General features: G+C 39.7%; 1 protein-coding gene across 1 annotated transcript; it reads right to left on the bottom strand.

Annotated features, from left to right (window-relative positions):
- Positions 1-577: 577 nt before the first annotated feature.
- Positions 578-23,422, bottom strand: LOC133825503 (uncharacterized). Its single transcript, XM_062258434.1, has 11 exons — positions 23,187-23,422; positions 4,134-4,524; positions 3,727-4,050; positions 3,496-3,641; positions 2,825-3,215; positions 2,505-2,759; positions 1,446-1,783; positions 1,193-1,363; positions 1,011-1,115; positions 750-918; positions 578-670 (listed from the first exon to the last, which is right to left on the bottom strand). Exons 2-11 carry the CDS (start codon positions 4,422-4,424, stop codon positions 578-580), a joined length of 2,283 nt encoding a protein of 760 aa, XP_062114418.1. The 5' UTR covers positions 4,425-4,524; positions 23,187-23,422.
- Positions 23,423-60,948: the final 37,526 nt, after the last annotated feature.

Raw genomic sequence — 60,948 nt, 5'->3', positions numbered from 1 at the left:
CAAAATTGACATGGGACGATGGTTTTAAACCGTCATATGAACTCTCATACGTCGGTGCTAATACCGTCGTCCCATGCAATGTCATACCATGTAAAGCATAAAACGACAGTTGAAATAAAAGTGTCATCTCCTGTCATACATGAGATGATGGTTCCTATACAAACGTTGTCTCTTGTGGTACATGAGACGATAATTTCTGTGCAAGCGTCATCCACTGTAATAAATGAGACGATAGTTCCTACTAAAGCGTCATCTTCCTGCAGTACATGAGATGACAATTTATGTGCAAGCATCGTCCCCTGCAATACATAAGACGACAGGTTCGTGGAGACCGACATCCCATGTAGAATATGAGAATTTTTTCATTTCTCTATTTTCAACCACTATATTCATTCATAATTTCCTGTGTAATTACAACATAGCTCAGACATAATCAATAGGCAGACAAAATCAATAGAACTCAGTATGTTTCAAATCTAAAAATTACAATATCAAAATATACACTTAGAATAACTATGTAAGTACTAACTAAATACTACAATTAATATATTTTTTAAATCTGATTTCAAAAGTGACTCTAGCTATGACTCATCCGCTCAAGAAGCTTGGCTGCCCATTCATTTCGAGTTTCATTAATTTCGCCAAGTGTATATGTATTCTTTCCACCACACTACAAAACACAAAATAAAAAACTAAGTCAGAAATTAAATCCAATAGAATTGTAGTTCAATAATAATAAATACACTTACATTACTAGTTAGCCATCGCATTGGTGTCTCATTCAAGCAATAGTCATTCATCATCCTTATGATATAAAAGCCGCACTCTACTGACAATGTTTGACGAGGGCAATTGACTATTTTCCACTTGTAATTTTTTTCATTCCTTCCTGTCTTTCGCTTAATGTGTGAAGAGACACTATATATACATCAATATGAAGAGCATATTAAATTTTTATTTCCATATCAAATAACCATATTATATTCTAAAATGAGTTTCAAATTTCTTACTTGTTCATAAGGTTCTTCAAATCATTTGGAGGAGATTTTCTAAGTGGATCAAGATAGTAACATGTATGGTCATCTGGATCAATGATCACTAACATCCAGTGACGCCTGCATTTAAACAAAGTTAATAAAATAAACATCATAAGGTATAAGTAAAATTAATATTAAATGAAAACTTTACTTACAAGAAATGGTATGGCATTAACCAAGTTTGACCCATTACTGTGTTATTGATACGCTCTGAGATAATTTCAGCCCGATTATCCATATTTGTCCCAATTCTCGATGACCATGATGGCTCAATGAAACCAAAAAAGTGTGATATCTCTCTATCGCACAACTCGGAATATATTATACTACATACAAGAAAGTTAATGATATTATAGTTATACTTAAAAAGAAACTAAAATATATAATGTTTATTAATTTAAAATTTACCTGATATAGAATGAAATGCAAGACGCGTCGATTTCTTCCATTAGTCCAAAGTGTACTATATCCTCATGTGAGATATATAAGGTATATTGTTCGCCCATAATATTGATCTCCATAAGAATGTCAATCATGAATCCTGGTTCTACGTACTTAACTGAACCCAGAAGTATCTTAAAAAACATGGGAAGTCCAGTGGGAACCTTGAAGATAATTGGCGACTTACTAGCCATACTTGATCCTGCCTCTTCTTGAGTAGTGGGAAGATGTTGTGGAGGATGTTTTAGGTCTTGTGTTGGCAGACAAGCTGCTGAAATTCTCTTTCTCTTTAGTCTCTTGGGTTCCTTCACAATTAACATAGAAAAGTTAGATAAAAAAATCACAAAATACATTCAATTTATTATCAATGCAAATGGCCGTCCAAAATTGATCTCTTCCTTTCATATATCATGTATAAATATATATATAATATTGTTCATGGAAGGCTATAATTCTTTTTGTTGTAGTAGGTGAGAACAAATGTATTAAAAAATGTAAGAATTTAGGAGTGTGAACATATATGGTTGTACATGGGAGGCATAACCACGCCAAGACCAAGAAATGGTCATTAAGAAAATAAAAATAAAAGCCAATTTATCACAGAATTGAACGTATTATATTTATATTTATCCATTGTCAATGCCATGGGAAAGAATTATAGATATTAATATTATACTTGTAATAATACATATATATGGGGTATGTATATAATGAGAAAGACATTTTGAAAATATCGCAAAAGAGAAGTTTCTAACACACTATTTTATTATCTATCTGCAGCAGCACTTGCAATTTATAGGTTGTATTTCAACCAAAACCAATAATGTAAATATATAATTTAAGAGACTAATTAAGTATGCTATGTCAATTCCTTTGGCACATGGCTCCTCACCAGTACCACACCATATATTTCTTTGTCAAAATCCCCGTCTATTACACAATTTACTCTCTCTCTCTCTCTCTCCATGAAATTAAATATTTATGGATCTTTCAAGATGAAATTTTTTACAACACACTAAAAGTTACATGTTCATGATCATAAGTAATGATTAGATGCGATAGCCAAGCAACATAACTGTTGATCGCATGAACCACAAGAGTCATCTCATCCCCAACTGAGACAGGTAGTTTTGCACTCCCATCTAGACATCTATCAACAACCACATGATAGTTACTAGGTGCTAAACTTTTCCCATGTGCATTGCCTTTGGTAGCCACCACCCGTCCAAGAGCCACAACATCACCACCTTGCCCAACGTATAATTTGCACTTAACATCTTTCTGTAATGATGTTATAGTTAGTATAAGTTAAATAATCATTTCTTAAAAAATATAAGAGAATTTACCTTCAGTGGCTCAGAATGAATAGAAGGTGAAGGTGTAGGTGTCTCATACAAAGTACTAGTGTCAACATGTGCCTCAACTACTGGAGTAGTGTCCATCAGTACCTCAACTTCTGGAGTAGTGTCAATTGGTGCCTCAACATCTGGAGTAGTGTCAATCGGTGCCTTAACTTCTGGAGCAGTGTCAATTGGTGCCTCAACATCTGGAGTAGTGTCAATCGGTGCCTTAACTTCTGGAGCAGTGTCAATTGGTGCCTCAACTTCTATTGTATTGACTCTAGAATGGCTACCAAAGCTAGAATGACTACCAAAGTTAGCTTGTATATGTGCCATCTTGGTTGATAATTCTTCAAGCTTGGACATGAACGATTCTTTCAACTTTTCAATCTCTTCCCTATGTCATATGTTGGATTATCGTTCGAACTCAATTTGTTTTTTCTACAAGCCTCTTAGACCCCCCCCCCCCCAAACAGGCTTATGAAAGTAGTCTCTTTGTGTGACACCTCGACTCTGGCCTCGAACTCGACCGAGGTGCTCATCAGTACCTAACACTTGTGTTAGGATGTCATTTGCTCCGATTTCAATCAGTTTGCCCTCTTTTCCTTGCTTAAGCATGTCTTCCTGTACAAAATTTAATCAATTATATGTTTGTTACTAAAATATAAAACAATTACCAAAAGTCATTTAACATTTTACAACTTATGATGGCCTCTCCCTTGACCTTGTCACGCTCGGTGACATAGTTGCCAGAAGAATCTTTTCTGGCCCCCTTCCAGAGTATAGATCGATCTATTTGCTCTGTTGTGCCCCACTTAGCTTGCTGCATGTAATAGAATTAGGTCAATTTTAACATTAAATGAAGAAAACATAAAATCAGGCATAATACGTTCTATATATGTACTTACTAAATCAGCTTCCAATTCAGTATAGCTATGGCGTGAAGTCCTATGAGGGTATTGTAAAAGATTACGCCTTTCTTGTTGTAATTTTCTAAAATCTTGAAACTCTTTGGATGTCCTTCTCTTGACAAATTCTTTCCAATGTGTTTCTTCTATATGATAGCTTGGTGGAGGTTTATCGAGACCACGAGGGTTTGCTTCCAAAAGAGATGGGTCATTAAGGTAAGGGACTATAAACTTCTTGTTCAAATTACATTTGAATTGTCTCCACTTATTACCCACTGAGCCAATAATATTTTTTCGCATATTCTCATCTAGGTGGAAAGCTAGCTGCAAATAGTTTAAGAAACTTTGTTAGCAAAAGAAAATATAAAACTCGCCAATTTATTTCAAAACATAGTAAAATGTCTTACATTGACATCCTTCCATAAGCTGTCCAATATAGATTTAGGAACTTCACGCCAATTGTCAATGTTAATTGGCACCATAATTTTGGCTTGCATTCCTAAATAACATTGAAGCTCTCTGTTTGGGGTCTCGATCGATTGCCCCCTGCTATTGAACCTCAAATGGCGCTTGATTCCTTTAATTTTATCTGCTATGATCTTCGTTAATCGCACTATGCCTCGTGTCCGCTTATGTGTTTTCTTTTTATCTTCCGTGTTCTCTTTATTCTTATCCTCCTCCTCGTGGTCAACATCCATGGAACCACCATCAGTCTGCTCATCGATGGAATCAACATCAGCTTACTCATCATCACCCTCTAGGTACTCCTCAAGGTGCTCATCAAATGGGTCCATGATCCTGTGAACACATGAAACACAAATTATTAGAAAATGTAAAAATCAATGAAGTAAATTTTTAAGTAAAAGAAAATATTAAGATCAACGAAGAAAATTTATAGTAAAAGATAATATTATATGTCATTCATAAAGATGAAATCTTACTATCCAAATTCCATCACCATCTTTTCGTACATATGGCCCAACAGTTGCTTCAACTGCCTCAAACTCAGGGATAAAACCACACTCTTTTTCTGAAGTTTGTAACTCACCAAAGTCATGTTGTTGATCGTCATCATGCACTTTGTCTCTTGGTTGTGAAGCAAGCACTATTGACCATCTTGATGAAGTAGGATCCTCAACATAAAACACTTGTTTAGCTTGACTTGCCATTATAAATGAGTCTTTTTTATGTCCTATTTTATTCAAATCAACTTTAATGAAACCTAACTTTTCTTTCTCCACACCGTTTCTGTTGTCTACCCAATCACATTTGAACATCGGCATCCTAAATTCACGATAATCAAGCTCCCATATTTCTTGAATGACACCATAAAATTTCATCTCACCATATATAGGGTTCTTGTCACGTGCACTAGAGACTTGCAAGGTTTGAGCTACAATACTTACACCACTATTTTGGGTGACCCTAACATCATCACGAGCTTTAGTGTTGAACCTACAACCATTAATTATAAACACATCGTGCTTAATTGCCAATTGAGTTGGACCTAATGAAAGCCATATCAAAGTTTCGGTAACTTCATGCAACTCATCGGTCAACTCTTTCTGAATCTGCATTAATGAATAATACCTTAATTACATTTTGCAAACAATCGTTAAAAATGGTTTATATTGGAGTTTTCATTTTAAAGTAAAACATCACCTTATCAAGAAACCAATGTCGAAAGGTACGATGATGCTCATCTTGAATCTGCTTTCTAGATTTTGTTTGATTTTCCTTATTTAGGTATTGCAAATGTTCTCTGTATTGAATAATATTGTTACTACAACATAATAATCACTAAAAATATTTGTTTAAGTTAAGAAAATTAATTTAAATAATTTACTTACTCTATATAAGGTTGAACCTCAACTGTATTCTCCAAGACATTTTGATGAGCAACCTCCCATTCTTCTTTTTCCATTAAAGTAGGTTTCCCATTGTTGATACCCTTATTTTCTACAACTCCCTCTCTTGCCTTTATTGGAATTCCAATTGAGTCAACATTTACCATATACTCAGAACAGAATTCAACTGCTTCTTCAGCTATATAAGATTCAACTATACAACCCTTTGGACGACTTCGATTTCACACATAACCCTTGTAAGCTTTCATCAACCTCTCGAAAGGGTACATCCATCGAAAACAAACTGGCCCACACAAGGTTCCTTCTCTAACTAGATGAACTGCCAAATGAACCATTATATCAAAGAAAGATGGAGGAAAATATTGTTCGAACAAGCACAAAGTCTTCACAATTTCAAACTGAATAACCTCCAACTTTGATACGTCAATAACTTTAGAGCAAAGGGCATTAAAGAAGAAACACATTCTGGTTATAGCATTTCTCACGGGATTTTCTAATAAGCCTCGAATAGCTATTGGAAGCATTTGTTGCATTAACACATGACAGTCATGAGACTTTAGACCCTGTAGTCTACAATCTTTCAAGGAAACCAAATTTCGAATATTCGATGAAAAACCATCTGGCACCTTAATCTTTGCCAATGTTTGACAAAATTGGTGTTTCTCATCTTTTTTTAATGTGTAACATGCTGGAGGTAAATATGTTCGATTCTCTTCTACTTTAGAAGCCAGCTCTTTTTTCGATCCAGACATTAGAACGAGATCATGGTGAGCAGATATACTATCTTTAGTTTTTCCAGGAATATTCAGTAAAGTTCCTATCAAACTATCACAAATGTTTTTCTCAATATGCATGACATCGAGATTGTGTCTGACTAACAAATGTCTCCAATACTCCAATTCAAAAAAAAAATTGATTTCTTTTTCCAACATGTAGTATTCAAAGAATCATCATTGCTCACTTGATGTTTCTTGCTACGTTTTCGTTTCTTACTCATCTTACTTTTACCCTTTAATTTGACCCTACTTTCAATGTCTTCACATTCTTCGGTATTTGTGACTGGTTTTCCGAATCTATTATTTATCAAACGAATCTCTTCATAAATCTCTTCACCAGTCAATATTGGTGGAGGTCCTCGTAGTTCTTGCTTACCATTAAAGGCTTTCGTTTGATTACGAAGATAATGCTCTGCAGGTAGAAACTTTCTATGCCCCATGTAACAAGTCTTTTTACAAAACTTCAATCTTGTTGCACTTGTTTGTTCCCCACATATTGGACATCCTTTATAACCCTTAACATAACACCCTGACAAGTTTCCATAAGCTGGAAAATCATTAATTGTCCATAAAAGTAACCCTCTCAGTATAAAACTTTCTTTACTAAAAGAATCATAACAATTCACTTCATCCCAAAACAACTTTAATTCATCTATCAACGGTGCCAAATAGACGTCTATATCATTTCCAGGTTGTTTACTTCCTGAAATTAACAAAGTCAGCATTGTGAATCTTCTTTTCATGCAAAGGTGAGGAGGGAGGTTGTAAATACATAATATCACTGGCCAGCAACTATAAGACGAGCTCATATTGCTAAATGGATTGATGCCATCAAGTGAAAGACCAAGTCGAAGATTCCTAGGATCCTTTTTTATTACAGGCCATTTCTCATCGATAGTTTTCCAAGCTAATGAATATGCTGGATGTCGTAGTTTATCATCTTTGATCCTTCCATCCTCATGCCATCTTAAATTTTTAGCATGTTCTGGATTCCTAAACAAACGTATAAATCTTGGTATCGATGGCAAATACCATAATACTTTAGCTGGAATCCCTTTCTTACCTTCTTTTCCTTCTTTACCTCTCTTCCATCTCGATGTCTTGCACGTAGGGCACTCGGTTGCATTTTCTAAATTGTTGTGGTATAAAACACAATCATTAGGACAAGCATGTATCTTTTTATAATCCATTCCTAAAGTGCACAGAGTTTTTTTCGCCTCATAAAGGGAAGAAGGCATCTCATTGTCTTTTGGTAAAATCTCCTTCATCAAATCAAGAAACTTTGTGAAACTTATGTCACTTCAACCACTACCAGCTTTTAAATTGTATAATTTTACCAAAACAACCAACTTTGACATAGGTGACCCAGGAAAAATTGGTTTCTCTGCATCTTCTAAGAACTTTACAAATTCTTCTGGTCTATCCACAAATCGATCATCTGCATCTCTCACCATCTCTATAGGGTCATCAAACACTTGAGCATATTTTTTATTTTCATTGTGTACTTTGGAAGTAGACTCAACTTGTTCTCCATGCCATATCCACTTAACATAAGTTTTGTCTATTCCATTGAAATACAAATGATTTTTTATTTCCTTTATATCCAATTTTTTCAAATTAGAACACTTTTGACATGGACAATGAACTCTCTTAGGATCCACTGTATTTTTCAAGGCTATTTCAATAAAACTCTCAACTCCATCTTCATATTCTTTTGATAATCTATCTTTTGCCGTCCAACTCCTACCCATTTTTTGAAAATTTGGGCAAAACCTCACCTATAAGTTTGACTAAAACCTTCTTGCATGGATAGAATTCCAATGACACATGTTCAATTACAACATATCAACATAATGATCATCAACTAGTTTAATAATTAGGCATCATCTCCCTTATATATTGTATAAAAAATTCTTGCACACAGAAAATTCCCAGAACAATACATAATATAATTACTACATAACTATATGTACTAAGCATTATAACTAATAATATAGATACATGGATCATGAAAATTAGGTTTATCTGTATTAATTAGTATGGACATTCAATTCATATTAGTCTGACTAAATATATAGATATGTTAGGGCCCTCACTTTAGAGGGGTCTTAATTTTTATTTTTTTAAAATGTATCATTTTTCTATACAAAAATATTCAAAGATTTAGAAAACCATCATTTTCTATATAATAACTAAACAAAATATATTGCCTTTTTTATTCGGCCTCACTTAACAAAGAACCTGCTCTGAGTTAGGCAAGAACAGAGGAGAAGAAACCATATATATACAATTAATACTACTATTACAACATCATATACAGTACACTTAGCCAATTACACAGTAGACTACAATGATAGTATACGCATTGATTATGAAACTCTCTCCATCATTGTCAATCTCTATGACTCAATCTAAGATCTAACCCAACGATTGTATATATAGTTAATTAAATTCACGCAATCTCCATTCCTTTGGCATGTCATCCTCATACAGATCATATGGACTTAATATTCAAAGATTTAGAAAATCATCATTTTCTATATAATAATTAAACAAAATATATTGCCTTTATTATTCGGCCTCACTTAACATAGAACCTACTCTGAGTCAGGCAAGAACAGAGGAGAAGAAAAAATACCAAAGGGTGTAAACAGAGAGTGAATTGAAATTTTGCATGTTTCTTGAATTTGTTTTACTATTTACCTCTTTTTCTGCCTGAAATTTTAATGAAATGTAGATCATTAACACTTGTCTAATTGGAGATTCAACCAAACTGGATTGTGAGATTATGGCCATTTGATAATTGAGAATTTGTTTCCACCTGCAAGTTATTTATGAAATTATTGAAACCTGTCAATGGGATTGGTATGCTTGTTCTACAATGGATACTAAGCTAAGCTATACATAATCATAGTGAATAATTACACAAGGCAAGGAAAGTCTGCTAATATAGCAACATTACTAAAAAAACTCATGGAACATGGTATGAAAGTAAAATTAATAATGCAAGCAATTAAAAAGAAATGAAGGCTAAAATTAAGTTCCACTTTCCTTATATATGTATATTAGTAATTGTTATGCTAGTTGTTATTAACTAAACATCACAATTTACAAGTACAAGTTGTTTCATCACAATCCAGTTGTTTTAGTATCATTCATTTCAAAAGTTTCACAAATAAAAAAATTATTACAAGGGGTAAATTATTTACAAAACACCAATCAAATCAAGGCAATTAAACTCCACATAAAAGTTTCACATTTATAATTTTTCATGAACCACAAACTCATTAAGTTAGTCCACAAATAAGTTTGCAGGTGTAGGAAATCTCAATTTGAGATCAATATATCCCCATTTGACAAATTAATTTGAGTACATTAGAGAAACTGGATATTAATCTAGTAAATTTGAAATAAAAAAAATTGAAAATAATCATCCAGTAGTAACAGAAATCAGATAAAAGTTTCACGTTAACTATCAAATTATTTTTAACTGTATAATTCAAGGAGTCATGCCACTTGCATTGCTTGAGAAAAATCTAGCAACAAAGCGAACTAATTAAAGGAAATCTTTAACTTTTAGGTGAAGGGGAATACAATGTAAGAAAACACTGGAATGTGAACTTGCTCATACACATAAAATGCACGCATCGAACATCCGCTTGGGCTATGGCTAACTAAAGAAAATCTGATAACCCCATAATGACAATAAAAAGATAACATGCTCAGATTTGTTGACAAAAATTTATAGCAAAAACAAAATATAAAAAAGAAAAGGAAATTGTCAGCACACTTTTCATCAATCATCACATGTGTTGACGGTGAGAACTCGTCAACTAAGTTGAGTTTGAAAAAATTATCAAGTAAGGATCCTCAATAACAAAGCTGTAGAAATCCAAGTAATAACTCAAGAACAATGACATAATAACAATGGAGAAATCAATCTTTCATTCACTATTAAGCCTTTGCTACAGTAAATTTTCCAACCCCCCTTCAGGTGGGGTTAGAGTTCATTTAATAGTAGGCTCTAATGGCCCTGGGTACATGGTGGTCCAGGAGACCAAGTGGTACATAAGTACTCTGTCAAGAGAGTGGTTCCAGAGGTGGTGGTCGTGCATCTAGTACAGGGGCAGGCGTCAGGAAGGTGTCTCCACTACTCGTCCGTACTCAAGTCAGAAGAGTGGTGGGAGGCGTAGTGGTGTCGACTTTGACCCTTGGCTGTAGATGTACGGGCCATTACTCCTGTCCCTGCTTTCCCACTCCTCCTTTGGTACGGGTGTCCGTATTTGGACGTACAAGGTCTTAAGGGCCGTACCCAGCATGGGAACGTACAAGTACGTTCCATTCAACTCATACCCGGGCCCCTAAGCGTTGGGGTCCATCTGGTGGCGTGGCTCCTATGCGGTTCGCGAGGCCTCCCTTGCATGGGCACCTGATTATGTGGCTGCTAAGGATACACCCCTCGCACGGCATGGAGCGCTCAGGGCGTGAGGCCGAATGCATGCCCTGACGCGAGGTCATGCGGGGTCGTGCCTGCTTCAGACGCGAGGCCATGCGGGGCCGTGCCTGCTTCGGACGCGAGGCCATGCGGGGCCGTGCCTGCTTCGGATGCGAGGCCACGCGAGGCCGTGGATGTGCGCGCGAGACGAGGGGCCTTGCTGATGCTGGGCGCGCGCGAGACGAGGGGCCTCGCTGATGCTGGGCGCGCGCGTGACGAGGGGCCTCGCTGATGCTGGGCGTGCACAAGACGAGGGGCCTTGCTGATGCTGGGCACGTGCGTGATGAGGGACCTCGCTGATGCTGGGCGCGCACGAGACGAGGGGCCTCGCTGATGCTGGGCGTACACGTGACGAGGGGCCTCGCCTAATGCTGGCGCGTGCGAGGCCATCTGGGCTACCGTACGAGTGGCAACAGTGGCTCGGGGTCATTCCAACCCAGCCATATTTTTGGGGCGTTTATGGGGCCTAAGCATACATGTTGAATCTTTTAAGGGCGGGGAATATTGAGCGTTCACACTTGCCCCCCAGTCTAGGAGAGTACCTTTAGGTGCTCTTGTAGACTATTCACCTTGATTCTTATAAATAGGCCTTCATACATGGCGTAATATTTTCACCTTACTTCTTTGGCTTATTGGTTTGGAGAGCCCTTCCTTTTTCAAGAGGTAAGGGGTTCAATCCCTCACAACCTCATTTTTGCCATAGCTTCTTTTATTTTATTTTTTCAATTCATTTTCATCACTTTTTATTTATTTATTATTATTATTTTTGTTTTTTACATATGAGCTAATTTTTTGGAGTATCTATTTGGTGGCTAACACATCTTTCTGGTCCATTCTTGTAGACGCGTATTTTCGACCCTTTGGTGCTTTTCGCTCCTCGACCTCCTTTTGACCCCAACTTCGCTCTCTTAACCGCTTGAGGTATATTTTCTCTCCCTCTACCTTTTTTTTCTTTTATCGGGTCCAAACTAGCATTACTCGGGATAGGGTACCTTGGTCTGAGCTTGTAGTGAGTTTGACCATATACATGCCCCTCTTTTTTATACCCTGTAGTGGGCCATTTAGGACGCTTGCATCTAGAGATATTAAGCCTATTCCTCTGTGTTTTGTAGCCATCCCCTCATTTATACGCGAACCCCTTTTCGCTTTCGGGACGAGGTCTCATGGCCAGTGACGGCCCGTCCGACATACCTCCGGGGGCTGAATTTATTGACCTGTCCTCAGACTCAGAGTCCCCTGAGGGCAATCCTCACCAAGACTATGACTCCTTAAGGCAGGCCCGCATCTGCCACCTTGAGTACATTGCTAAACTTAGGCGCAAAATTTGGGTAGTGGAGAGCGAAATTGACTCGGTGTCGAGAGGAGATGGAGGACCTTCACCCCCAGACCTTAGTGACCATATAGTGCGCCTTAGGATGACCCTTTTTGAATTGCAGTGGGAGTTAGAGTTTATGGAGGGACACCTTCCGCCCAAACCTCCCATCCCATCCTCGCCTGATGACGGTCATGGGGCTGTTACCGCTTCTCCTCAGCCCCTAGTCTCAGTTTTTCCTAGCTTAGCGCTTCCGCCATCGCTCCCTCGATGGAAAACTCTTGCTAGGAAGAAAAAATGGAGGGTCAAGTGTTCTGTCTCTTCCTCACATTTTTCTTTTCATTTTGCAGATATGCTGAAGGCACGCCGATAGGTATCTATCCAGGAACAGGACGACACCCCTTTACTGGCGTCCGGGCTGGTGTCGCATGTGTCTGCGAACAAATAGAAGGAAATCGTGAAGGGCTATCGTGTTCCCTCGGAATACGCCTTATATGCTCCTCAGGAGGCATGCCGGGCCGACCGCCCTAGGAAGGGTCTTGTGGCTTTGAGTGAACACATTTTGAAGGTGGATGGCACCATTCCCTTGCACCCATTTTTCGTAGCGGTTCTCAACTATTTTGACTTGGCCCCTCTTTAGCTGTCACCCAACAGTTGGTTGACCCTAAGTTGCCTTTTTGTTTGGTTCAAGGAACGGGCTGAACGCGCCCCAACGGTGCAAGAGGTGCATTTCTTGTACAACCTTATGGGATCCCCCAAGTCCAAGGGCTTCTACTATCTGCAGAAGGCCAATAACAAGCTCCCCTTGATAGAGGGCTCGGTGTCCAATCCAGGGTCTTGGAAGCAAGACCTTTTCTTCGTAGAGGGCCCTCTCTCTGTCCGTGAACACTTTTGTGCCACCCCCAGTAAGTACCCTGGTCCTTCTTTTCTTCTTATTAGAACTTACTGTTTTGTACTCATGCTTGTACTAACACTGGCGTGGATCATGCAGAGCAATTTGCTGTTCCTTCGGTCATTGGGTCGGAGGCGAAGGCCGTGAATGACCTCATTAATGCTGACTCCGCCATGAAGAAGGTAGCATTCTTATTTACTATGGCAAATCTCAACCGCCACCAGCTGTCCCCGGTCTTTGACCCCAAGCTCCTGTGGTCAATTACTGGGTCTAAGAAGACAATGGCTACGCCGGCCGAGCCATTCCTAGACGATGGCGAGGCTGAGGAGGATCCGGAGGAAGCCCCCCTTGAATGTGGGGGATCTCACCAGCGACCCCTGTCCCCCGGGGGATGCCCCCCTTACGACTCCTATGACCAGGACATGGCCTTCCAACCTCAGGACCAGCATGTCGCACAGGGGTGTCATGCTTCCCCTGGCCCTGATGGTTGCGATGCCTTCCCTCAGGTTCCTCTCGACATTGGATCATCGGGGGCTGATTACGTTGACCTCGCGGCGCCTCCCTTTGATCTGCCAGAGTTTCAGTTTTCCACCTTCACCGTGTCTCCTCCCGCTTCGGCAAGCGGGTCATCTGTCCTTATCCTGCCAGGTGCCCCTAGTACGGAGGGGGAGCCTTGGGTGACTCGGATGGCAACGTCTTATGGACAACGATACACCCAAATTGACTCGAGCCTCCCTGTATCGGACTGGAATGGTCTTGGGAACGTTTCCCAAACGGACCTTGGGGACACCCTAAGGCGCGCCACGGCCTGGGTGAGTTCCTGCACCTTGCGTCGGTCAATACTATGTATAGATGTACATGCATTTTTATTTTTGTTACTTATTGTTGATGCTGTTAACTTTCTTGTGCAGGCCTACACCGTGTCTCTACGGTATGCTGACTCGTCCAGCAACCTCTCTGCGTCTACTGCTGAGAGGGACTGCCTTGCAGCCCGGGTCTAGGAGCTCGAGAAAGAGCTTAATGAAACTAAGGCTAAGTTGTCAAAGGTCCGGATCAAATTTTCCGACTTGATACTAAAGAGGAAGGAAGTAAAGGCCAAGACCAAGGGGCTAAAGGACAAGGTTAAACGCTTGGAGCGTGAACTCCAGGAGGCCAAGGCCATTGCAGCCGCGTCGCAGCAGAGAGTTACCCAGGAGGAGACCGAAGTCGAGGCCCTCAAGGCCGAACTTCAGTCGGTGCAAGAGAGGAATGCTTCCTTGGAGGCGGAGAGGGCTTCCTTGGAGGCGGAGAGGGCTACCACCGAGTGAAGGTCCATAAACCGTGCCCTTTACAATGTGTGGAGGCAGGATCCTAATTTCGACTTCTCTTCTTTTGGTGAAAATGCCGTTGCTCGAGCGGCCCTGTGGAATGCCCACATTAGGAGGCCCTGAAGTAGTTACTTCATAGCATTTGCCGGCTAGCCCTCCATGGGTGTATGCTTTCTTCCTTTTTGTTTTTTTTGTTTTTTGTACTTCGGGCCTTTGTAATATGATTGTTACTACTATTTTCCTTTGGTAACTCTTGTACTATCTCCAAGACCTTCTTTTTCAATGTATATATACGTGTGCTGTTATTTATCTCTTATTCGACTGCATTTGAGGCCCTTTTAAGCTTGTATGATGGGGTTTGGTCGGTTCCCCTCTTTTATTTACCAGGCTAGAGGTCCTTTGGAGCCCATGTGAAAGGGTTCACTGGGACCTCTTTTGGTGCCTCTTGGTTGCTTTTATAAGGATATTTTGACCCCTTGGGTCCTAGCTATCCTTTTATATATTCTTGCGCGCGCTTATTATTTCTTTGCGAGAAGCGTCCTTCTCGTCGTTATTCATAGTACTATTTTTGCAAGGGTCTCTTTTGGGACCCTTTTTGGCTAGGCGGCTTGGTGGCCGCTCTAGACTTATTATTGTTGTTACCATATATTTTTTGTAAGTCCCTATGGCCTCCCTTGGTGTTCACAAGGGTAGCTAATCCTTGTGATCCCAAGGGATGCCTTGTAAGGACTTCGTTTAAGGCCCTGGTATAGGGGGTCCCTCCGGGATCCCCCATCAAAGGGTCTTTTTTTTTTTTGGGTCATTTCCTCCTGATGGAGGGCCCTTTTTAGGATCCTCTTGGTAGAGGGTCCTTTTTAGGGGCCTCCTTTTTAGGAGGGCTAGGGGTCCTCTTGGTAGAGGGTCCCTTTTAGGGGCCTCCTTTTTAGGAGCGCAAGGGGTCCTTTTTAGGAACCTTCGTTAGAGGGCCCTTTTTAGGTTCCCCTTGCTAGCCATATGCTGTTGCCTCCTATCCTGCTCCCCAAGTGTCTGGTGAAATTTATTTCGGCAGGCACTTTGGCTGATGCCCACGTAGCGAAGGAAAATAACACATGAAGTTGCAAACAGTTTCACCCATAACATGCAGTTTCATTCATCACATTCATAACAAACAGTTTCATGCAAACAGTTGCAACGATACATATGAGATTTTCATAGAAAATAAAATAAAAAGACTCACACCTACTCAGGAGGTTATCTAAGTAACCTCTTTGATTCCTCTCTATCATACTAAGATAGCGTGCAACACTTGTCCTTTTACCATCGGACGTGGGCGCCTTACTGGTAGTACTTCCTTAGGTGTTCCGCGTTCCATGCTCGGGGTATGATGGTGTCGTCAATGCGCGCCATCTTATAAGTGTTCGGGGGTATGCACTGAGCAACCTGGTAGGGCCCCTCCCAGTTCGCCCCCAGCACTCCTGCTCCTGGGTCTCGTGTGTTAGGGAGTACCTTCCTCAGCACCAAGTCGCCAACTCTGAAAGTTCTCTCTCGCACCCTCGAATTATAGTACCTTGCAGCGCACTGTTGGTATACTGCCACCCTCATTTGTGCTTTTTCTCTCTTCTCTTCAAGCATGTCCAAGCTTTTGGCTAGAGCTATGCGGTTGGCCTCATCTCCATACGCCTGTACCCTGTGGGACTCAACCCGCATCTCAACCGGGAGTACGGCCTCGCATCCGTAGGCCAATGAGAATGGGGACTCCCCAGTAGTCGTTCGTGGGGTGGTTCTGTAAGCCCACAACACATTTGGTAGCTCATCTACCTAAGCTCCCTTCATATTTTCTAGCTTTGTCTTCAAGTTCTTCTTAAGGACCCTGTTTATGGCCTCCACCTGTCCATTGGCCTGTGGGTGCACGACCGCGGAGAAACTCCTCCTTATGCCCCTTTCCCTACAATATTCCTCGAAAGCTCCTCCCTCAAACTGGGTACCATTGTCAGAAATAATTTTGTAGGGTACTCCATATCTACAAACAATGAATTTGTTGATGAAAGAGGTGATGTGTTTGACAGTTATCTTCACGAGGGGTTCTGCTTCTACCCACTTAGTGAATTAGTCCACTGCCACCACCGCATATTTCGCTCCACCCCTGCCTAAAGGATGAGCGTCGATCAAGTCTATCCCCCAGATAGTGAAGGGCCAGGGGCTGGTCATGCTGGTTAGTTCACTTGGGGGTTTCCGATGGTAGTTGGCGTGCCTCTGGCATTTGTCGCATTTCGTGGCAAAGTCATGCGCATCTCTCTCCATGGAGGGCCAGTAGTATCCTTGTCTCATGGCCTTCCTAGCTGTGGAGGGTCCGCTCTCGTGGTTGCCACACTCTCCCTCGTGTATCTCATGCAACACTTTCAACGCCTCCTCCTCTTCTACACACCGCAGGAGTGGCATTGAGAATCCTCTTTTGTAAAGGACCCCATCTACCAGGGTGTATCTAGCGGCCCTGTACACCAACCTCCGGGACTCGTTTTTGTCTGCAGGCAAGGTTCCTTCTTCCAGGTACCTTTTGATCGGCTCAGTCCACGACTCCCTTGGGACACTAATCATATGCACGTCCGCGCCTTCGATGCTGGGTTTGGGTAAGTACTCCATGGGTATCGACTCCAAGATATCACCATCCTTGGTAGACGCCAGCTTCACAAGTGCATCAGCATGTGTATTCTTTTCTCTAGGGATTTGCTCTATGTTATATGCCACCAACCGTCCCAGATAGCCCTTCACCCTCTCCAAGTAGGCTGCCATCTTGGGTCCCCTCACCTGGTATTCCCCCTTTACTTGGTACACTACTAATTGAGAGTCACTGAAGATACGAAGGTGCGTCACTCTCAGCTCCTGGGCTAAACGCAGGCCAGCCAGGAGCGCCTCATACTCTGCCTCGTTATTGGAGGCCTCAAACCCGAACTGGATCGCGCAATACATTCTGTGTCCCTCGGGCCCGGTCATCATGATGCCCGCTCCGGATCCTCCTTCATTAGACGCCCCATCAACATGCAAACTCCATTCCTCTAAACCCCCTCGCTCTTCCTCTATAACAGGCTGCTCCCCTTCTTCATTCCTTCCTCCATTCGGCTGATGGGTGAGCTCTACTATAAAGTCCGCCAGCACCCGTCCATTGATGGAAGCTCTTGGGGTATACATAATGTCAAATTAACTCAACTCGATCGACCATTTCATCAGCCTCCCTGAGGTCTCAGGTTTATGTAAGACCTGCCTCAAAGGACTATCCGTCAGGACTTCAATTGTGTGTGCATGGAAGTAAGGCCTCAACTTCCTTGAAGCAACAACTAACGCATAGGCCAATTTTTCGATCTCCGGATATCGGTTCTCCGCGTCCACCAAATGCTTGCTGATATAATACACGGGTTGTTGCTGCTTCTTCTCTCCTTTAACCAAGGCTGCGCTAATGGCATGCTCAGACATTGCCAAGTATAGGTACAACTTCTTGCCTTTCTCAGGTTTTGCCAACAGGGGTGGCTTCCCCAAGTGCTCCTTCAGCTTGACAAATGCTTCCTCGCATTTTTCATCCCAAGCGAACTTTTTGCTCCCTTTGAGGATGTCAAAGAAGGGGAGGCACTTATCAGTGGACCTTGAGATAAATCTATTAAGGGCTGCCACCCTTCCCGTTAGGCACTGCACTTCCTTCTTGTTCTTTGGCGGGCTCATCTCTATTAGTGCCTTTATCTTATCAAGATTGGCCTCGATGCCTCTGGAATTGACCATGAAGCCCAAGAATTTTCATGAGGATACACCGAAGGTACCCTTGACGGGATTCAACTTCATCCGATATTTCCTAAGTGTGTCGAACATCTCACCAAGGTCCTTGTTGAGCTCTGTTGCTTCCTTGGTCTTCACTAACATATCATCCACATACACCTCCATATTCCTCCCTATCTGGTTAGTGAACATTTTATTCACCAACCTCTGATAAGTGGCACCCGCGTTCTTCAGCCCGAAGGGCATCACCTTGTAACAGTAGAGCCCTTTGTCTGTAATGAATGACGTGTGCTCTTCATCTGCTGGGTTCATTGGGATCTGGTTGTATCCTGAGTAGGCGTCCATGAAACTCAGTAATTCATGTCCTGCCGTCGCATCTACTAGTTGATCTATCCTTGGAAGTGGGAAGCTGTCCTTAGGACAAGCTTTATTCAGGTTTGTGAAATCGACGCAGGTTCTCCATTTCCCATTTGGCTTCGGCATGAGTACTGGGTTCGACACCCACACAGGGTAGAAAGACTCACGGATGAACCCGTTGGCCTTCAGCTTGTCAACCTCCTCTTTTAATGCTGCGTATCTTTCTAGGTCTAGCGCCCGCCTCTTCTGCCTGACGGGCCTCGCCTCTGGGGAGATATTCAGATGGTGGCACATCACACCGGGGTCTATACCCACCATATCCTCATGACTCCATGCGAATACGTCTAGATTATCCTTCAAAAAATTTATCAACTCCTCCTTCACGTCACTTTGCAGGCTTCTCCCTATCTTCAATTTTCTTAACGGTTCCTCCGTCACTGTAACTTCCTCTACTTCCTCCACTAGTTCTGCTCTTGAATCATCCACGACTCGAGGGTCCAGCTCCTGCGGACCCCCCGCAGGCATACGTAGCGCCTCATGTATCACCATGGCCATTGGTTCCCGCGGTTTCACAGGCGCACGGAGTGAGGTGTTGTAGCACTCCCTTGCCTCTCTCTGTTCTCCCTTCATACAAGTGACCCCTCCTGGACTCGGGAACTTGACAACCAAGTGATATATTGAAGTTATGGCTTTCAATTCTCTTAGGGATGGTCTCCCCAATACCGCATTGAAAGCTGATGCACAATCTACTACGACAAAGTTAGCCATGACTGTAGTCTGTCGAGGTTGCTCCCCCATGGTGAGTGTCGATTCGATCATTCCTAGGGGTTGCACTGAGTCCCCTGTGAATCCATATAGGGATGATTGGCAAGGCTTCAAATGACGAATGCCCAGTCCCATCTTTTCCAAGGTAGGGCGATATAGGATGTCCACCGAGCTCCCGTTGTCCACTAGGACTCGATGGACCTGCATATTTGCCAACTGAACTGTCAACACCAGCGGGTCATTGTGGGGGAAGTGTACCCCCCGCGCATCCTCCTCAGTGAATGTTATCGAGTCATTTTCCCCCTTGAAACTTTTCGGGGGTCGCTGCTCCAAACTCATGACGTAGGGGGGCGGACTTCGCCGAGCCTCTCTTGCATATCTATCTCGCCCTTTCCGAGAGTCCCCTCCAAATCCTGGACCTCCGAAAATGGTTCGGACCTCCCCCTGTATTTCTGGGGCTCGCCCTTGTGCCTGGGGAGTCGTAGGCTCGTCCTCTGGCTTTGGCCTTTCCCTCCTGAAATAACGGCCCAGGTGTCCCCGGCGGATGAGCTCCTCAATTTCTTCCTTCAAATTGATGCACTCTGCCGTGGTGTGACCGATATCCTTGTGGTACTGGCAGTATCTGCTGGGGTCCCTTTTGGATTGATCCTTTCCAATTGGTGGGGGCTTTTTGAAGGGAACTCGATCTTCGTTGGTGAGGTAAATATGCTCCCTGGTATCTGTGAACTTTGTATAGTAAGTATAAGTCGCTTGCCTATGATCATTCCCTCGTTTGTTTTTCCTCTGCTGGTCATCTCTTGACCCATCGTACGCCCTTTTCTTCTTTGTTACATTCGACTCGTCGTTAGCTGGGGGCTTCACGTGGGGCTCCTCCTTTCCTGCCTTTAAGTTCGCGTGGCCATCCTCCAAACGGATGTACTTCTGCGCTCTCTCGTAGAAGTCATCTAAATTGGTGACTTCCTTCTTCAACATGTTGTCCCATAACTTGCTTCCTGGGAGCACTTCGGCTGTAATGGCCATTTTTAACTCTCGGCGAGTTAGGCTCCCTATTTTCGCGGCCTCCATATTGAACCGGTGAATGTAGATCTTTAGGCTCTCATTCTCCCCTTGCTTCACGTTGGCCAGGCTGGTGCCCGGCATTGTGTAGTCCCGCACGGCATGGTGCTGTTGGAGGAATTCGTCAGAGAACTGCTGCCAGGACCTGATTGACCCCAGCCTTAACCTTTTGAGCCATTTGTAGGCGGGTCCCTTCAAAGTGACAGCGAAGCAGTGGCATCTGGCACCGCTTCCAATCCCTCTCAGTTTCATCAGATCGTTAAATGCATCCAGGTGGTACTTTGGATCCGTGTTCCCTTCGTAGGGGGTCATATTAGGTTCCTTAAAGTTGGCAGGGAGCCGGATGGCCTGTATCTCCCTCACAAAGGGAGACTCATGGTCGAATTCTTCCTCAAAGACCTGGTTGCCTGATGTGGTTACGATCTTGCTTCGCAGGCTCCTCATCTCCGTGTCCAGGTCCTGCCTCCTCTTGCTTAGAGTGTCCCTCAAAACGGACGGGCTAAGATCCGCCTTTCCCTTGCCCTCTCGAGGCGCCACAGGGTGCATGGTCCCTTTGCCCACCCTCTTTTTATTGAGCTCCTCCCGTAAATCTGAGGGTGCTCAATTAGAGGTGACCTCGTCCTCATTGCGAGGGGCAGCGTTGGTTCTCGGCGCTGGTTTCTGGGCCTGCTTAGGTGGTTCCAGGTGCTCGCGTTGCTTCGCTTGGGGGGTGTTACTGGTTGAGTGTCGGGTTCTCCCGTCATCTACCGGTACAGTGGTCTCCACCCCATCCTGGCCCTTCTCCTTCCTCTTAGGCAAGGTCACGCTCGACTTACCCTGCAACAGGCCATTCAGGATCTCTTGCATGTTCTCCAAGGTGGTTTACAACCTTTGGTTCTTACGGTGGAGCTCACGTATTTCCTCTTCATAGAACCGAGATTTCGAACTTGAGCTCACGGAATGGACCCGGGGATGCTTATCATGCCTACGGGTAGAGGGGCCCGGGTCCTGCCGGCCGGAGTTCGGTACCTGTAGTGGTTTTGGGAGAGGAAACTCATTAGCATTTCCCGGTGGTGCTCTTGGAGGACTTTCTCCAGGCGGAGCGGGTGGTGACGAGGCCACTCTATCACCTCCGTGAACCTCAGTGTCCTTCGGGGGCTCCACGTCTCTGGGTGGAGGAGCGTCCATCATGGAGGCCTTCAGCTCGACTCCGTTCAGGTGAACCTCCACCTCTCGTGGCTCCCTGAGTCGCTTTGAACGTCTCGGCATCTCTTCTTGCTGGAAACAATGGTGGAACAGTAGCTTGAAACTAACGTTCCCACAGACGGCGCCAAACTGTTGACGGTGAGAACTCGTCAACTAAGTTGAGTTTGAAAAAATTATCAAGTAAGGATCCTCAATAACGAAGCTGTAGAAATCCAAGTAATAACTCAAGAACAATGACATAATAACAATGGAGAAATCAATCTTTCATTCACTATTAAGCCTTTGCTACAGTAAATTTTCCAACCCCCCTTCAGGTGGGGTTAGAGTTCATTTTATAGTAGGCTCTAATGGCCCTGGGTACATGGTGGTCCAGGAGACCAAGTGGTACATAAGTACTATGTCAGGAGAGTGGTTCCAGAGGTGGTGGTCGTGCATCTAGTACAGGGGCAGGCGTCAGGAAGGTATCTCCACTACTCGTCCGTACTCAAGTCAGAAGAGTGGTGGCAGGCGTAGTGGTGTCGACTCTGACCCTTGGCCGTAGACGTACGGGCCATTACTCCTGTCCCTGCATTCCCACTCTTCCATTGGTATGGGTGTCCATATTTGGACGTACAAGGTCTTGAGGGCCGTACCCAGCATGGGAACGTACAAGTACGTTCCATTCAACTCATACCCGGGCCCCTAAGCGTTGGGGTCCATCTGGTGGCGTGGCTCCTATGTGGCTCGCGAGCGCCCTTCGCGAGACCTCCCTCGCATGGGCACTTGATGGTGTGTCTCCCAAGGGTACACCCCCCGCATGGCATGGAGCACTCGGGGCGTGAGGCCGAATGCATGCCCTGACGCGAGGCCATGCGGGGCCGTGCCTGCTTCGGACGCGAGGCCATGCGGGGCCGTGCCTACTTCGGACGTGAGGCCACGCGAGGCCGTGGCTGCACGCGCGAGATGAGGGGCCTCGCCTGATGCTGGGCGCGCGCGAGACGAGGGGCCTCGCTGATGCTGGCCGCGCGCATGACGAGGGGCCTCGCTGATGCTGGGCGCGCGCGAGACGAGGGGCCTCGCTGATGCTGGGCGCGCGCGTGACGAGGGGCCTCGCCTGGTGCTGGCGCGTGCGAGGCCATCTGGGCTGCCGTGCGAATGGAAACAGTGGCTCAGGGTCATTCCAACCCAGCCATATTTTTGGGGCGTTTATGGGGCCTAAGCATACATGTTTAGTCTTTTAAGGGCGGGGAATATTGAGCGTTCACAACATGGATTGCTCTAAACTTTAAAATGAGGATCATTTATTTAAAACAAGCCTATTACTGAGTTTATGCCATTTAATTATTAAAACACATATGGAGCAAATTGGACCAATGAAGAACAAAGACCTAACATTTCTTCATTTTTTGTTACAATGGCTTTTTTTCAATCACCAAGTCGTATTAGAGCATCAAGGCTCTGAATCCATGTTCAAATATGCTAATGCCAGAATCAGGGCTTTGAATACAAAGACATACAATGGTACAACATGAGTCAATACCTTTACAAATTCACATTTACAGAGAAAAAGCCCCAAATAACCAAACCCATTATCAAACCCAGAACAGAACTTAACTATTTCCCACATATAATAAATTCACCACCAAGAACAACAAAGAACAACCAAATATGCTAATGCCGGAAAAATCACCTAATCTGAAAGAATGTTGTTTGAAAGAGATGCTTACCCAGATTTTCCCGGACACCGGAAGTTCTTGCTTCCCCAAATCTGCCCAAAAGTTACGCCTTTGTCATGCCCAGAAAAATAATGAGATGCTCAGATGCAGAGACAACAATGTTTTGTCTCGTTCGGCGCTTCGTTGACAGGGACGACGATGCAGATGGAGGAGGGAAGAAGATGGAGCTAGTAGGATAGAGCAACAGCAGAAGAAATTGGGGGAAAAAGAAGAAGAAGAATTCGGGAAAGAGAAACAAGGTTAAAGGAAAAATAAAATAATTAATATCTTTAGTTTTTTACTTTTATTAAATAAAATCTTATTATAAAATCAATTTCTTTAATTTCCTTTTAGCCCAAAATATAAAAAATCATCTCTATTAAGTCCTTTACTAAATTCATTTCATTTTTAAAAAACCCCATTTATAATTAAATAATATTTTAATCCAATAATCTTGACTAATCAAAATTCTTTCTTTTAATCCCGAATATTATAATTAAATCATAATTTATTTTAAATCTCACGAATTTTAGGATAAACCTTTCATCCAATTGGATATATATTATTATTTATCCAAATAAATGATAATATAAATTAAGAGGGAAATATTTCTTTATAGTCTCAAAATTGGTATAAGGGAAATTGGTGGCAAAAGTACCTAATATTTTAGATTTTTTGCAATTTAGTACCCAATTATTTTTTTGGCGGGAAAAGTACTCAATATCAAGTTTCATCAGTTTCTGTAGGTACCCACTTTAACAGAGCTGTTAATTTCTGTAGGTACAGTAAGGGATTTTGATCACCAAGAGCAAGATTACACCATTGATTTAGCATTTAGAGGCTCGACAATTAGTTCTGAAGTGGCACACTACGACATTCGTGCTATGATGGAGGCCCAAAGCCCTTAATCGCATCATTTACTTACACATGGGCATATTATGTATAAGGAAATCAATATTTATTTACACATAATTTAGTGTAAGTAAAATTATAATTTGCCACATCATCAATAAATGTGTAGGTAAAGACCCTATTTTTTTTTTTTTGTAGTGTGTTGATTTGAAGGAGATAAGAAATAAAAAGCCGAAATGGTTTCAAAAAAAAATTAAAAGTGGAAAAATTCTATTTTCAAAATTTAATGAATTTTAATTAAAAATTTATTATCATACCTCTAACTATTTTTTTATTATATTATTAAAATAAAGAACATTACTAAAATATTAAAACTAATGTTTACAAAATTAATTTGCTATTATATAAAATTTCTAAAACATAATACAAACTAACCATATATACAAACTTACACACTACATCAAAAGTTGTACATATATTTTCTATTTACAGAAAAAAAAAATCTTAATAACAATATTTGGACACATAAAATATATTAAATTAAATTAAAAAAATACAAATTAAATTAGTACTTATTTTGATTAGAAAATTTGTATTGTATTAGACAACAATTTAAGTAGAAATGTTGTCTCATGTTAAAAATAGGCATGTTACAACAGTCTCATTAGAACTGTCGTTTCATGTTAGTTTTAATTTGCATGGCACAACAGTTTGTGAGCTACTGTTGTGTCATGTATATTTTTAACATGACACGACAGTTCTACTACAAATGTCATCTCATGCATGTCGTCTAAGTACAATTTTGTAGTAGTGTTGGCTAGAGCATACATGGGAGTGTATAATGGGAAGTCTAGACACATTAGTCTAAGACATGGACATGTAAGAGAATTGATTCAAAAAGGAGTCATCTCAATATCCTATGTGAGAACAAGTGAAAATCTGGCGAATCATTTCACTAAGCCACTAACGAGGGATTTAGTGGCTACATCATCTCGAGGGATGGGACTTAAACTCCATAAAGAGATTCACAATTGATGGTAACCTATCTTAACACTAGTTATTCAACTACTGTTAGGTTCAATAGGTAACAACAAGTCAATCAAGTGAATATTAGTTGTACTAAAAATAAGTCCCATCTGAGACATTGAGTACTTGTGAGTTACCAAGTTGAGGGTTAAAACCGAAAGGTTTTTAATAGAATTAAGTCTTGCGAAGACAAGTATTTTTGGTAACAAAATATTGTAATAATTCTACCTATATGGACCTAGGGGTGGTGCTGCTTCTCATGAGAATTGAGAGTATTCTCAAGAACGTCCATGAATGGAAAGTGCACATGGCCATTAACGGTGCAAAAAAAGACACAGAGGTCTCAAGTGAACATAGCAAAGGTGTGTGTGTTATCACCGATTTGTTATCCTGAAAAGATGGTTCAATGCCTAGTGCAACCAAATTTTTTACAAATTTTGTGATAATTACACTATAGTAAAGTTCAAGTTGAAAAACACGTTACTTTATGCGCTAATGCAATGACTCCTGTAAGTGAGAGTTCTTATTTAATCAAGTGAGGAATTTGTTATATTTTAAAATATAATGATTGATTAAATAACTGTTACAATAGATAACTATTTAATCTAGTGGGGGAATCTTATATTATTTTATAATATAATGTAATATTATATTATATTATAATATAATGTTTTAGATTAAATAAATGTGACAAAGAGTGTCACATATTGTAAAATATAATAGAAAGTTACAATATTTAGATATATGAGAAATATCTAAATATGTAACATATTTGGTGTTACAAATTTGTAACTTCAAAATATTACCATTTATTGTGTAAATTTGGTATTACACAACATTGAGATGAATTTCATATAGCCATATGTGAAATGGCTATTAGAGATATGATTTTAACCACAATAATGTGTTTTGGGGGATCCAAAATCAATTGGGAGGGTTTGGAATCATTTGGAAAAACAGCACAAAATTTTGTGCTGAAAATGGTCAGTGGTCGTGGCCACTGAATGTTGGTGGCCGCGACCTGTGGGACAGAGAGTAGTGGCCGCAGCCACATGCCAAAAACTGACAATTTTTTTCATGTTTTTCAATCTTTTTTGAACGGGTCAAAAAACTCAAATAACTCCCAAATCTCATTTCTAATTCCATAAAAATCCAATTAATCATTGATAACAACCATGGGGGTTGGTGGAATTTGAAATTCAAAGGGTGTCTCTAAACTCTATAAATAGGAGCCTATTGCTCACTTGTAAGACACAACTTTTCTATCCACTAGAGCACTTGGCTAGAAACACCTTGAGGCTTGATTATTCTAGAAAGCATTTCCTAAAATTTGTGAGAGATCCCTTAGTGCTTGCATTAGGGGGGAAATAAGTTTTTAGACAAAGGTTTCAAACCTTGTTCAAGTTGGTGATCCCCAACACTCTTCACTTTGGTTGTGTGAGTGAGAGTTTCTTATTATTTTGTTCTTGTTCTTATTTTCTTCTATTGTTTTTCTTCTTATCATTCTTGTTATATTTACTTGTATCTTTGCGTAGAGTTGTAATCTCATGTACATCTATCTTTTTACTACCTCAAGTTTGTTTGTATCTTTTTGTCAAAAGTTGTATTTTCTATTTCTATCATCTTCTTCTTCTTTCTCTATATTTATTTGTATTTTCAGTTATAGAGTTGTAACACTCTTGTTAATCAATCATTATTTATTTGTAATGTATTGCATAGAGTTGTATTGTCTTACCATTTCCATTGAGGCAAATACATATTTTCCTATAGAAAACCCAATCAAGTAAAAAAATATATCAAAATGAGCATTAATATCTAATGCATGCTTTATTAATCACAATCAGATTCACATTTATTTTTCAACAAGTATAATAGCTCATGCCGAATAGATGCATACCACACCCCTGTAATGGCCATGCCATAATGCCCTACATTACTCATGTATATTGCCGATAACGACCCCTAGCCAATCAATTACAAACGGTCGCTGATTGTTACAAACTACTACACTAATAGATGCCTATATAGAACAAAAATTTATCTTTAAACAAATTCAAGGCACGGTCATAACCATCTTCAATAACCAGGGCCAAATGCCCTCCACTAGGTGCATGTGCCAGTTTTCTTACCTCTTGTCCTGAGCAGATAGAAGAGCGACCCTGAGTATGATCATTTTCCTCAACCTTACAGAAATCCTAGTCACAACATAAATGATATGTTTATCAGGAACTAATTCCGATCATGGGCTACAAGACCATAAATCAGTTTATGAATTAACCTTCACTAGTAAAGTTAATTGTACTTAAGGAAACAAATATAATTAAAGAGGTTAAATGGTAATTAATCCCTACTTTAATTATGAACCATAAACAGAGGTTGAATTGTATGTAGTAATTAAATCGGTATACACTTTTTATATTTAAAAGTACTTAATAAATAAATGTCTATAATTACAAGAGTGCAATCTCATATTTTAAGTGGAATAATATTGAGATTAATAAATTTAGGTTATTATATTAAAGAGTTTTAATTAATAACATAAATTTAATGGAGCTTGAAATTATAGACCCATAGGAACCTGAGATGGTTCTATCAACTCTAATCAATGTAAGAGTTGAAATTGGGAAAAATAAAGAAAAAGACATATTTGGAAGAAATTTGTTCTTGAGGGTCAGATATGTAAATGAGACGGATTATTAAATTTCTATATTATTTTTCGAAATTACTATTTTAATTAAAGGAATTTTTTATTTTTTTTTAAATAAATGACATTTTTTTAAAATGGCTATTTAAATAATAAGAAAATTAATAATAAATTAATTAGTTTTATTTATTTAAATAGTGTGAAAATATATATTTATGATAATTCAAATGAGATTTGAATTGGAAATGATATTTATTCCTTAAATAATTTGATAAGATAAGTTATGAGGTTTAGATATTTTTGAATAAATAATAATTAAAAGAAAGTGGTCGAAACACATCCCTGAAATTAAGGATGTGCTACATGCCAACTACATTACTGGCACTGTAGTTGGCGTGTATTAGTGTTATAGAGATCCAAGAATGGATCTTGATATTTCTTTTATTTATTTATTTAATAATCGATTTATAATTTGAATTTTGAATTTAATTAATTATTTTATAAACCTATTGGATAGAAATTGTTTTCATGATACGCTTAAGTGAAAAATATTCTTGAGAGAAAATTCTAAGCTTTTCACACAGAGAGAAAAATATTTCATAATATTTCCCTGTCCTTGAAAATGTCTTAGACCTAATATTCCAAGATCTTATGAGTTGAGTACATCTTGTGAATCAGAAAATTTCACACCATTAGTCTACGTGCCCACACACGTCTTGAGGTGTAGATATGCATCTTGGAAAGATCTTGGTCTGAGTATTTACAAGGCTATTTTGGATTGGATTATCGTTGGAGTTACTAAAAGATAGCAAGGATTCTTGATTGTTCTACAATTGGGTAAATCCTCATCTTTTTCTTCCTCTTTAATTAATGTTTTACATATTAGTGAATCCAGTTATTTAAAGATTGTTTAAATAATTTCTTTTGAAATCTCTGGGCCCACCACATCATGCTTTCTGCTGCACAAATGGTAAAATAGTTACCAACAATCTGTGTAAGAGAGGTCATTAATGTCTGCAAACTTTAATTGATGTGTGGGTATAGTATGCATTCTTATATTACTTTAATATGTGATAAATGGATGGATGTTTATTTTGATGAATGTTTGTTCTTAAGAGTCATTAATTATATGGTGTTTAGGAATTGTTCTTAATTTTTCCTGTTCTACAAAATTTTAAGTCATATGGGGCATAGGATTTTTGTAATTTAATTTTCTGCACTTAAAATCATTAGCAAAAGTGTAAACCGAAGCCCTTAACCCCTAGGTTCCTTCTCGACACTTCCTGTCCGAGCATCAGACACACCAGGCTCGCTCACACGCCTGTCTTAGTCCGAGCCACTCCTCGCACCTACTCGCCTAGCCGCGCCCCAGACGCGCGACAAGAATCCCTGGCGTAGCCAGTCGCGCGCCCAACGCCCCTGGCACCTTCTGTCGCACACCCTACACCCAAGATGACCTCCAGCCGCGCACCTTGCTGCCCCCTTAGTCATGCCTATGCCTTTGCTGTTTGGTGAGCTAGTGGCTCTTTGAGCCACCCCACCAAGGCGAGCCCCTTCTTGCGAAATATCACCACTTGGCTCCTTACCTAAGACGTAGGGTGGTTGGTGTTTTCCTTGAATTTTTGGTCTAGGCCAAATTGTTAATTGGAATTTCAAAATTCTAATTAAAATTTGAATTAACTGGCCAAAGTTCAAAATGGACCTAAATGACAAGTTTCGCTTTAATTAGCCAAGTTCAATATTTTTAAAATATTGTTTAAAAATTATTTAAGTCATTAATAATTCAAAATTGGGGTTGATGGCATAAAAATAATAGAATTCCCAAAAGATGAAGATAAAGATTCTACATGAAGCCTTAGTTTTATTTTGTAATTTATTGCAAGTGTTGTAAATTTTCTGGAAATACGCAAAACATTCGTCTTGCATTTATTTATTTATTTAAATATTTGGATTTATTAAATGTTTTTAATAACATTGCCATGCATTATAACATGTCATACATATTACACACAAGATATCTAATTAAAGCATGCATCTCATATCAAGTAGAAACATGTTTTGATTAGGAACGTCGTATTTGATTATATGCATTTAATAAATCATATAATTAATCTAGAACAAAGCGGTAAATTAATTTTAAGTGTTAATTTCAAGACCTATTTGATAATTAATTTTATTAGATAGGCAAATGATATTCTTAATAATTATAGCATTTATTGACTAGATAATTTAAGACCTTATTTAGTAGTTAGATAAACTCTTGTTTAATGTTTAAATATTTAATGAGATTAGTAATTATTAGAATATCATTTGGTAAATTAATTTTATCAATTTAATTATTTAAAAGGCATAGAATGTTTTCAAAAAACACATATTCTAAAATAGTGAGTGGGAGCAGAAGTCATAACAATAACTCCTATGATCTCCATTATTAGTTAACACCAATGTTTCATGGAATGGGCCTCGAGGCGCCTTTGTTTGTGTCCCCCTAAGGAATGTTTCTGACTGTGTTATTATTCAAGGTTAACTTCTTTAATGAATAAGATTGAATTATATATTTCAAGTTTGAATGACCCTAAGGTACACTCTTGAGTTAAGTCATTAATCTAAAATAATGGGTTACACTCACAAATGTTAACTAGGCTTTCGAACAGACTAGTTAATTTTGACCAAACTAATAGTTATTCATAAGTCAAAAGAGAAAATAGTTGATTTTAAGTTTTCACTTATGGATTTGATAATTTTCTCAAAATTAATTTGAGATTAGTCTGACCAACCCTAAGGGTTTTCCATTAATTTTCAAATAAATTTATTGTAGAATTAGTAATAATTGTTTTTATGTGTTATTTAAATTTCTTGCATTCATTCATCATAAGTATTCCAAAAATTATTGATATTCATAATATATGTTGAATTCAATTTGTGATATTATTGATTTATTTCAGCAATTATGCCTGAATATCTCTCTAGACAAATTGACTATACTATGGACAATGCTGATTTTGATACAAATATAATTCATATCTAGCACGCTTGTATGTTGTGTGTCAATCAACATAATTCAAATTGGGATTTCTTATATTGTATGTCAACCACCACTGGAAGAGCTCCCTGAAGATCATATCTATCACGTGCATGAAAAATATACCAAATGGTTAAAGGATAATTACATGGGGGGCTTTTGTATACTCAAAAGCCTGCCAAAAGAGTACAAAGACAAGTACGAACACATCAAGACATTGTATGAATCGTGGCATACAATTCATAAAGATGTTGGATATCCAAATATAATGGAGTTGGTGAAAAAGGACACAAATGTAAATTAAGATTTGTCTTTACTTTTACACTTATGTGATTGATGTTTTATTAACATTATGAATGTTATAATGCATGATTCTTAAATTATTTTCTGTTCCTTGCATAAATGATGGCTCTTCCTACAAAAGAGTCAACTTCTAAAGGAAAGACATCGGCATCAAAGAACAAGCAGAATACCCATCATTAGTTTTAGAAATTCATTATTATTTTGAAAATTTTTATTTCCTTAATTTTGTTTTAGAGATTTTAGATTTTTATTTAGAACAAGAAAACTAATGTTTTGAAAATTTTAAGTTTATGATTAGTAATGTGATTATTATTTGGGAAATTTATTATTTATATGTTTCATGAAAAAGGTTTTGAATTTTTTTCAATAATAATTCGATTGTTATTTCAAGATCTGATATGCAAATATGCCATGAAAAATCCAATGATGGGTTGTATAAACTTAAGGCAAAAGATTGATCTGTATACAACTCTAAAATGTTTAAATCTGCAAACTCAATGTCTATTAAACGTCAAAAAACTAAATCTGACAGTGAAACATATCCATGGCATTTGAGATTGTGCATATTGGTTTGGATAGAATTAACTGACTAACAAAGGAGGGACCTTTAAGAGAACTAACTGTTGGTTCTCTTCCGGTCTATGAATCTTATCTTGAAGGCAAGATGACCAAAATATATTTCTCTGCAAAAGCTTCAAGAGCAATAGAACCACTCCATCTAGTACACAATTGTAATGCACCAAACTCCAGGGACCGTTACAGTGCTAAACTCGCTAATCGAGTCATTCGGCCAAAATTGTGTAACTAAGTATGATTAGCGGTTTAGGGATTAAAAATTTAGTTAAGATATAACGTTTCATTAGAAAATTTACTGTATACATTGGGATCCCAAAAAAAAAAAATTTCAGAGTCTATTACAAGAAAATATTTACAACAGGCCAATCTAAGCGGCAAAACAGGGTTTAACCCTAGTTCGTCTTTCAACCCTCGGTCGTGGCAGTTGAGCAGCCGCATATGTACACGTCGTCACCTAAGCTCTCCAGCTCAAGGATGGTCCAGCTTTTTTTTGCCTTTTCCTGCACCACACAACACCCGTGAGCCGAAGCCCAGCAAGAAAACTTAATATGCTCTTGAACAGTAATAACATATCATCAAATCATAAGGCACACGCCTAGCAGATATAGCCCTAATCAAGCAGGCAAATGAGTTCACGTAATGTTGAGTATAACACATCAACCAATGATCATAATAATCATCCAGGGATTTTAGCCCAAAATAGAAGAGTGAAAATGTTACAGTCACTAAGGTGGGTTCCGTTCCCTTTATAAATAAGTGATCCTTTCACTAGCTTAAACAAGATAGGTATCTGGTGAAATAGTCACCAGCATAAACCTATCGCGTAGATAAGTGATCCTTTCACTAGCCATGGGACAAGCAGTCACCTTGGCCTTTGGCCCTGGCTCTGAGTAACTAGTCCTAGACTAGCCAAGCACTTATAATTTTCATCGACCTCTGGGTCGGTCCAGCATTAATACCCCATATGAGTCATTCAACGCAGATATCGATTAGATCTAATCTTCATTCGGCCCTGTGTTCAAGACACTTATGCCGTTTCTGACTCTTAGGTCAGTGAAACGAGACCAGTGTTCAACCTGTTGTTAACTTGACTAGTAAGTCACAGCTTCACAGATAGATTTGACACCATTGCCGATTCTGACTAATAAGTCAGTGCCGTACACAAGTAAGCAATGCCACCAAACATATATCATATGTCAAATATCCGAATACAGGGCATTCAGCATGCTTACTCAATAATTACTAGCACAACTAGGATCATGCATAAACACAGAGGCTCAAGCTCTGAACAATATCATACTCAGTATACAAAGCATGTCCTAATCGCATATTTCTCGTGCATTACATTTAAACATCCAACATGCAACAAGAATAACCATGCATGTCACATATACACAGGGTGCAGTTTTCTTACCTCTGGTTTGAGCGAGAATTAGAACAAGAACGACCCTTGAGAACGATCGATCCTTAATCCTTTAGCGGTCACCTAGTCATAACCAAATACAATCTCCGATTAATGAAAATCATCAAAGATAGGGTCTTGATCTAAACCCCACTCTCGGGACCTCAAAACATGCCCACACGGTGAGTAGATTCGATCCTAGGCCTTAAGGATTGAAACCCCGAGCCAAAAACCCTTAAAAACACTCAAAACAGGGTTCTGAAGAAACAGGGTAGCGCTACAGCGCTATCCTCCTAGCGCCCTAGCGCTCTTCACAGAGCCAAACCGCCCTAGCCTCCTCTGCAGGTAGCGCTTTAGCGCCCTATACTGGGCGCTGTAGCGCTACCTTCAGCCAGCAACTGCCCAGAAAGTTCTTCCTTCGATTCCACCATTTCTAACCCAAACCAAAAACTTCCAAACATCAAATTAAGTCCCAAATACCATCCTCACATTCCCCAAGCATCACAACGCCAAGAACCCTAGCCAAAACTCCAATCAATTCCCAACTTTTCAACTAAAAAACCAACTAAAACTTAGCCAAGAAAACAGAGCAAAACCAAGAGTTCTAAGGGCTAAAAACTCCCCTCAATCTCAGCAACACACCCTCTTCAATGGTGGAGCATAACCCTAGCTTATCCCAGCTTGGTTCCTTGGCTTGATTACTCAAACAAAGCTTGAAAATTCAAAAAGAAAAGGAAGGAAAAAGAGGTACGGGAGATGGTGATTTTGGTGCTCTGTTTTTGGACAAGGTTTCTACAACTTTCTAAGTTTAAATGGCTGAACAAATCCTTTAGGGTGAAAAGACCTAAATGCCCTTAAGTCTAAAATAAAACCTTTACAGCCACCAAGGGCAAAATCGTCCTTTCACACCTATTTCGTTAATTATAATTAAGACCCTCCAATTCTCTCTTTTCTCAATATTCTCACATACCAATAATCCATATCCCATTACCCTTTAATTCCCGGTAATGCTGTAATCATTAGAATTACCCCGAGACTCGCCCCGAGACCCGAGCTTAAACCCGTTATTACCAGACCGAACACTTGCATTCCATGATCGTTTCATGCTGAAAGGCTCGAAAAAATCCACATATAATGTGGTACCATTCATAACTCACCCACATGCACGAAAATAAACAATTACGCCCTCAACGGGCCAAATTACCAAAATGCCCTTATAATTAAAATACACCCATATGCATGCGTTCATTATCATATAATAATATAATTCACATAAAAATGCAAATGATCACTAAATAACATCATAAATTAATTATGGCTCTCCCGGCCTCCTAATCAAGGTCCTAACCCTTATTAGAAAATTTTGGGGCATTACAACTATCCCCTCCTTGTAGAAATTTCGTCCCCGAAATTTATCTTAATTAGCCGGAATAAGAATTCCACACAACTGATTCCAGTTTCCCAGGTCGTTCTCTCGACCTCACTGTTCCTGCAACATACCTTAACCCAAGGTACAATCTGTTCATCAGAACCTTATTACTTCTGTTACAGTCTGAACTGGCTATTCCTTATCGAAATACTTAACCTTAACCTTCAGATCCTTATAACTCAACTAATGAGTTCTTTTAACCCATGTCCCCTGCATGGAAATACATAACACACTGCATTCAACTGATAGTGCCAAAGATAAGGCTGATCCAAAGTTAACCTAACTAGTTCTATCCAAGACTCAACTGCCGAGATAATCTTGGGCTTAGCTTGCCCTTAACTCCTCACCCCTTTCCATGGTGATACTTTAAGGAAGATACATTCTCCTACTTGGAATTCCACATTCCTACTTTTCCAATTTAGAAAAACTTTTCCATTTATACTGAGAAGTGAGCATCCAAGCTCTAACCTCTAATAATCTCAATAGCCCCCTGAACCAACTCAGGATCCACATATATATTAACTCATTCATCTTGTAAGATGTTCTTCCAATAATAATTAGATAACCCTCTCTCTCTGATTTACCATCAGTCTGAGAGTAATAAACTGTATTGAATTCCATCTATATACTCATTGCCTTCTTAACCCTTCCAAAACCTGGAAGTCGCACTAGAGTTTTCATCTGATAAGATAGACCTTGAGTTTCATGAAGGCACTCTATTCCTTTCTCACATATTGTTCAGAAATAAGGAACAGGATGTTAATAGACCTGGTTAGATCAATGATGAGATATTCATCATTTCCACTGTCATGTTGAGGTTATGCAATTCAATGTGTGTTGTAACCCAAAAACACGAGTTGAATTACTCTGCACGGGGTACTGCTGGCAGACAAGCGTATGAAGAAAGCGTACATATAGAGTATCTTGCTAACCATGGAGAGAGTAGCTTGAGTCAACTTGGCAAGACTACGATGCTTACATAGTCTCCAGATCGCTTCTTGCGCCAACAACTTAGTTCGAGATATCCATTGCCCGGATCGCCTTTATGAAACTCTAGACATGACCTGTGACAGTACGGATTAGTCGTTTAATACCCAGCTAAAGGAAAGTATTCATCTCATGGAAGCCTGAATATGAAGCACAATGAAGGATCTAAAAAGACTCAGAGATTCTTTATACACCTTATAAAGGCCCAAATTTCATTTATTACCCAATATAACAGATATAAATTTAATAGCCAATCATGTATTTATGTAAATGGGAAGTTTCCATATTAACGTACGATTACCCAAAACTATCCATGAGAATCTCCTATAAATACAAGGGTAATGTACAAAAAAAGGGATCGACCTTCTGCTAAAATTGTCATAAAATTTTTCCTTAAGAGTCCTAAATAGATCAATAAGAGTGACTCTTGAACTAGGTGGAATTTAACCACTGAACCACATAAAATCGTGTGAGTGCTTCATGTTCTTACTTTTTTTATTTCTTATACATTCGGTTTACAAAAAGCATAATCTCTTTATTGCTGGGTTTATAAATCCCTTGTTGCCGAAAAAACTGCGTCAACAAATTGGTGCTTTCATTGAGAGTATAATAGGTTTAATTCCTACACAACTTTAAACCCAATGATCACTATGGTGGTCACCCATTCTATGCGCAACAACGAAATGGGGCAACCTGTGTTGGAAAACCATTCAGAGCACGCAGCGAAAACTATGCGTGGTGGGCCCTTTGTTTTGTTTTATTATGAACAACAGAACAGAAAAAAAAAAAACTTCCTTAATCATATGAACAATTTATATGACCAAGAAAATAATCCAGAAACATTATCATACAATATTATTAATCATGCAACAAATATATATATATATATATATAAATATACAATATATTTATATAGAATATATAAACACAAAAAGTCAAGAACATAAACTTTTACCTCTTGAAGACTATCAAGCGTCCTTGATTCTTTTTGTATTTTTAATGATATTCCTATCCAAAGCTTTGAGCACTCAAACCCCGATCTTCCGGAGTGTTCTATACACCTCAAGATGTGTGTAGGCATATAGAGAACATGGGTTTGTAATTTAGGAATCACAAGTATTTCTCAACACACGAGAACTTGGATTATGGTCTAAGAATGACTAGAATATAGAAGAAGAAGCAAAAAAATTTGTCTGACAAAAATCTCTGAATGATTTGTGTTTTGTGTATTGTGTTGTATATGTCATGTCTTTTCTATTTATCTTCCATATCATATATTGTAGCGTCTCAGAATTTTACTTAGCTAAATAGTGTAGTAGCTTAGTATTTTAGTTTTCATGGTTATTGGTTCAAGCCGTGATTTAGTTGGAAACTCATAGAGATAGTTATGGATATATAAGTTTAGCCTATAGTTTAGGAATATTAATTTTAACATAAGGTTTGATTAATATGGCTGGTCCTATAAATGATATTTATTATAACCTAAGATTTAGATAGAATAATTAAGAAGTGACATTTGTCACATGTATGTTTATTAAAGATTTAAGGATTTTAGATAAATAAATTAATAAAGAATAAACCTAGGAAGTCTAGAACCTTCCCTCAGCTGTTAGGATCACGTTTTACTCAGTCAAAGTGGTTTAAACAAATTCAAGTGCGCTAAAAGTGTGCAAAACAATGTGTTTGATATATCAGCGTATGTCGACATATCGCAGCTATAGTGGTCGATATACCGCTATGAAAAACACATCGACTTTGCACGAATGAAACCATGGAGGCTCAGGAATATGGGGGAGGAGATATATTGCCTATAAGGGGCGATATATCGGTTCCACACACATATTTTGAAAGTCAATGTAATCTGAGCTACAAACAGCCCTCAACAACATGGACTTGGTCTTGAACGTTTTTGACTGAGTTCTGGGCATCTGTTGAGCATAAATTAAAATTTTATTCATTTTATAAAGGTTAGTTTCACTCCTTGAACTCTATAAATAGGACCTTTCACTCATCCATTTGCTTCATCATTCAAGCATTCTTCAGAGCCTCCAAGCTGCTAAGTTCTTTCTAGAGAGAAACACTAGGGTTTTGGGGTTAAAAGCTTTCAAATCCAAGCCTTTCTAAACACTTGGGAAGTTAGATAGAGTGATGTTTTGGTATTGAGGTGTAGATCAAAGTTCTAATCTATCCAAGGTATTCTTTATCCTCAGGTTTAGTTCATTATAGTTCCTCTTATTCTTATCATTTTCTTCCAAATCCTAACTTGTTATAATGGCTTTTGGTTAGGTGTTTGAGTTTCTTAAAACTTAAGGTTTTTTCGATAAATTCTTATCTTGATGGTTTAGATCTTCTTCTCTTTAGAAAACTTATGATTTTTAGTGTTTGGTTTTAGGAGTTTTGAATCCTGTTCTTGTCTCCAATATCCCAGTTTGTGGTAAGGAAAATAGGTTATATTTTATGTGTTATGATTATGTTTATATGCTATGTGTATGTTTGTATATATATGTGTGTATATGTTTTAGTCACTTGGGGAATATAGTTGCTTAGATAGCAAATAAGCAAATCCCAAGATTTTTTATCATTATCGTAGACTATAGTTATGATTTAACCTACCTCGAATAGTAGCAAGAGGACCTAGATGGTTTATCATATACTATATTGTGTTTAAACCTACCTCAAATAGTAGCAAGAGGACCTAGATGGTTTCTATCACATACTACAGTAATGAGTCAAGCCTGAAAATTAAGTCATATAGGCTGGTTAGAAACAGACTTAGAAAATAATAAAGATGGCTTAATAGTCTAAGTATAGAAACACACCCTAATTTATAAAAGAAGGCTTCCATAATTTTTCACAAGAAATCATAAATGATAGGTCTGAGTTATGTTTTATTAGACTAAGTTGTGCATCAGAAACTATTAGGGAAAGTTCTAACGTGTTTTCTCAACTATTAGAACTTTGCTGAAGATGTCGCTACGAAGCTTTGCACGCACGAACGTCAATGCTCCCAGCACTGCCAACGAGACTTACGAAGCCCCTCCTGTTTGAAGAAGGGGAACACGTGCTACTACTACTACTACTACTAATAGGAATGCACCACAACCAGTTGACAACACCGCTGAGATTATTCGGTTACAAAAAAAAGTGGAAGAACTGCTGCAGCTACAACGATAACAACCACAGCCTCAGCCGCAACCCTAGCCACAAACTCAGCCGCAGCCTCAGCCAACGACTCAAGCACCCCAGCTAGGGCAGAACATAGGATATCCATATAAGGGATGGCTGGTGGCAAACTATGCGCCTTATCCAGCTCAGTACATAGAGCCAATATGTGAGCGTTTCCGCAAGCAGCAAGCTCCAAACTTTGAAGGGACAACCGACCCCTTTGAGGCTAAAGAATGGCTCAAGAATGTAGAGCCTATTCTAGCACACATGAACCTCGTCAACACAGATCGCATATCCTGCGTTTCCTCTCTACTGAAAAAGGATGCTAGAATCTGGTGGGATATGGTACAGTAGACTCATGATGTCACCACCATGACTTGGGCTAGATTTGTTGAGCTGTTTCACAAAAAGTATTACAACTCGGTTGTCATCGCTACGAGGGTGGCAGAATTTGCCATTCTGAAGCAGGGCAATTTAATAGTAGTTGAGTACGCTCGACAATTTGATTGTCTAGCCAAGTTTTCACTAGAATTGGTCCCAACCAATTTCTTGAGGGTTACCAAATTCACCAGGGGACTCAGACCCAAGATTGAGTTAGGTGTCAAGCTGGAAAATCTTGGAACCACTTCTTACACCGATGTTCTAGAAATGATTATAGAGGTGGAAAGGCTCACAAAAAATGTTAGTAAGGAGGAGGCCAACAAGTCTGAACCCAAGCAGGAAAATCAGACGCAGAATGGTCGAAACCACAAGAACAACCAGCATAGCAATAATGGGCAGAAAAGAAAACATCCTGATAATAAGCAAGCCGACGCTGACAAAAGAGCATGGACTAATAACGGTAATAATAGGCCAGGTTGTGTGGAATACCCTCAGTGCTCCAAGTGCCAGAAAAGACATCCTGGGGAGTGTCGTGCAAACACCAAGGGTTGTTTCAATTGTGGTCATGAATGTCATCAAAAAAAGGATTGTCCACAGCTCAAACAAGAAGCAAAGAAGGACAACAAGATGATTCTAGCCCGAGTCTTCGCCAGGACCCAGGGAGAAGCCGAAGCTAGTAACAAAGGGTCACAGGTTAGCTTCCTATCCTTGATAATATATGTCCAGTATTGTTTGATTCGGGAGCAACACACTCATATATCTCAATAGGAATGAAAGAAAAATTGGACGAACCTTGTGAAAGATTTAGAACTAGGTTTGTTACAGAACTGCCTTCGGGCGAAGTAGTTCTATCATCACGAATAGTAGGAGGAGTACCGATCAAAATGAGGGCACAAAACTAGAAGGAAACCTAATAGAGCTAGAGATTAAGGACTTCGACGTAATATTGGTTATGGATTGGCTAGCAAGGCTTGACACAACCAATGATTGTAGACGCAAGCAAGTGACGTTCGAAACTCTATGGGAAAGGTTTCAGGACTACGTACACCGCTTATCTCATCTCTCAAAACTCAAAGGATTTCACACATTCTTAGCAAGCGTCACGGATGTGGCACTAGAAACACCATTAAAGGTTGGAGATGTCCGCATTATAAAGAAATTTCAAGAGATATTTCCTGACAACTTACCATGGTTACCCCCTACTCGGGAAATTGACTTCACAATCGAACTAGTACCGGGAACCGAGCCTATCTCAAAGGCACCATACCGGATGGCACCTACCGAACTCAAGGAATTGAAAATGCAATTACAAGAACTCTTAGACTTGGATTTCATCAGACCAATCCATTCGCCATGGGGAGCACCTGTTCTATTTGTGAAAAAGAAGGATGGAAGCATGCAGATGTTTATCGATTACCGCGAGCTAAGCAAAGTGACAATTAAGAATAAGTAACCGCTACCCCAGATCGACGACTTATTTGATCAACTTCGAGGAGCGAATGTATTTTGCAAGATTGATTTATGGTCCGGTTATCACCAGCTCAAGGTAAAGGAAGAGGATATACTAAAGACAACTTTTAGGACTCGATACGGACATTACGAGTTCCTACTTATGTCTTTTGGACTTACCAACGCTCCAACTGCATTTATGGACTTAATGAATCGGGTCTTCAAGGATTACTTGGAAAAATTCGTTGTAGTGTTCATTGATGATATTTTGGTGTACTCAAAGGATGAAGTTGAGCACGAGGAACATTTAAGACTGACCATGTTACGACTAAAGGAGCACCAACTTTACGCCAAGTTCAAGAAATGTGAATTTTGGCTATCGCAAGTAGCGTTCCTCAGCCATATAGTATCAAGGGATGGAGTCATAGTAGACCTAACTAAAGTAGAGGCTGTGAATGATTGCCCAAGACCTAAAAATGCGTCAGAGGTTAGAAGTTTTATCGGGCTAACAGACTATTATCGGAGATTTGTTGAAGGCTTTTCTAAGATAGTCACTCCGCTTACCAACCTAACCCGGAAACAACAAAAGTTCAACTAGATGGATAAATGTCAAGAAAGCTTCCAGTTGCTCAAGGATAAATTATGCTCAGCACCAGTACTTTGTGTACCGACACCCAACGACAAGTTTTTAGTATACTGTGATGCGTCGAAGTAAGGATTGGGTTGTGTGCTGATGCAAAATGACAAAGTAATAGCCTACGCCTCAAGGCAGCTGAAGGAATACAAGAAACGCTATCCAACACACGATATGGAGTTGGCAGCAGTGTTCTTCGCATTGAAAATCTGGCGCCACTAGCTTTATGGAGAACGGTGTGAGATTTATACGGACCACAAGAACTTAAAATATTTCTTCACGTAGAAGGAGCTCAAGATGAGGCAGCGCAGGTCCAAAATAGTAGTTTTAATGGTCTGAGGTCTTTAAGTTAGTCGGGTCGTTACATATATATAGAGATTTATATTACATTATTATTCCAAATAATAATAATAATATATAATATAATAATGATGATAGGATTTGATTCTAGGTAAATTTCTAACTTACCATATTTGAAAAACTATTATCAAATTATTAAATAATAAGATAAAATAAAATAAAAACTATACATATACAATATCTGTACAGTGGTACACGAGCCTTGGACTATGTCAGGCGTGTACTGCTATTCCCATTTTAGGGGTTGTGCATTTTTCTTTTATTTAAATATTTAACTAAATTAATCTCCCACAAAATAAGGTTTTTATCTTTTTAAGGAAAAAATGACAACCATATTTCAAAATTTCAATTCTGAATTCAAAATTCAAAATTCAAATTGATGATCGTCATTATCATCATCTTTTAAAATTCAATAAATCAAAAACTATTTTTGACTTACCAATTTTATTTTCTCACTCAAATAAAATAATTAAGAATAAAGTGTCAATTGATATAATCATTACGTACAACGTTAATCCTCTATTAATGGCTCATAATTAAAAGGGGATAAAATTACCATTTTACCCTTTTAACTATATCTTGTTCCTAGAGAACCATTGACTTTACTAGTGAATGTTGTGTCACAACAAGTTTGCGACGTGAGCGCTCATAACCTTTTCAGTTCTAAAAGTCAACCCAATAGGGAACCATTATTCAATTTATAAGAAGGTATATTTTCCATATCTGTTAAACTATGTCCCCAGCCATATACATCATTGAGTCCCCAAAACAATTGTTCTTAGCTAGATTATTTTGACAAATCTCCATGCATGAATAAAAGGATCAGATGACATATATAGGAGTTCAAAGTAACCTCAGGATTAAGATCATCGTTTGATGTGTTTGATTAATACTATGAAACGGTGTTTAAACAAGTATTAACAAAGCAGATCTGGTCCAGCTCTACATACTCTCAACATGCAAAGTACCTCCACTAAAGTGTCCTACTACACTAGTAACCTGTATCTAGGTCACATTTATTCATGATACTAGTGGACCGTACTAGCAGTAATTAATTTGAAGATTCCATAACTTTATTTTACTGTGAACTATTTAAGTTTATTATCTTAATCTCGATCCTCCCATACCAGTATGAGATTAAGACCACATAGATAAACTTTGGAATTTTTTTATATTCACTTAATATTATCATATAATATCGGACATAGTCTATATATATAATAATTCAATTCAATTACTTATTTCATTTAAAAAAAAATTCAACTATAATTGCTTTAAGGGCACTATTCCCAACAACCTAATGATCAGGAGGGTCACCATGCAGCCATCCCAAATGGAGAAGGTACATCCGCATAACTTCACCCTAGAAAACAACATATGGATCATGACGATGCTGGAAGTTCAGCCTCATGCCCATCAAATCCCCATCTTGGGTATGGGACAACCATCAAGATGGAAAATGCCCAGGTAAGGAACCACCTTGCCCAGGCCAATACGCAAATTGAGGAGATTTTAGCTCGATTACCCCCTCCTACAACCGATGCTAATGTCAGAAAGAGGGAAAGTGTGTCCCACAGATCCCCAAAAAATAATCGACCTAATATCAGTCGCTTTGTTAGAACTGCACCTTCGAGTTCTGTACCTTCTGAACGGACACCACGAAATACTCAACCTGCCAATTCCCACATGAATTATTGACCTAACATCAGTCGTTCTGTCCGTACTATGAGTCCAAGTTCCGTATCTTATGAACGAATTCTGCGACATGCTCAACCTGCAAACCCTCGCAGGAATAATAATTCAACTCACACTCCCAGGAATCACCCTGGCTAGGCAAGGCAAGTTGAAGCCGATTCAAGGAGAAGAGACGTCCCAGCAAATCCACACGTGCCTCACCCAAGAGCTCCATCATCGAGAAACGAATATGCACTTTCTCCAACCCGGGAAATTGGAGTAGACCAAGGGTAAGCTAATCTATTCCTTCCCGATTGAAAAAAGGATAGCTTCATCAATAAGGAATCCTCCATCTCCGATTCGACATCCAACACCACCTCGCCCACAGAGGAATGCTTCAGCCCAAGGGGATAGCAAGAGAAATCCTCCCCCCTCAGAAGATGCTTATATCCTGCGATCTTGCGCCAATAACCTAGATCCTCGATCCCAGCCATGAGTTGTAAGCTTCACAAATGGGAGATATTGGAAAGTTCTTCCTTCGATTCCACCATTTCTAACCCAAACCAAAAACTTCCAAACATCAAATTAAGTCCCAAATACCATCCTCACATTCCCCAAGCATCACAACGCCAAGAACCCTAGCCAAAACTCCAATCAATTCCCAACTTTTCAACTAAAAAACCAACTAAAACTTAGCCAAGAAAACAGAGCAAAACCAAGAGTTCTAAGGGCTAAAAACTCCCCTCAATCTCAGCAACACACCCTCTTCAATGGTGGAGCATAACCCTAGCTTATCCCAGCTTGGTTCCTTGGCTTGATTACTCAAACAAAGCTTGAAAATTCAAAAAGAAAAGGAAGGAAAAAGAGGTACGGGAGATGGTGATTTTGGTGCTCTGTTTTTGGACAAGGTTTCTACAACTTTCTAAGTTTAAATGGCTGAACAAATCCTTTAGGGTGAAAAGACCTAAATGCCCTTAAGTCTAAAATAAAACCTTTACAGCCACCAAGGGCAAAATCGTCCTTTCACACCTATTTCGTTAATTATAATTAAGACCCTCCAATTCTCTCTTTTCTCAATATTCTCACATACCAATAATCCATATCCCATTACCCTTTAATTCCCGGTAATGCTGTAATCATTAGAATTACCCCGAGACTCGCCCCGAGACCCGAGCTTAAACCCGTTATTACCAGACCGAACACTTGCATTCCATGATCGTTTCATGCTGAAAGGCTCGAAAAAATCCACATATAATGTGGTACCATTCATAACTCACCCACATGCACGAAAATAAACAATTACGCCCTCAACGGGCCAAATTACCAAAATGCCCTTATAATTAAAATACACCCATATGCATGCGTTCATTATCATATAATAATATAATTCACATAAAAATGCAAATGATCACTAAATAACATCATAAATTAATTATGGCTCTCCCGGCCTCCTAATCAAGGTCCTAACCCTTATTAGAAAATTTTGGGGCATTACAACTATCCCCTCCTTGTAGAAATTTCGTCCCCGAAATTTATCTTAATTAGCCGGAATAAGAATTCCACACAACTGATTCCAGTTTCCCAGGTCGTTCTCTCGACCTCACTGTTCCTGCAACATACCTTAACCCAAGGTACAATCTGTTCATCAGAACCTTATTACTTCTGTTACAGTCTGAACTGGCTATTCCTTATCGAAATACTTAACCTTAACCTTCAGATCCTTATAACTCAACTAATGAGTTCTTTTAACCCATGTCCCCTGCATGGAAATACATAACACACTGCATTCAACTGATAGTGCCAAAGATAAGGCTGATCCAAAGTTAACCTAACTAGTTCTATCCAAGACTCAACTGCCGAGATAATCTTGGGCTTAGCTTGCCCTTAACTCCTCACCCCTTTCCATGGTGATACTTTAAGGAAGATACATTCTCCTACTTGGAATTCCACATTCCTACTTTTCCAATTTAGAAAAACTTTTCCATTTATACTGAGAAGTGAGCATCCAAGCTCTAACCTCTAATAATCTCAATAGCCCCCTGAACCAACTCAGGATCCACATATATATTAACTCATTCATCTTGTAAGATGTTCTTCCAATAATAATTAGATAACCCTCTCTCTCTGATTTACCATCAGTCTGAGAGTAATAAACTGTATTGAATTCCATCTATATACTCATTGCCTTCTTAACCCTTCCAAAACCTGGAAGTCGCACTAGAGTTTTCATCTGATAAGATAGACCTTGAGTTTCATGAAGGCACTCTATTCCTTTCTCACATATTGTTCAGAAATAAGGAACAGGATGTTAATAGACCTGGTTAGATCAATGATGAGATATTCATCATTTCCACTGTCATGTTGAGGTTATGCAATTCAATGTGTGTTGTAACCCAAAAACACGAGTTGAATTACTCTGCACGGGGTACTGCTGGCAGACAAGCGTATGAAGAAAGCGTACATATAGAGTATCTTGCTAACCATGGAGAGAGTAGCTTGAGTCAACTTGGCAAGACTACGATGCTTACATAGTCTCCAGATCGCTTCTTGCGCCAACAACTTAGTTCGAGATATCCATTGCCCGGATCGCCTTTATGAAACTCTAGACATGACCTGTGACAGTACGGATTAGTCGTTTAATACCCAGCTAAAGGAAAGTATTCATCTCATGGAAGCCTGAATATGAAGCACAATGAAGGATCTAAAAAGACTCAGAGATTCTTTATACACCTTATAAAGGCCCAAATTTCATTTATTACCCAATATAACAGATATAAATTTAATAGCCAATCATGTATTTATGTAAATGGGAAGTTTCCATATTAACGTACGATTACCCAAAACTATCCATGAGAATCTCCTATAAATACAAGGGTAATGTACAAAAAAAGGGATCGACCTTCTGCTAAAATTGTCATAAAATTTTTCCTTAAGAGTCCTAAATAGATCAATAAGAGTGACTCTTGAACTAGGTGGAATTTAACCACTGAACCACATAAAATCGTGTGAGTGCTTCATGTTCTTACTTTTTTTATTTCTTATACATTCGGTTTACAAAAAGCATAATCTCTTTATTGCTGGGTTTATAAATCCCTTGTTGCCGAAAAAACTGCGTCAACAAATTGGTGCTTTCATTGAGAGTATAATAGGTTTAATTCCTACACAACTTTAAACCCAATGATCACTATGGTGGTCACCCATTCTATGCGCAACAACGAAATGGGGCAACCTGTGTTGGAAAACCATTCAGAGCACGCAGCGAAAACTATGCGTGGTGGGCCCTTTGTTTTGTTTTATTATGAACAACAGAACAGAAAAAAAAAAAACTTCCTTAATCATATGAACAATTTATATGACCAAGAAAATAATCCAGAAACATTATCATACAATATTATTAATCATGCAACAAATATATATATATATATATATAAATATACAATATATTTATATAGAATATATAAACACAAAAAGTCAAGAACATAAACTTTTACCTCTTGAAGACTATCAAGCGTCCTTGATTCTTTTTGTATTTTTAATGATATTCCTATCCAAAGCTTTGAGCACTCAAACCCCGATCTTCCGGAGTGTTCTATACACCTCAAGATGTGTGTAGGCATATAGAGAACATGGGTTTGTAATTTAGGAATCACAAGTATTTCTCAACACACGAGAACTTGGATTATGGTCTAAGAATGACTAGAATATAGAAGAAGAAGCAAAAAAATTTGTCTGACAAAAATCTCTGAATGATTTGTGTTTTGTGTATTGTGTTGTATATGTCATGTCTTTTCTATTTATCTTCCATATCATATATTGTAGCGTCTCAGAATTTTACTTAGCTAAATAGTGTAGTAGCTTAGTATTTTAGTTTTCATGGTTATTGGTTCAAGCCGTGATTTAGTTGGAAACTCATAGAGATAGTTATGGATATATAAGTTTAGCCTATAGTTTAGGAATATTAATTTTAACATAAGGTTTGATTAATATGGCTGGTCCTATAAATGATATTTATTATAACCTAAGATTTAGATAGAATAATTAAGAAGTGACATTTGTCACATGTATGTTTATTAAAGATTTAAGGATTTTAGATAAATAAATTAATAAAGAATAAACCTAGGAAGTCTAGAACCTTCCCTCAGCTGTTAGGATCACGTTTTACTCAGTCAAAGTGGTTTAAACAAATTCAAGTGCGCTAAAAGTGTGCAAAACAATGTGTTTGATATATCAGCGTATGTCGACATATCGCAGCTATAGTGGTCGATATACCGCTATGAAAAACACATCGACTTTGCACGAATGAAACCATGGAGGCTCAGGAATATGGGGGAGGAGATATATTGCCTATAAGGGGCGATATATCGGTTCCACACACATATTTTGAAAGTCAATGTAATCTGAGCTACAAACAGCCCTCAACAACATGGACTTGGTCTTGAACGTTTTTGACTGAGTTCTGGGCATCTGTTGAGCATAAATTAAAATTTTATTCATTTTATAAAGGTTAGTTTCACTCCTTGAACTCTATAAATAGGACCTTTCACTCATCCATTTGCTTCATCATTCAAGCATTCTTCAGAGCCTCCAAGCTGCTAAGTTCTTTCTAGAGAGAAACACTAGGGTTTTGGGGTTAAAAGCTTTCAAATCCAAGCCTTTCTAAACACTTGGGAAGTTAGATAGAGTGATGTTTTGGTATTGAGGTGTAGATCAAAGTTCTAATCTATCCAAGGTATTCTTTATCCTCAGGTTTAGTTCATTATAGTTCCTCTTATTCTTATCATTTTCTTCCAAATCCTAACTTGTTATAATGGCTTTTGGTTAGGTGTTTGAGTTTCTTAAAACTTAAGGTTTTTTCGATAAATTCTTATCTTGATGGTTTAGATCTTCTTCTCTTTAGAAAACTTATGATTTTTAGTGTTTGGTTTTAGGAGTTTTGAATCCTGTTCTTGTCTCCAATATCCCAGTTTGTGGTAAGGAAAATAGGTTATATTTTATGTGTTATGATTATGTTTATATGCTATGTGTATGTTTGTATATATATGTGTGTATATGTTTTAGTCACTTGGGGAATATAGTTGCTTAGATAGCAAATAAGCAAATCCCAAGATTTTTTATCATTATCGTAGACTATAGTTATGATTTAACCTACCTCGAATAGTAGCAAGAGGACCTAGATGGTTTATCATATACTATATTGTGTTTAAACCTACCTCAAATAGTAGCAAGAGGACCTAGATGGTTTCTATCACATACTACAGTAATGAGTCAAGCCTGAAAATTAAGTCATATAGGCTGGTTAGAAACAGACTTAGAAAATAATAAAGATGGCTTAATAGTCTAAGTATAGAAACACACCCTAATTTATAAAAGAAGGCTTCCATAATTTTTCACAAGAAATCATAAATGATAGGTCTGAGTTATGTTTTATTAGACTAAGTTGTGCATCAGAAACTATTAGGGAAAGTTCTAACGTGTTTTCTCAACTATTAGAACTTTGCTGAAGATGTCGCTACGAAGCTTTGCACGCACGAACGTCAATGCTCCCAGCACTGCCAACGAGACTTACGAAGCCCCTCCTGTTTGAAGAAGGGGAACACGTGCTACTACTACTACTACTACTAATAGGAATGCACCACAACCAGTTGACAACACCGCTGAGATTATTCGGTTACAAAAAAAAGTGGAAGAACTGCTGCAGCTACAACGATAACAACCACAGCCTCAGCCGCAACCCTAGCCACAAACTCAGCCGCAGCCTCAGCCAACGACTCAAGCACCCCAGCTAGGGCAGAACATAGGATATCCATATAAGGGATGGCTGGTGGCAAACTATGCGCCTTATCCAGCTCAGTACATAGAGCCAATATGTGAGCGTTTCCGCAAGCAGCAAGCTCCAAACTTTGAAGGGACAACCGACCCCTTTGAGGCTAAAGAATGGCTCAAGAATGTAGAGCCTATTCTAGCACACATGAACCTCGTCAACACAGATCGCATATCCTGCGTTTCCTCTCTACTGAAAAAGGATGCTAGAATCTGGTGGGATATGGTACAGTAGACTCATGATGTCACCACCATGACTTGGGCTAGATTTGTTGAGCTGTTTCACAAAAAGTATTACAACTCGGTTGTCATCGCTACGAGGGTGGCAGAATTTGCCATTCTGAAGCAGGGCAATTTAATAGTAGTTGAGTACGCTCGACAATTTGATTGTCTAGCCAAGTTTTCACTAGAATTGGTCCCAACCAATTTCTTGAGGGTTACCAAATTCACCAGGGGACTCAGACCCAAGATTGAGTTAGGTGTCAAGCTGGAAAATCTTGGAACCACTTCTTACACCGATGTTCTAGAAATGATTATAGAGGTGGAAAGGCTCACAAAAAATGTTAGTAAGGAGGAGGCCAACAAGTCTGAACCCAAGCAGGAAAATCAGACGCAGAATGGTCGAAACCACAAGAACAACCAGCATAGCAATAATGGGCAGAAAAGAAAACATCCTGATAATAAGCAAGCCGACGCTGACAAAAGAGCATGGACTAATAACGGTAATAATAGGCCAGGTTGTGTGGAATACCCTCAGTGCTCCAAGTGCCAGAAAAGACATCCTGGGGAGTGTCGTGCAAACACCAAGGGTTGTTTCAATTGTGGTCATGAATGTCATCAAAAAAAGGATTGTCCACAGCTCAAACAAGAAGCAAAGAAGGACAACAAGATGATTCTAGCCCGAGTCTTCGCCAGGACCCAGGGAGAAGCCGAAGCTAGTAACAAAGGGTCACAGGTTAGCTTCCTATCCTTGATAATATATGTCCAGTATTGTTTGATTCGGGAGCAACACACTCATATATCTCAATAGGAATGAAAGAAAAATTGGACGAACCTTGTGAAAGATTTAGAACTAGGTTTGTTACAGAACTGCCTTCGGGCGAAGTAGTTCTATCATCACGAATAGTAGGAGGAGTACCGATCAAAATGAGGGCACAAAACTAGAAGGAAACCTAATAGAGCTAGAGATTAAGGACTTCGACGTAATATTGGTTATGGATTGGCTAGCAAGGCTTGACACAACCAATGATTGTAGACGCAAGCAAGTGACGTTCGAAACTCTATGGGAAAGGTTTCAGGACTACGTACACCGCTTATCTCATCTCTCAAAACTCAAAGGATTTCACACATTCTTAGCAAGCGTCACGGATGTGGCACTAGAAACACCATTAAAGGTTGGAGATGTCCGCATTATAAAGAAATTTCAAGAGATATTTCCTGACAACTTACCATGGTTACCCCCTACTCGGGAAATTGACTTCACAATCGAACTAGTACCGGGAACCGAGCCTATCTCAAAGGCACCATACCGGATGGCACCTACCGAACTCAAGGAATTGAAAATGCAATTACAAGAACTCTTAGACTTGGATTTCATCAGACCAATCCATTCGCCATGGGGAGCACCTGTTCTATTTGTGAAAAAGAAGGATGGAAGCATGCAGATGTTTATCGATTACCGCGAGCTAAGCAAAGTGACAATTAAGAATAAGTAACCGCTACCCCAGATCGACGACTTATTTGATCAACTTCGAGGAGCGAATGTATTTTGCAAGATTGATTTATGGTCCGGTTATCACCAGCTCAAGGTAAAGGAAGAGGATATACTAAAGACAACTTTTAGGACTCGATACGGACATTACGAGTTCCTACTTATGTCTTTTGGACTTACCAACGCTCCAACTGCATTTATGGACTTAATGAATCGGGTCTTCAAGGATTACTTGGAAAAATTCGTTGTAGTGTTCATTGATGATATTTTGGTGTACTCAAAGGATGAAGTTGAGCACGAGGAACATTTAAGACTGACCATGTTACGACTAAAGGAGCACCAACTTTACGCCAAGTTCAAGAAATGTGAATTTTGGCTATCGCAAGTAGCGTTCCTCAGCCATATAGTATCAAGGGATGGAGTCATAGTAGACCTAACTAAAGTAGAGGCTGTGAATGATTGCCCAAGACCTAAAAATGCGTCAGAGGTTAGAAGTTTTATCGGGCTAACAGACTATTATCGGAGATTTGTTGAAGGCTTTTCTAAGATAGTCACTCCGCTTACCAACCTAACCCGGAAACAACAAAAGTTCAACTAGATGGATAAATGTCAAGAAAGCTTCCAGTTGCTCAAGGATAAATTATGCTCAGCACCAGTACTTTGTGTACCGACACCCAACGACAAGTTTTTAGTATACTGTGATGCGTCGAAGTAAGGATTGGGTTGTGTGCTGATGCAAAATGACAAAGTAATAGCCTACGCCTCAAGGCAGCTGAAGGAATACAAGAAACGCTATCCAACACACGATATGGAGTTGGCAGCAGTGTTCTTCGCATTGAAAATCTGGCGCCACTAGCTTTATGGAGAACGGTGTGAGATTTATACGGACCACAAGAACTTAAAATATTTCTTCACGTAGAAGGAGCTCAAGATGAGGCAGCGCAGGTCCAAAATAGTAGTTTTAATGGTCTGAGGTCTTTAAGTTAGTCGGGTCGTTACATATATATAGAGATTTATATTACATTATTATTCCAAATAATAATAATAATATATAATATAATAATGATGATAGGATTTGATTCTAGGTAAATTTCTAACTTACCATATTTGAAAAACTATTATCAAATTATTAAATAATAAGATAAAATAAAATAAAAACTATACATATACAATATCTGTACAGTGGTACACGAGCCTTGGACTATGTCAGGCGTGTACTGCTATTCCCATTTTAGGGGTTGTGCATTTTTCTTTTATTTAAATATTTAACTAAATTAATCTCCCACAAAATAAGGTTTTTATCTTTTTAAGGAAAAAATGACAACCATATTTCAAAATTTCAATTCTGAATTCAAAATTCAAAATTCAAATTGATGATCGTCATTATCATCATCTTTTAAAATTCAATAAATCAAAAACTATTTTTGACTTACCAATTTTATTTTCTCACTCAAATAAAATAATTAAGAATAAAGTGTCAATTGATATAATCATTACGTACAACGTTAATCCTCTATTAATGGCTCATAATTAAAAGGGGATAAAATTACCATTTTACCCTTTTAACTATATCTTGTTCCTAGAGAACCATTGACTTTACTAGTGAATGTTGTGTCACAACAAGTTTGCGACGTGAGCGCTCATAACCTTTTCAGTTCTAAAAGTCAACCCAATAGGGAACCATTATTCAATTTATAAGAAGGTATATTTTCCATATCTGTTAAACTATGTCCCCAGCCATATACATCATTGAGTCCCCAAAACAATTGTTCTTAGCTAGATTATTTTGACAAATCTCCATGCATGAATAAAAGGATCAGATGACATATATAGGAGTTCAAAGTAACCTCAGGATTAAGATCATCGTTTGATGTGTTTGATTAATACTATGAAACGGTGTTTAAACAAGTATTAACAAAGCAGATCTGGTCCAGCTCTACATACTCTCAACATGCAAAGTACCTCCACTAAAGTGTCCTACTACACTAGTAACCTGTATCTAGGTCACATTTATTCATGATACTAGTGGACCGTACTAGCAGTAATTAATTTGAAGATTCCATAACTTTATTTTACTGTGAACTATTTAAGTTTATTATCTTAATCTCGATCCTCCCATACCAGTATGAGATTAAGACCACATAGATAAACTTTGGAATTTTTTTATATTCACTTAATATTATCATATAATATCGGACATAGTCTATATATATAATAATTCAATTCAATTACTTATTTCATTTAAAAAAAAATTCAACTATAATTGCTTTAAGGGCACTATTCCCAACAACCTAATGATCAGGAGGGTCACCATGCAGCCATCCCAAATGGAGAAGGTACATCCGCATAACTTCACCCTAGAAAACAACATATGGATCATGACGATGCTGGAAGTTCAGCCTCATGCCCATCAAATCCCCATCTTGGGTATGGGACAACCATCAAGATGGAAAATGCCCAGGTAAGGAACCACCTTGCCCAGGCCAATACGCAAATTGAGGAGATTTTAGCTCGATTACCCCCTCCTACAACCGATGCTAATGTCAGAAAGAGGGAAAGTGTGTCCCACAGATCCCCAAAAAATAATCGACCTAATATCAGTCGCTTTGTTAGAACTGCACCTTCGAGTTCTGTACCTTCTGAACGGACACCACGAAATACTCAACCTGCCAATTCCCACATGAATTATTGACCTAACATCAGTCGTTCTGTCCGTACTATGAGTCCAAGTTCCGTATCTTATGAACGAATTCTGCGACATGCTCAACCTGCAAACCCTCGCAGGAATAATAATTCAACTCACACTCCCAGGAATCACCCTGGCTAGGCAAGGCAAGTTGAAGCCGATTCAAGGAGAAGAGACGTCCCAGCAAATCCACACGTGCCTCACCCAAGAGCTCCATCATCGAGAAACGAATATGCACTTTCTCCAACCCGGGAAATTGGAGTAGACCAAGGGTAAGCTAATCTATTCCTTCCCGATTGAAAAAAGGATAGCTTCATCAATAAGGAATCCTCCATCTCCGATTCGACATCCAACACCACCTCGCCCACAGAGGAATGCTTCAGCCCAAGGGGATAGCAAGAGAAATCCTCCCCCCTCAGAAGATGCTTATATCCTGCGATCTTGCGCCAATAACCTAGATCCTCGATCCCAGCCATGAGTTGTAAGCTTCACAAATGGGAGATATTGGAAAGAGATCCAGCACAGAGGTAGGCACGAAAGCAACCTAAAGAATCATTTAAGCTCCACACAAAGTCTTCACTTCGACCTGCGTGATCACCTGAACTGACAAGGAGGACATCCAGCTCACCACGATGATTTGAGTTTATACTCAGGCCAGGGGAGATCCATCTATTTTATGTGATAATGGGAATGTCCTACCCAATCAAGCTTAAGCTTGGAGGGATAATAACCCATCTACCGCGTACAACAGGGTGGGAGTTGGTAACCATCTCCCAAATAACCTTGAGACCAAGGATCCAAACCTCAAGTGGCTGGCCTTAATGGAAGAGTAGATGAAAAGACTCTTGTCTAGAAAGGACATTGATGACTGTGATTCTGATGAGGAGCTCGAGCCTTTTGCTCCCCATACTGCGACAGCTCCGTATCATGCTGGCTTCAGAATGCTGACCATGCCCACGTATAATGGAACCACTAATCTGTCAAAACACATAGGGACCTTCAACATAGATGATGATCCATAATGTAAGTGTCGAACAAAGGTGTATTCTTTTCCCAGCAATTATGACTAGACTGACCAAACTGTGTTTCAATAAATATAAAAAGCATTCACTCACTTCTTGGAAAAAACTATCTTCCGAGTTCAAAAGATGGTTTTGGGTTGAAAAAGAAACCCAAGCAGAGGCCGATTCATTGGCTAACATCAAGCAGTAGCCCAGTGAATCCCTGAAGGCATAGCTCAATCAATTCATAAATGTGGTAGCCCGAGTTAGATATTTTTATGAGAGCTCTAAGCTCATGGCTATGAGGACGGGAATTACCGTAGGAGGAGATTTGTGGAAATAACTCTAGAGAAAAGGAGTGAAGAGTGTAGATGAATTCTTGGCTCGAGCTCAAGAATGGATAAATTTAGAAGAGATAAAGCCTATTGTCGTAGGAACTTGCTAGACCTCCATTTAGCCCGCTGGATTGGTAACGGATGTTGCAGCTATGGCTCGGCCTGCTACCCAGAATAACTTGTCGGGGGCAATAAACGGAAAAGGAATGGTGAGGGTGATTGTAACGGGTCCAAGAAAAATAAACACGAGGATAAATATACCTCCATCTATACCGCCTATACTGATTTAACAGATAAACTAGAGTGTATTTATTTAGCTAACTCTACTAGCCTTATGTGGAAGAAGCCCATGCCCATGAAGCATTAAAGGGCGAAGAGAGACCCATCAAAATTATGCATGTATCATAATGACATTGGTCACAATGTTGACGATTGTCGTCAACTGAAAGATGAGATCGAGACTCTCATCTGTGCTGGACCATTAAAACAATATGCTCGAAACAAGGTAGCGCCTAGTCAACCAGCGGGGCAGAACCCTCAGCCAACTCAAGCAAGCAATGCCACTATTTTCAAAGGGCCCCATTTGGCAAGAACCAAAAGTGGAGCCCATAAAAGGACCCAAATGCTAAGCTTTGACCTAATCCTCCTCTGGGCCACAGCTCCAAAAGGTCCCAAGAAATGGTGCAAGAAGAAAGAATCGAGTGAGAGAAAAAAAGGGGTTAACTTGGGAGTTCTGTTTTTCTTTCTTTCCTTTTGTCTCTTTCCCTTTTTCTTTCAGCTTCTAACACTCTCTAAACATTCCACTAAGTCATAAAAGCTGAATGTCAGTTATCCCTTATTAAACCAAATGACCATATTGCCCTTCCAATTATAACTAAACCTTTAAGCCATTCTAAGGGCATTTTGGTCATTGCTCCCAATTCCCGCTAATACCTCGACTGTTCCTAACAATTACAGCTTAAATCCCGACACCTAACTAATTACCAATTAATTTCCTCAATATCAAATAATCTCCAATATATTTCCCAGAAATACCCCCAAGCTCCCCCGAGCCGGATATAAATTCCCGCCGTGACTTTTCCACTAAACCGCTCACTAGGATTGCCTTGAGTCACAAGCTGCAGATATATCCACATAATAATGTGTTGTCAACAATTTATCACAAATATTTACATTTATGCCCTCAACGGGCCAAAATTACGAATATACCCTTATAACCTAAACAGGGCCTACATGCATACTAATACTCAAAATCACACATCTCATATATTCATATAATCATATAAGCATGCTTATCACACAATAATGCATTTAAGCATTTAAATCACACATAATCCAGTTATGCCCTCTCGGCACACTAATCAAGGCCCTTAAGCCTTATTAGTAATTTTGGGTCGTTACAACTATCCCCTCCTAATGGGAATTTTGTCATCGAAATTTACTTGAATAACTCAGGATACTGATCCCGCATTGCTGACTCAAGATCCCAAGTCGCTTCCTCGACCCTACTATTCCTCCATAACACTTTTAACTAGAGGAATCGTCTTATTCCGCAATACTTTATCCTTCCGATCCAAAATTTGAACTGGTTGTTCTTCATAAGATAACTATGTCTGTAATTCAAAGTCTTCATGTTTCAGCACATGTGTCGTACCTGAGACGTACTTCCAGAGCATAAAAACATGGAATACGTCATGAACTTCTGACAACGATGGTGGCAAAGCTAACCTGTAAGCCACCTGACCGATCCTTTCCAGGATCTCAAAAGGTCCGATGAACCTAGGGCTTAGCTTTCCCTTCTTCCCAAATCTCATCACCACTCGTAGTGGTGAAACTCGAAGAAACAAGTGGTCCTCAACCTAGAATTCCATGTCCCTACGCTTGGGATCAGCGTAACTTTTCTGTCTGCTCTGCGAGGCAAGAATCCTAGCTCGGATCTTCTCAATAGCTTCATTTGTCTTCTGAACCATATCTGGCCCCAAATACCTCCTCTCACCCATCTCATCCCAATGAATGGGTGATCTACATCTCGTCCCATATAACATCTCATAGGGAGCCACTCCAATCGTCGATTGGTAACAATTTTTGTACGAAAACTCAATCAACGGGAGATACTTAGTCCACGATCCTTTAAAATCAATCACGCATGCTCGATGCATATCCTCCAATACCTGAATCGTCCTCTCAGACTGTCCATCAATCTGAGGATGAAAGGTCGTGCTAAACTTCAGCTGAGTTCCCATAGCCTTCTGTAAACTACCCCAAAAATTGGATGTAAAGACAGGATCCTGATCTGATACAATAGACTTAGGAACCCCATGGAGATGTACGATCTCCCTCACATATAACTCTGCGTACTTATCCATTGTATACATTGTCCTCACTGGAAGAAAATGGGCTGACTTGGTGTATCTGTCCACTATCACCCACACCGAGTCATGAAGCCCTACCGTCCTGGGTAAACCTCCCACAAAATCCATCGTAATATCCTCCCATTTCCACTCGGGAATACCCAAAGGCTGAAGCAACCCTGCTGTTCGCTGATGTTCAGCCTTCACCTGCTAACAACTTAGACATCTGGCCACGTACTCCACTACATCTTTCTTCATCCCGGGCCACCAATATAACGTCCGTAGATCATGATACATCTTTGTGGTACCCGGAAGAAGTGAGTACGACATAGTATGAGACTCATCCAATATCTCTCGTCTGATCCCCACATCAATTGGAACACAAATCTGCCCCTGATATCATAGCAAACCAACCTCAGAAATAGAATAGTCCTTAGCTACTCCCGCCAAGGCATTCTCTCTAACCTCCTATAACTAAGCATCTACCAACTGTCCTTCCGTAATCCGCTCTAGCAGGGTCGACTATAGAGTAATGTTGTCTAACCGGCCCACCATCAATTCTATCCCTGCTCTGGTCATCTCACCAGCGAACTCTCTTAAAATCTGGGTAGAACTTTATAACTGACCTGGGCCCCTCCGGCTCAACGTATCCGCCACCACGTTGGCTTTCCCCGGATGGTAAAGAATATCACAGTCATATTCTTTTACCAACTACAGCCAACGTCTGTACCTCATGTTCAGGTCCTTCTGTGTGAACAAAAACTTCAAACTCTTGTGATCAATGTATATCTTGCACTTCTCCCTATTCAGGCAGTGCCGCCAAACTTTCAGTGTGAATATCACTACTGCTAACTCCAAATCATGGGTAGGGTACCGTTGCTCATACTCCTTCAGCTGTCGTGACACATAAGCTATAACTTTCTCGTTCTGCATCAACACACAGCCAAAACCCAGCCTTGAAACATCGCACTAAAAAAAAAACTTTCCTTCCTTCGAAGGAAGACTCAACACAGGTGCAGTAATGAGTCGTCGCTTCAACTCTTGAAAGTTGTTCTCACACTTGTCTGACCAGACGAACTTCAAATTCTTTCGTTTCAATTCTGTCATCGATGTTGCTATCTTCGAGAAGCCCTCCACAAATCGCCTGTAGTAACCTGCCAAACCAAGAAAACTCCGAACCTCCGAGGCATTCCTTGGCCTCGACTAATCCCTAACTGCCTCCACGTTAGATGGATCCACCTTAATCTCATATGCACTAACAATATGTCCAAGGAATGTCACTTCTGGTAGCCAAAACTCACATTTCTTAAACTTGGCGTAAAACTGGTGCTCTCTCAATCTCTATAAAACCTGTCAGAGATGAAACTCGTGCTCTGCCTCTGATCTGGAGTACACTAAAATGTCTTCAATGAAGATGATGACGAACTGATCCAAGAAGTCCTTGAACACCATGTTCATTAAGTCCATGAAGGCTGCTGGGGCATTGGTCAAACCAAACGACATGACCAGAAACTCATAGTGCCCATACCTCGTTTGGAAGGCCGTCTTCGAAATATCCTCGTCCTTGATCCTCAGCTGGTGATAACCAGATCGAAGATCAATCTTTGAGAATACCGTCTTACCCTGTAGTTGATCAAACAAGTCGTCAATCCTTGGTAGTGGATACTTATTCTTGATAGTTAACTTGTTTAATTCCCTGTAGTCTATACACATCCTTAGAGTCTCGTCCTTCTTCTTCACAAACAAAATTGGAGCACCCCATGGTGAATAACTTGGCCTGATGAACCCCAAATCAAGAAGCTCCTGTAATTATATCTTTAACTCCTTCAATTCTGCCGGTGCCATTCAATATGGTGCCCTCGACACTGGTTCTGTACCCGGCGCCAACTCAATGACAAACTGAATCTCCCTATGTAGTGGAAACCCCAGTAAGTCCTCAGGGAATACATCTAAAAATTCACAAACCAATCTAGTCTCTCCCGGCCCTGTTGGCAGTACTTTGGTGGTGTCTACCACACTATCTAGGAAACCTATATATCCTCCCTGTAATAGGTCCCTAGCTCTCAGCGCTGAAATCATAGGTATGCGGGGTCCACATACCGCTCCTACGAAGACAAAGGGATCATCTCCCTCTAGCTCAAACGTCACCATCTTCTTTCTACAGTCAATAGTAGCCCCATATTTGACCAGCCAATCCATTCCTAGAATCTTGTTGAAGTCCTCCATATCTTGCTCAATCAAATCCACGGAAAGTTCTCTACCATCAACTGTCACTGGCAGTGCTCTAATGAATCTTCTGGAAACTACCATTTCCCCTGTAGGCAGTATAGTCCCAAACCCCGTAGTATGGTACTCACTAGGTCTACACAATCTATCAATCACCTTACTAGAAACAAAGGAATGTGTAGCACCAGAATCAATCAATATAGTAAAAGGAGAGCCAGCAATAGAAAGCTGACCTATCACTACCGAGGGACTAGCCTCGGCCTCTGCCTGCGTCAGAGTGAACACTCGAGCTGGAGTCAAGTTGTCCACCTTCCCTGCTTCCCCTTTCTTCACTGTTGGGCAGTCTTTCTTGAGATGTCCGACCACCCCGCACACATAACAGGCCTTCGCCTGACATTCGCCTAGATGGCGTCTTCTGCACCTTGTGCACTCAGGATAGCTTCTCCATGAATCACCGCCTCCCTGACGGCCACCCTGGGTACCCCGACCTTTCCTATTAGGACCAGGAGCAGTCAAAGTATCAAGGGTCTTCCTCTTCAGATCACTGGGGCCGCCACCCCTACCAAACCCAGAGTATAGAGGCACCACCCTGTGGCCCTCCCGCCTCACTGCCCTCCCCCTCCAGATCTTATTCTCTGCTTCCTCAGTGCTAAGAGCCTTCTCCACAGGCTGGGCATAAGTTTTCCCCCCAGGAACTGTTGTGATCCTCACATCTTGGGCTACCATAGCATTAAGCCCTCTGATAAATCTGTCATGCCTAGCTGCATCAGTAGGCACAAGATCTGGTGCAAACTTCTCAAGTTTGTCAAATTTCAGGGCATATTCTGTGACTATCATGCTGCCCTAAACCAACCCCACAAATTCATTAACCTTTGTTGCCCTGATGGCGACATTGTAATACTTTTAACTGAATAAATCCTTGAATCCTTCCCAAGTCAAAGTAGTAACAACTCTGGTCTGCGATGCCACTTCCCACCAGATATGGGCATCCTCTCTCAGCATATCTGTGGCATAAGCCACTCTATCATGTCCTTCTACCCTCATGAAATCCAGGATAGTAGTAATCATAGTCATCCACTATTCCTCCTTCCGTTGATCAGGTCCTCCCTCAAAAATTGGGGGTTGCTACTTCCTGAACCGCTCATACAACGACTCCCATCTGTTCCCAACCTCTGCTAGTTGTACAACTGGTACCACTGCAGGTGGCACAATAGGGGCAACACTCCCTGATGGTGCCTACTGACGTAGAATTTAGATCTGCTCATCCTAGCTCTGTAGTCGTGCTTTCATGTCTACCATAAGTTGCTGCCAGTTCTCAGGGACTGGCGGAGGGGCTGGCCCTGGTCGTCATCCCTTGACTTAGACCTACTGCCGGTAAGTCGTACAGATCATCTTGGATGCATAGCTATCCAAGTTAATCTGCAATCAACAACTCAACGATCAGACTATGATGACGGGGTAATAATCCTTCCATGATCCACCATTGGAACTCAAGCATTCACAAACAATCAAGATATAACAGTTTATCCAAGTATTTATCCATATATTCATTCACATGCATAGCAATGCTAATAAGCATGCCTCAATATCATCAGACAATAGCCAAGGGCCAGGCCCTATCAGTATCTCATGCGTCTTATTAATCATACAGATATCAGTAGTCATATTCCTTTCTAATCATTTAACCATATAATCATGTGTACACAATTACCAAACCCTGAGTCGAGCTTGGCTTCCGCG

The sequence above is a fragment of the Humulus lupulus genome, chromosome 3 (genome assembly GCF_963169125.1).
Source record: "Humulus lupulus chromosome 3, drHumLupu1.1, whole genome shotgun sequence".
NCBI lineage: Eukaryota > Viridiplantae > Streptophyta > Magnoliopsida > Rosales > Cannabaceae > Humulus > Humulus lupulus.
The sequence above is the reverse complement of the archived record's forward strand: the minus strand, read 5'-3'. Positions and strand labels throughout refer to the sequence as shown.

Coding starts and splice junctions, on each gene's coding strand:
- LOC133825503 (XM_062258434.1), bottom strand. CDS start 4,424: ATGGATGTTGACCACGAGGAGGAGGATAAGAATAAAGAGAACACGGAA. Junction 2,760..2,824: donor TTCATTCTGAGCCACTGAAG/GTAAATTCTCTT, acceptor ACATCATTACAG/AAAGATGTTAAGTGCAAATT. Junction 671..749: donor TGCGATGGCTAACTAGTAAT/GTAAGTGTATTT, acceptor TGTGTTTTGTAG/TGTGGTGGAAAGAATACATA.